Genomic DNA, 52,042 nt, shown 5'->3' with positions numbered 1-52,042 from the left:
AAGAATTAGATACGAATGAATTGAGACGAAATAGCAGAAGACATTGAATGGTTGTGAATCTATAGCAGAGCTGGTAAGCCAGTTTCATGTTCACTATTGGCACCAGAAAGTAAATGTTTTAAAAACAAGGCTACTCCCTGCAAATATTTTGAAAACACTAAAAATACGAGATGAAAACTTTTTATTATTATTAAAGAAACACTAATCCCCTCGCCATTTCAATATTACAGCTAGCTTTACATACAATTTATTTTATTTGCATTTATATATGCATAGAAATGTCATTCATGTCTTAGACACATTAATTTTCTCTCTCTTTCTGTAACGCTCTTAATTGGAAGAAAGTATGTTGCTCCTGATTTATGAACTTCAGTAGTGCCAGGGATCATTTTAAATGTACACAGCTGCTCAGCAGTAGTTTAACTTGGCAAGATAGTATTAAACCATGGAATTGTGTCATTTATTTGTATATGCATACAATACATTCCTTGTGCAGGTTCTTCAGCAAGAGTTGCACTGTAGATTCGTAAATGTGGCCTAGAAACAAGCTCAGAGCATGACTCACGGGTTGGCTGATTGTTTCCAAAGAGGACATCAAATATGAAGAATGAGACACCTCTAGACCTTGCTGATAACTGTCCCAAACCAAAATCATCAGAAAAGGACTGGAGAATTGGCCAGGAAGGATTTGGGGGAAAGAAGATACAAAATAGGAATGGTCCTCACTTTCAGAAGTCTGATCCCTTCACTCAATGGACAAACTGAAGAGCATTGCACATGTTATCTTTGGCTTGGCTCAAATGTGCACAGCTCCGTTGATTAAGTCAAGATTTGCTTGCACCTATGTGCTCCATCCTTGTGCCACACCTTCCTTCCTTCCTTCCTTCCTTCCTTCCTTCCTTCCTTCCTTCCTTCCTTCCTTCCTTCTTCCAGTGCTGTGAGAGTCAAAGCTATGAGTTAATTCACCATAGTTTCCTATTACATCTGAACCAGGAAATTGTGGTTTCCAGGATTAGAACAAGTCAGATTTTTAAACCCAACTTCCAATGCTTCATTTAGATCCTGGCCTGTTCCAATCCTGGCACCCACAGTTGACCAGATTGGACACAGCTAATGTAGAAAGTGTTTAGTTGTGGCATATTGAAGAAGGGACAGGAGAAAAGGGGTGGATGGAGATGGACCATGCTTAGGGTTCATACATATTTTGGCTTTGAAAGTTGGAGTGTGTACGGTATGTCTGAATTCTGTAAATTCAGTTCTGTTGCACTGGAGCCAGGGATTTTGCTAGCACCCTTGTAGCATTTCCAGCAGGCAGAATTTGTATGATACTTTCCTGACAATCTAACCTTTTAGCCAGATGGAAACTGGACGTTACCAGAGTTGTAGTAATTCCTCTCCTGGGTACAGTTGGTGGAATGGTATAGAATATGTGTGATGAAAATATTAGTGCAACACTACCCTGGAGAGCCTTACAACAATGGCCAATGTCTGAGTCATGCTGGAAAACTGTCCAGTCTGAACAGATACTCCATCTAGTTTTGAAATCCATTTTCTCACTGTTGGCTTTGTTTAGTTCAAAATCATATTTATTGCAGTTTTATAAAACAAGTGGCAATTAAGCTAATTTTTCCAAGAATTAAAATGGCTAGTTCAATATAAATCAGGCTGTGGGACAGGTTCTTTGCAAAATTATTAAAGTCAGGCTTGCAAAACTTGAGCTGCTAGATGGAACTTTCTTAGGGCCCTCTTTAAGCTACACTTTGCTCAACCTGAGCTACTAATGACCTCAGATCTAGGTCAGGTCTCGCAAAGAATCCTTCCAGCAGTAAGCCAAACAGTGTTGCATAAGAAAAATTGAAATCTACTGTTCAATCTTAAAAATTTGATTACTAGAACCATCTTAATATCCTCCCCAAGCACCATCTTTCTTTCTGTCTTTCTTTTAACATTTCACAAATTGAGATACATGTTGAGGTAATTTGCACTGTCATAGACTGAGCTGTGGATCAGCAGATAAAACATTTGCAGTCTCAAATGCTGTGTGAATTAATTATCTTGGGAACAAATAAGTCCTCCATTATATATATAAGAGAGAGAGAGAGAGAGAGAGAGAGAGAGAGAGAGAGAGAGAGAGAGAGAGAGAGGGAGGGAGGGAGGGAGAATCTCAGCAATAAAATATTTGATTAATGATTAGGTCAACATGCTTAACAATCTGACCAATAACCTGCAAAATTGCAGTCTTTTTACTTAAGACTGTAAAGTAGCCATGAAGGCCATCATAGGCACCCTATTGTTCCATGTAGTTTTAGAATTTGCTGGAAGCCGGCCAGAGTGGCTGGGGCAGCCTAGTCATTGTTGTTAGTATTATTATTATTATTAGCATTATTATTGCTAATGGATCTGGAAACTAGAAAGCCCCCTACTTTCAAACTCTATCCCTTGGTGCTAACCATATAATAAAAGTATCCTAAAGGGGTTTCAATTAATTCTCACTCAGGGCAAACTGTGACTTATAGTTGCGAATAATGTATATTTTACTCCTTTGGAACACAGCAACTCAGAAGGGGGCATTTTGAGCAGGAAAAAAAATAGCAGGAGGGAAAAGGTTAAGCAGCCCCTCTTATGCCCCTGCTGGAGCCTCTATTGAAAAACTTTCCTCATCCAAAAGCTACTTACAGTTTGGGTTTTAAAAAAATCTCCTATAAAAGATGCACACGGCTGAGTGTAATGTGTTGCTTAGCCCTTGGAGATCTTTACTGGCTGATTTAAGGACTGATTGATAGACATCGCCTCCTGATGATCATAGCAGAACGTCTGAGGCTGATGATTGCAAGTACAGGCCTTCTCTAAGGCTGAATTTATACCTTGGATGTTGGCAGCAGTAGTCTACTTTTGCTGTTATTTCCCTCTCTCCAAATAGATCTCTGCTGCTTGACAGAGAACTCAGGTTCTGAGCCAAGAGGAAAACTAGAGGCCTGAAGACTGAGGAGGCGGTGCTCAAATACAGGGGAATCCGCATTAAGGACAATGACGACATTAACAAATAAACCAAGCCCGAAAGTATAATTCTCATACGGTTAAATATATATCCTGCAGCAGGTATATTCAAAATATAAAAGCACTGCAGAAACCAAAGATCAAGTACACATGTTCCACTTTGAGTGTTTTGACCTACTGTTGGGTGAAACAATGAAATGCAGGTTTTAATGTGCCTGTAATAGGTTTTTTAATAGACTGATGGCCATGTAGGAAGGCGGGTTGCTAATTTCTTGCCTTATTTCAACCCTGCTCTGCTTCTGCATCTCATATGAACAGACGTGTTCTGTATGAAGCACAGTGTTGTCGTCCGCTTGCTCCTCAAGTTGGTCATATTTAAGAACATGGGCGTACCCAGCATGGGGCAAGGGGGGGCAGCTGTCCCCCCTAGAAGCAGGGCAGCTGGAGAGGACAGGCAGGGACGCTTGGCTGCTTGGCTGAAGTGAAAAAAACCTGGATCTGGACCTGGGCTAACTTCAGCCCACACTCCTTCAAGTCACAGCGAGCACAGCACAGAAAGTGCTGCCCCACAATGCTCCGTGGCACCTCATTTTGTGGGCCTTTTTCATATTGTTATGAGTTTGGGGGTCAATCTGGATGATACCCTAGGCTAGTTCTGATCATTGGGAAATGTATCCATGAGAGTAGAATGTATGAGAGGAAGCTTGCCAAACCAGTTTCTTGGTCAAGAATAATGGCTTTGTCTGGCAAGTTAAATACCACAATTTAGCATATCCAAAGAAGTTGTTCAAAGGGCACCTCACCTGGCTGGTACTTGGTAGAACAATAGTCAGAGTTGTTGTGCGCAAGAGAGCTGGAAGCTGGACGACACATAGACATGTATTATTCTGTGCTGGACTTTGGGACTCCCTTGGAAACCTCAATGGGACTGCTAATGCTATGAAGCCCTCCATCCTGTGCTTGGGTTATATATACCGGTATGTGTAAATAAATAATGACACCACAGTCTCCATTGACCTTCATTCTAAGGAAACTGCACCCTGGGAAAGAGCTTGGAACCCTTGTGATGTCTCACTACTTTGAGATTAGGGTGTACCATAACAATACTTTCACTCCTTTTCCTTTGTAGAGTTGGGAGTCTTGCTGGTAAACAAAGTCCCCCTTCTCTCTCTTCTCTCACACATCTTCCTTCTCTGCACTCCAAATCATTTTTTTATATATAATATATATTTATGCATTTTCAGTTGTAAATACAGATAATCTGTCTAATTCAAAAGAACCCCCTACCTTCTCCCAGTTCATTCCATGTGCATATATCATCCATGTGGAGGTAAAGTCATTTAACAAACCATGTGTAAATACTGAGATCAGTTATTGGCATTAAGTAATGTCACATTCATTGTCTCAGCAGAATACTTCAGAGATTGCCTGGGGTAGGTGGTGGAGTCTTTGTCGTGTTGCTGTTTCTAATGTGTTGAATAAAAATGTACCATGTTTCTGCAAAATCCTCTTCATTTGGTGTATTTTTAGAGCCTTAAGTTGCAGAAATAGTTTTTCTGTGAGCACAATGTTCCAGATCTTCTTGTACCATGCCTCCAGTGTCATATTAGAAGCTGTCTGGCAGCCACCATAAAATGATTAATTCTTTAAACAGTAAGTCCTTTAAATCTTCCTGCTCTCCAAAACTGACAAAAAACTGGACAAGCTTCATCTGGCCATCCCTCTTCCAAGCTTTTCTTGCTGCTGTTGCTCTGCAGACCGGAGGAATAATTTTTGATTTTGATTTTTCTTTAAAAGAAAGTGTACAGTATAGGAAATACAATTGGTGTACTCAGTACTGCTTAAATAAGAGTAACAGTGAACCAGTGGAACTGACAATTTCTTCCCATAGCCTTATCAGCTTCACCCGAGACTAATAATCATGTAAGTCAGGTAAGGGGGAGTCTTTCTCCCACATTAGCTGGAAGGCTTGTGGCAACATTTAAAATAACAAAGATATAAGATAAGTCACATATGATAAAACCAGTGTCATTCTATTATGCAGGTGGTGAAAATATAGCCTTGCCTAATACTAATACTATTTATGTAGACATGGAGGACATGAAATAGTATGGTAGGAGATGTCTGGGCTAGAGTGGACATGGTCATCATTCAAAGTGCTTCGTGGATGCAGGTTCTACAAACTCCTTAAGGGGCAGGGGCATAGATCACAGCATGCATGTGTCTTGCACCTACAGAAGGCTCCAGGTTCAATCTCTGGCATCTCCAGGGATAGCTGGAAATGCTCAGTCCCTGAAGCCCAGGAAAGCCACTGATCATCAGTGTAGACAGTATTGAACGAGATGGACTAATGATCTGATTTGGTCTACTGATACTATCTATGTTCTTAAAGTCCACGTGCAGACTAGGAGATTAACTGACATATAGGAAGGGGAAAGAGAGGGCAAACCATCCACTCTTTGCCCTATTTCTCCCCACCAATTGCAAGTTCCTTGTAGGCCCCCATGACTTGAACATTCTCATTTATATGGTCCTGTTGCCATGGCAATTTTTCCTTTTCTTTTTTTTGCTGGAGGCAGATAGCAAAAGTGTTCGTGATTAGAATCTGCTTTTACTTAACTTGACAAGGAGCAAAAGGAGCAGCCTTTAATGTCTACAGCAGATGTTCCTCAGCCCATCATGTTAGTAGACATATTCATTTATTATTCAGGATTTCTGTAACTGGATTTTGACAATCCTTAACCTTAAGATTTTATTCAACACCTCCTGAAAGTACTCCCTTTCCATGACTGCATCATCTTGATTGACTATGTTTATTTATTAAAATACAGGGGTTTAGTGGAAATTTTGAAAATGACAAATTCCAGCTGTGTTAGTCTGTTGTAGCAAACACAAAAGAAGAATCTTGTGACACCTTAAAGATTAACAGATTTATTATGACATAAGCTTTCACAGACTAGAGCTCTCTCCATCTGATGCAGTGGGCTCTAGTCCAGAAAAAACTTATGCCATAATACATCTGTTAGGCTGCAGTCCTAAGGTGGAAGGAACAAAAACCAAAAGCATTTCAGCCCCTATATCCAATGCCCTGTTCAGCTCTAGTAAGCAGGGGAGAAATGAGTACATTTCTTTATCGGCTTTCTCGTTTAAATTTGTAAGAACGTTCTTCTCCCACTGGAAATAGTGAGAAGGAAATGGGAGAGAGAGGGATCAAGAAACACACAGGTTGGGTGTTTGTGTGTGTCAGGGGTCCATGGCTGTGGACACACTCCCATTTTACTGTGCATCCAATCCACTCCCACCACTGGTTTGTGAAGCCATGTGCAAACAACATTAGCCCCAAGTCACACCTATCCTGTAGTTTCTTACGAAATACTGTACTGCATTTTGATGCATTTGCCTCCAACCCATCTTCAAACCAAATTGAAAACATAAGTTATATGAAAAAACCTCCATGTTCCCTGTCTGCCCACAGGTGTGAACAGAGAACAGGCAACTTAAGAGACACATTCAGCTGTACTGCTCTGGTGGGTACAGCAACACACAAAATTGAAATTGAAATGCAGCATTTAAAAAATCAGTCTTGCTGCATTTTAAGCTGGTAATGTGTTACAAAGCCTAAGATAGCTCTGAATCCTTTGAATTCAAGCTATTCCCTGCTCCTGCCCCAGCACACTCACCTTTTGACCTTACTGATGTTGAAGCTCTGGTGTCAGTTGGGACAGGGTGTTGGCGGATTCAGTAGCAGTGGGAAGGGGGAATCGAACATCAGATCTCCCTCTCTGGCATCAGAGCTATTTCTCTAAAATTGGAGAGGAATAGCCAGTGATGACTGGCATTCCCTGCAAAGACCACAGGATTGCACCATTAAGGTTTCTATTAAGTGTCATGATATTCTGTTTTCCATTTTCAGAAATGAATGAGAGTTGTGTGCTAGAGCATCAGACTAAGCCCGGGAAGATATAAGTTCGAATCACCACTCATCCATGAGGTTCACTAGGGGACCTTGGGAGAGACTGACTTGACTCTGTGAAGTGTTGTGAGGATAAAAATGTGGAGAAAACTTGCCTGCAATCCTGATTTCCTTAAAGGAAGGGATAATCAATAGACTGCACCATACGTCTTTCCCCCTTTCCCTTTTATACAATGTGTGATAGTATAATGTAATTTCTTTGAATCTAATTAGAAAAGCAATACTTTGTATATAAATGTCTTATTGCAAAACTGGTGATCTACATTGCAAAACTGGTGATCTACATCCTCTTTTTCATGAATAAAAATAGTTACAGGTAGGTAGCCGTGTTGGTCTGAGTCGAAACAAAATTTAAAAATTCCTTCAGTAGCGCCTTAAAGACCAACTAAGTTTTTATTCTGGTATGAGCTTTCGTGTGCATGCATACCAAAATAAAAACTTAGTTGGTCTTTAAGGTGCTACTGAAGGAATTTTTTTAATGAATACAAATGTTACACAAGAGAATGAAATCATTCAGCTGTGGCCTGCCATCACCTCTAAAGTAGAGCGGATCTGAGGCTCTGTCTTTTGGATGCCAACTTTACGGTGTGGTAATAATCTTCTTGCAGTCAGCTAGTTGGAAATGACACTTCCCTGCTGCAGGCATTCAGTATCCCAAAATGTGCAATGAAAAAGGCAGGTGTGAGTAATTGATTTAACTGTTATGCTGTTCGTTCCCAAAATAGGGCTTCAGCCCCAATGGGGAAATGCTATGGTTTCATTATTTGGAATTTTGCAATGTAAGAAGTGTGCCCATCGTGCTTCCTCCATTTGAAGCCCTAACGGCCAGCTCAGTTGGTGGAGCATGTGACTCTTCTTTTAATATTAATTTTTATTTGTTTTATTCAAACATGTGACTCTTAATCTCAGCGTCATGGATTCGAGTCCCAGGTTGGGTGAAATATTCCTGAACCGCAGGGGGATGGACTACTAGATGATCCTCGTGCTCCCTCCCAACCCTACAATTCCATGATTCTGTGATTCAGCAAGGGAGCAAGGAAGATCTGCAGGTAAATACAGGCTTCTTCAATCAAATTCCCTTTCTGGGCCTGGAAACATCCATGGAGATGGGATGTGAACGTACATCTACAATGCAGTACCATTCTGGATGCAGAACATCAAATGCGATCTCTATCTACATTGAAAGCATAAGTGGAGATTGGCTTTCACTGCAGAAGTGCAGGGGCCTTCAGACTGAGAACCCTCTTGTCCTGTCCTGAGCTCCTAGACCCGCACAACATTATGGGCATGCATGGTTGACTCTGAGCTGGGGCTGCTTTGTTTCAAAGTTCCCAGGAGCTCTGTAGCACAACACCTATATTAGAAGCACTTCCATGATATGTACTCACACTGTGAAATACAGATGGGTGCATTTGCCATGTGTGGTAATCTGTGTGTGCATGAGAGCGTACTTGTGTGTGCATATGTTTCGGGAAGTTTTTTAATGACTTATATTTTAATGTATTTTTAATCTACTGTTGGAAGCCGTCCAGAGTGGCTGGGGAAACCCAGCCAGATGGGTGGGATATAAGTAATAAAATTATTATTATTATTATTATTATTATTATTATTACAATATTTGCATTAACCAGAGAAGCAAAGGAAACCACTGTTCCTGTGAGCTTGCATTTCTCTCTGCTCACCTTTACATATGGATTTCAGCAGATGAAAAGCTGCAGTTAATGTCTTTGATACAAAGAGTTACCCTTTGGCACAGAGTCAACAAGTTATTTAATCTGACCACATCCAAACTGGATCAGACCAATACCTTAGTCTCCATGGGAGCATAGAATCTGTGTAGCCATGTGTTCCAAGGAATTTGTTGCAAGCTCCACACTTCAAGCAGAGTAAACAGGAAAAGTGGAGTAAAATTTTGCACCCCCAATGTGACTTGAATAACCAGGAGTGCCATCTTCCTTAACCTGGAGCCCCAGGCAAGCCATTTCCAAACTTGGATGCCCAGATGTTAGACTACAATCCCCGTTATTCCCAGCCAGCATGGCCAAGGTTCATGGATGGGTTGGGGTTGAAGAACACACTGGGAATGTCAACACAGATCATTTTAGGACAGAGCAGTCAGTCAGGCTCAGAACAATATTCGAGCCCTTTTGGGACTTTGGCTGCTGCTTGGTGTCTGTCCCTGCCACTAGAGTACGCCTTGACAGGCATATCCTAGCTCCCTGATTGGTTGTACCCATATGATTCATGTACTTGCAACTGTGCATTCATATGTCGCACATAAAATATTTTACATGTACCTGTGCAGTCCATTTCTACACGTGTACTTGGAAGTAACTCCCATCTAGTCCAGTGGAACTTACACCCAAGTCAGAGTGTACAGGACTGCAGCCCAAATGTGCAAAGCAGCCCTTACAGATGGAAGGAAACCGAAAAGTGGTTTAAGCTTATGAAAACAGTCTTTATAGTCAAGGCCTGGTAGCCTCAAGACTTCGATGGAATCCATCCAGCTGAGGTATTTGACATTGTTCTGTTGAGGGAAGGAGTCATAAACGTGGTTTAATGTGGATGGCGAAGGCAGTTTATGGTGACTTAGTGTTCCCAGAATAAAGCAGAGAAACAAGAACACTGGGCCATTTAATGAGGTCTTTTCTTGGAGCAGAGGGAAGGATTTTCATTTATCCAAAGCCAAAGAATCAAAGTATTGCTCTATAGGTTGGGATGGGGGGTGGGATCCAATTGTTGGCAGCAATAGGCACAGTAGAATATTCAGCTGCTTCACATGCTTAAGCTTTGGGTGCTGTTAGTTTAATATTAATGTGGAATTTTGATTGCCAACAGGCTGTTTCCCACCTGCTCTGAATCCAAAAGAGGTTGCTGTGTTCCAATGGTTGGATCCCAACTAGCGAAACCATCTAATTTGAGCTGGAAGTTGTTGGGGAGGGATAATTGGAAGCCGCTTTGAAGAGAAAACCGCATTTAATTGGAAAAGTGTGATTCCCTCCCCACCTTGCCCTGAGTAGAATGATGGGGGCATAAGCCCAAGCTTTACAGGGACTGTGCCATGCGCAAATGTTTGCAGAATGATGTCAGGGTATTAGCAAGCGGCTCAGGCTTTCATAAGGGGAAAGTGAACATTTTGGATCTCCCAAAAATGTCTTTGCACCCCACTTTAAAAAAATCTAGATCACCTCCCCGGAGTGTATTGTACCACATCATTTTTTATTTCTTTATTTGCTTAACAGATTACTCTCCTGCCCTTCTAATGTCTATGTGCCACTTAGGGTAGTTTAAAACAATTTAAAATAGAAAAATACAATAAAAGAAATCATAAAAAGCAATAAAAATGAAAATACGTTAAATATTAATTTATTGTTTTTTAACAAATTGGTTTTTGTAGCAGATGAACTGGCAGAGAGACTATAGAGAAAGTATGACCTTTATGGCTGATAGCAAACAAAAGCCTGCTGGAATAATCATGCTTTCACCAATTAGTGAAAAACAGCCAAAGAGGAGCATCCATGCTTCACAGAGCAAGGTGTTCTGCAATAATGAGGGGTGCAGCCACTGAAAAGTCCCTGTCTCTTGTTACCCTCCATCCTATGTGGGACACAGAGAATGGTCTCTCCTTCTGAGCTTGGAATCAGGCAGCATGGGATGGGAGTTGGGGATCCTTCAAGGATTTTGGAACCAAGACACATCACCGAGATTTTACAATCATACTTTGTTAATTAATCCAGAACAAAGAGCACGTCTCCTTTTGTTCACATTGATATTCACTAGTGCAGAGTAGAACCACTGCTTGCTGCATAAGCATATTTATTTATAAAATCCTCGGAAGATTCCATCAATGGTGTCTCTGAAATTTTTTACATATCACTTGGGAAGACAGGCGAACTAATGTCATCAGTGTCAAAGCAGTGAATCTTCAACATCAACTTCATTGGACTGGTCATGTTGTTCGGATGCCTGATTGCCGTCTTCCAAATCAACTACTCTTTTCCAAACTTAAGAATGGAGAGTGAAATCCTGGTGGACAACAAAAGACACTCTGAAGGCAAATCTTTAAAAAATGCAGTATAAGCATGGCTAATTGGGAAACACTGGCCTATGAGTGCTCCAATTGGAGAATGGCCTCTACCAAAGGCATAATGGACTTTGAAGAAGCACAAACTCAGGGCAAAAAGGAGAAACAAGCTCAGAGGAAGGCACATTTGGCAAATCCTCACTGTGATCAACCTCTGCCCGGAAACCTATGTCCCCACTGTGGAAGGATGTGTGGATCCAGAATTGGTCTCCAAAATCACTTACAGACACACTGTTAAGACCATATTCATGGAAGACAATCTTACTCAACTACGAGTGATCTCCAAAGGGGAAGAAGATTTGTTTATTTTATCCTTTTCATCCATTACACCCTGTCTTTCCAGTAATAACGAATTCTCCAAATGGCTTACAATTAATAGAAATAAAAAAATGAAAGTACTTTAGAAATAATTTATTAACTTTCTCATACCCTTATCTTCTTCTTTTCCCCCAAAATGGCTTTGACTGAGACTATATTTTCAAACCTCTCCAGCCTTGTTATATTTGAAGTACCTACATCCACACTAGTCTCTAGATTAGTTTGCTTCAGACAAAGCATAGCAACCTGAGTCATTTATAGGGGTGGGGAGGAGAGAGGCCTATTTGCATTATACATTGAAAGCATTGTTGCTCTTTAAACACTTATGGCTTCCCCCAAGGAATCCTGGGAGCTGAGAGTTGCTAGGAGATCCCTGTTCCTCTCACAGAGCTACAATTCCCAGAGTTCTCTGGGAAAGGGATTGCTAAACCACTCTTGAGATTTTCAACTCTGTGAGGGGAACCCATGACTGTTTAAAGTGGTATGGTACGGCCAGATGGGGCCAGAGTTTCTTTGTCTCTAGACTTATTTGTCCTTCTGGAGTGCAATCCTGCAGACACTCACTTGGAACTTAGTCCCACTGTACTTAGTAGAACAGCAGTGGCTAACATGCGGTCTTCCAGATGATGTCCCACCAGCTCCAGCCAGCATAGCCAATGATCAGTGATGATGGGAGTTGTAGTCCAGCTACACCTGGAAGGTCACATGTCCCCCACCCCTGAAGTAAACAATTCTGACTGGTCTGTGAATGTCTGCAGTGAAACTATGTGGTGGGCAGTTTCCCCACTACAGGATTGCTTGATCCCTGAGTTTTGATGCCATGGAAACTAGAAAAAAAAATTGCTGCAGATACCTACTACTCTGGCTATATACCAAGGTTAAGGCCCTGATCTACGATTTTCACTACAGTATTCCAAAAATCTACAGAGGCAGAGCGTATTGCTTTCCAACTCACTTCATAACCTATTAGGTCTACTCGAATGGTTCCCAGATGTGTTGCAGTGTCGAAAAAGGTAAATTGAGTTTTATGAGATTATCTGCTATACTTGGATTCTCTTCATGTGAGGGGCGGGGGGTGGATAAAGCAAAGTTGGGGCCAAGTCATTTTATGCATTTATCGTTTATTTATTACCTATATAATAAATTACAAACCTCAAAACAAACATATTAAAAACCATATGGAATATCAAATCATGGCATTTTTTTAACCAAAAAAATCTGACAAAAGCTAAAGGCAAAACTTAGACAGTACGAGAAATGTGTGGCTAGAAACCGTGGGTATTGTTTTGAAAAAAGAAAAAAGTCACATGGGGAAGGGTTAAACCTAGATTGGTACCTTTTCATGCAGGAATTGGAATTTAATCCTTCCCTCTGTGCCTCAAGCATTTAAGAACACAAGAGCCCTGCTGGATCAGACCAAAGACCCATCTAGTCTAGCATCCTCTTTTCACAGTGGCCAGCCAGATACCTATAGGAAGCCCCTAACCAGGGGATGACTGTAACAACACTCTCCCCACCTGTGAATCTCAGAAACTTTCTCTGACACTGTAAGGTAGCACATAGTAAGAGTGGGCACCAGCCCTGATATTCAGCTTCTATCTGTACCAATGCTTTTCTTTTTAAAATCCAATCTGTTTGTGAGTCACTCTGTGCTCTGGCAACTTCATTCTGTGAATGCTCTGCATAAAACAAAGTTCTGTATTCCCCATTCACTCTTATGGGGAATCTAAGGGTGGCTATACATTTTCCCCCCTTTTGGCAAAAGCGGATGAAATTTCCAGGCACAGGAACCCCTCCAGAGCCTACTAAATGGCAGACAAATTGGTCCAGGGGCTTTTGTGGGAGAAGCAAAAGGATTTCACTTTCATCCATATTAGGGCAATATACTTTTATTACACCAACCAAAAGTCCAAACTTCATATTAGTTTGATATTTTGAAAGTGGGGAGTGTTTGTTTCTTGCTCTTTCTTACCTTAAAATAAATAAGAGGTGGCTGAGTGTAGTGTCTTCTTGATTGTACACTTTCAAACACATTAGCAGCTTCACAACGGCCAGCCTAACTTTCTGGTACTTGTTTGTGTTTGGAGAGAAGGCACATCTTCCAAAAGGCATCGCAAACTGAAGCTGTGCAGAATGCTGCCCATGGAGTGCTGAAGAGCTCCAGAGGATTTTATTTTCTACCACAGAAATGCATGGTTTTTTAAAAAGTTAAATTATCCACACCTCTTCAGAGCTCTGAAGGCAGCATTCTGGACTACCTCACTTTATGCAAAGCCCATGGATCTAGAGAAACATAGAAAAACATAGAAATATAGTATCAGGAGAGGAGAGAGTACAGAAAAACAGCGACAGACCAACATAAGCCTTTCCGGGGGCCCTGATCTGACTTGGAGCACTTTGTCCACATTGCTGAAGCAGCATTCACACCTTAAGGCAGAGCTTTCCAAACTTTTCAAGTTGGTGACAGACTTTTTAGACATGCATCATTTCATGACACAGCAATTCAGTTTTACTAGCAAACTGGAGGTTAAACCAACCCCTTTCCAGCCCTGGGAGAAGCGTGGGAAGTGTTCAAACAACACACGTACACACTGCAGCTGACACACTAAAGTGTTGCAACACACAGTTTGGAAAGCTCTGCCTTAAAGGTTAAGTATAGAATCGGTCCTAAATCAGCTGCCATCAGTTTTTCATCTGATCTGCATGCTAATATTGAAGTTTATTTGCTCACTTGGTTGGCAACCCAAGAGCACATATCAACACAGGATCCCTGATGTTTCTGTGGCTGTACTAGCTCAGCAGACCCTTTCAGCAGTGACACAAACGGCACTGCTATAAGGATCCATCTCTTGTGAAGTTTGTAAATATGATAGAGCAGCCTTGCCAACCTGGTGCCTTGCAAATGTTTTGGAGTTGCAGTCCAAAAACATCTGGAGGGCATCAGGTTGGAGGAGACTGATACAAAGAGGGGTACAAACTAAAACCATTTAAAAATCAAATGTGCATTTTGTCCAAGGAAGGTTTTTTTCTTCCACCACAAAAGCAGCCATAGTGTGTCCCCCAGTCTTACTGTTTGCAGTTTCCCCTCTTCATTCCTAGGTCTAAATTGAACTGGGGCAGGGGGATGGACAAACAGCTAAACAATGCTGAAATGTGGGCAACCCCCTAGAATGTGTTCCTAATTTCATTTGCATATCCATCAGTAACCACATGAATGCTTGTGCTGTTCTTCATCAAAGATTCCATATGTTGTGCTGAGGCATGGGAAGTCTCTGCTTTCGAATGTCGAGAAATGTTGGTTTCCCCTCAATCTCTCTGAATCTGCTTTCTCCCTTTCTGATTGAACTGTGGCGGTTGCATCATTGCATTCTTTCTTGAAACAACTAGCATTCTTCACATGGCTTTAAAAGCCCTTTCCCTATAGAGTCCAAATTACATGTTATGTTGTGGGTATCTGTCTGTCTCAAGAGACAATGGAGCCGGCCTCTGGGGGTGAAGTCAAACCACTCACTGTGTTAGCAGCATTGAAATCACCTCGTTGGGGTGCAGTGTGTATAGAGGTCCTGGGTGGGTTCACTAGTGATTAGAACATATTATGTTAGTAACATTTTTATTCAAAATGTGTTCTTCATGTTGCATTTCCCCCCCTTTTTTATAAAAAAATACATTTTATTTATATTTATATACATTGTGTGCAAAAGCAAATTATAAACAATAAAATGAAATTAACAACTGCTTTACAATGTAATCAATATTTCATAAGATGGCACCTTATCCTGAATATTATCGTTGCTACACAAAACAAAAATGCTTTGAGAAAGCTTTTACAGTATTTCCTTGTCTACCATCTCTGACCCTAATAATGTCAGTGAGTTTTAATATAAACACAAGATCCAAAACCCTCAGCAATTATACAAACCTTCTTAATCTTTTGGGATGCCTCTAGACATCCATTTGATTTAGCAGTTATACACAATAATAGTTTCAATACCATTGCACAAGTCCTGGCTTACGCTGCTTCATTTGCAAAAAGTCCATGACCTGTACTTTCCTGGGGGGGAAAGACTTTAACTTTTCAAACCATAAATGTTCCAGGAAGCTTTCTTTTTTTTGTCATGCTTTCACTGCACTGTATAAACAACCGTGTAGTCACAAATTCAGAAGTGCAGGCTCCCTTCTTGAGAGTGACAGCTACTGTATATCCTCTCACAGCCATGACCCCTTCTACATTCTAAGATGATGATGATGATGATTATAATATAATTACAGCTCCCAGAATTCTTTGGGGCAGCCATGGCTGTTTAAAGATTACAGTGTAAATGTATGGTGTCAATGTGGCCTCAGGCTTCTCAAATGACTGTGGGCTCTTATTGTATAATATGGCTTGCCTCGCAGATCCTGAAATCCTCCTTCCATTGTGGTATTTAGTGCACATGTTCCAAACAATCTTTTTCTTTTTTCTTTTAGTTGCTACAAAGCGTCTACTTGGGGGTTTCTTCTATTTATAGTGTATTTTCCAAATGTTTCCTCATTGGTTTCTTACACACACACACACACACACACACACACACTCTTCTGAAATTTACGGTAATTATTGTATCTCTGCTCTGCTGTCAGAGGTGATGGTGATACTCCCATATGGTGCATGGACTTAACGAAAAACAAAGCCTCCAAACCCATATGTTTACTTCAACAGCTATTAATACAAGTGACTTTAAAGGCTTCTCAGCATATGTTATCCATCTTTACCATCTAGCATAATATAGCAAGAGTGTGTATGTTGTGAGCCTCAGATGTCATTGGGAACCACTGTTTAGCATTCATGTCAAGTTGGCAAATGTCTCTCCTTTTGCTCCTCTTCCCTCTGTTGTCTCTGCTCTCGAAATAGAGAGTGTAAGCTCCTTGAGGCAGAAGCCCTTTCTTCCATGTTGCTGCACGCCACCCCAATCTCCAAGAGGTGTGAGATTCCAGGAGTTTCGGATGCTTACCCAGGGACCATGTTTCCTTTGGAATTAGGTACAGCAGAGACTGTGGTGTCTTTATGATATATGGTTTATTTACACACATATACAACCTGAGCCCACAATGGAGGGGCTCACAGCATTAATACCCCAAGAGAGTCTTGCTTCACTCATAGCACAGCTTTGGATTCAAACAGAGATTAGGCATCACTCTTCCACACAGGTTTCAGTCTGCTTATTCTCCAGCTTCTAGCTTACACACTCCTACTCTCTGCTCTCAACTCTGCCTTTCTCCTTCCAACTACCAACAAGTTGAGGGAGGGGATGCAGTGACAGAGCCCCTTGCTTTGTTCCCCTAAATGGCCCATCACCCAGACTAGCACCTCCCCAAGAAACTAGCCTGGTTATTCCAAGAATTAGGGCCCAGACATTCAGCCTAACCTTCACACCACCAAACTCATGCTACTTTGTAAAGTGCTATGTTCTCTCTCTCTCTCTCTCTCTCTCTCTCTCTCTCTCTCTCTCTCTCTCTCTCTCTCTCTCTCTTCCTGCATTTTTGTAAAAATATAAGGTGGTGTGTACCATATACAAGAATTATAATATTAAAGCATCCATAAGGCATCAGGAAAAATATCAGGCCAACTCACTGTAAATAAAGGAAAATTCATATTTCCAAGGCTTGCTTCATTTTTAGGCAATGTCTAAAAGAAGGCAGGAATAGCTTCTTCCAAACCTCTACTGGCAGGGAGCTCCACAGGGCAGGGCCTGCCACATTAAAAGTTTGGCCCCTAGTAAAGGCTGACTAAACCTCAGGGGTGTGAGGAACCATAGAAGTGCCTCATCAGAGGCATCTCAGGGGCTGAGGTGGAGCATTGATGGCACTAGTGTGTATTTCTGGCTACTGATCACATTGTTGTGTGTGTGTGTGTATAAATGCATTATCATCATCATTTTGTTATTAATATGACTTTGCTTCCGCCCTACCTTCTGAAGAGTCCTGGGCAACAATGCAACATCCTAATTAAAACATTCTAATTAAAACAATTTCAAAAGTTTAAAACAACCAAAAGACCATTTCAAAACATGTACAGCAATTTCCATCTGCTTAAAACCTACCCACCATTCACATACTAAATGCCTTGGTGAACAAAAATGTTTTCAGATTGTGTTTAACTGATGGTAATATAGAGGGACAAGCAGACTTCTATAGGGAGGGTGTTTCATAATCAGGGCACTACCCTCTAGCCCAGGCATCCCCAAACTTTGGCCCTCCAGATGTTTTGGACTACAATTCCCATCTTCCCCGACCACTGGTCCTGTTAGCTAGGGATCATGAGAGTTGTAGGCCAAAACATCTGGAGGGCTGCAGTTTGGGGGTGCCTGCTCTAGCCCATGCCCATTGATGACACTGTGAGCAAGGCCACCCCAGCTGCTCTAAAGGCTCAGGTTGGTTGAAATGGGAGAGGGATGTTTTAGGTACTTGTGCCTCAAGCTGCCTTCTACCACCAGATTGATTTTGACCCACCAGCTCACAGGCTGCCAATGCATTGCTTCTAGGACCAGCAACACATGGCATTACCTCACTGCTCAGCTCAGCTCGTCTGGCTGTCACATTTTGCACCAGCTGCAGTTTCTAGATTGTCTTCAAGGGTAGCCCCATGTAGAGCACACTGCAGTAGTCCAAATGGGAGGAGAAGTAATTAATCTATCCACTGAAAATATCCCTGGTTTGGGCCCAGAAGTTGACATTCTGGGATCTGATGATCTTGTCTTGAATGCCTTTATTTGTTGAGGATATTTATATCCCACCTCTTTTGCATCATGGAAATCAAGGCAGTACAATGTACACAAAATCCCCAGCCAATCTCCTGTCCAGATCCAAATGCACTTCGCTTCAAGTGCAAAGTGGCTGCCAAATGTTGTTGCAGGTGAGATCTGGAGCTGACTCAGGCTCCCTCAGCATGTCATAGTCCAGGCATCCCCAAACTCGGCCTTCCATGTGTTTTGGGACTACAACTCCCATCATCCCTGACCACTGGTCCTGTTAGCTAGGGATGATGGGAGTTGTAGTCCCAAAACATTTTGGAGGGCCGAGTTTGGGGGTGCCTGTCATAGCCCCATCCTGGAATCAACTTCTCCATGACAGCAGGGCAGCTGTCACTTTTTAAAGTGTGCAAATATGTGAATGAGGTCTATCATGTGAGTCTTTCCTCTTGGTGGTGATAGTGGTGGGTCTTGCCTATTCTGAAGGAAAGATCCCATGTGGTTACAGGCTTTTAAGTATGGCAGCGGCACTGTTGGGTAGAAAAGCAACTCCCATGATAGGCTGGGATATGTAGACAGCACCTAAGAGATCATCTCTGGCTAAGTGATTCTGGTGTGCCTGCAGAAAGGGAGATCCGCTTGATCAAGACGTTTCTCTGTGTGTACCGGTATGTGGATTTCCTTTAGGAGCAAGGGTTTTCCACTTAGTGGAAGCAAAGACTTTGCTAAGTGGAAGAGACAGCAAAAGGGTGCCTGTTTATGAACCCATCCTTTCTACTGAACCCCAGAGGAGGAGACACCCATTCATGTAGGAACCTCATACATGCATGGAGCACTGTGCCAGCATCTGAATGTTTTCCTTGGCTTTTTTATTATTATTAAATCCATATATCAGCTGCATTGTGCATGCTACAGCTGGTTCTGCAATAAATAAATAAATGCATATGGAATGATATGTTGAATGAAACATACAGCTGAGTAATATGAATAGAATTTTAATAAAATTAAAAATATTGGCTTATAATTTTAATCATTTCAAAAGTTTTGGGCACTGACATCAAAACATTCTGGATCTGGATCTCACCGCTTCCCTACCAAGATGCAGTCAAGATAATTTTTTATTATTGACATATTCCCTTTGCCAGTTTATAAATTGAGTGTAAGGGCATTCAGAACATGACATTTGTATTGGAAAAATACTGTAATGTGGTTTATTCTGCCCCCACCCCCCACCCCTGCTGAATATTCAAACAAATAAACAAAACGTGACATTTTTATTAAAATTCACCAGGTCCCTTGGAATGTCCTTTTGCTCTCCACAAGCCCTGATTTAAAAGAGAAATATGTGTTGTTTGAAAAATACTTCATTCTGACTACAACATGTTCATATTAGCGAAATGCTGCTTTTCAGCATCTATTTAGTCTCCCAGCCCGGAGGAATAGCTCCATCCTCTAAGAGTTTAGCAATCCTTAGGATCCAGCAGCAGGGATCAATTATAACTATGGAGGAGCAAGCTCATCTCTAAGTTGACTTAGTTGGTGTATTTAAAATGTTCTCATATATAAGTTCTCATATATAAGAGAGAGAGAGAGAGAGAGAGAGAGAGAGAGAGAGAGAGAGAGAGAGAGAGAGAGAGAGAGAGAAAGAAAGAAAGAAAGAAAGAAAGAAAGAAAGAAAGAAAGAAAGAAAGAAAGAAAGAAAGAAAGAAAGAAAGAAAGAAAGAATTGACACTGACCCTGATTGTCTTGTGCTTCTGATCCATGCATGAATGAAGACTGGTGCCTCTCTCACCCCACTGAGTGGCATCCTAGAGGCGCTCCAGGTCTCTCTATCTTGACAGACTTTTTTTGGGGGGGGGACCCACCTCTTCTCTTTTGTTTAACCTATATTGGAATTGTTTTACTTATCTTTCCAATTGAATGAGCTTTTCACGATAAGTTTGTTGTAACCCACCCTGTGGCAAAGGGCAGGTAAGAAATCTTTCAAATGAATGAAAACAGTACATTGCTACCTCGGGTTATGAATTTAATTAGTTCCGGAGGTCTGTTCTTAACCTGAAACTGTTCTTATCCATAGGTACCACTTTAGCTAATGGGGCCTCCCATTGCCACCGTGCCGCTGCTGCACAATTTCTGTTCTCATCCTGCAGCAAAGTTCTTAACCTGAGGTACCACTTCTGAGTTAGCGGAGTTTGTAACCTGAAGTGTTTGTAACCCGAGGTGTTTGTAACCCGAGGTACCACTGTATCTGTTATTTGGAGTCTTTTCTCAGCCATGCCCCTCTACCTGTGCCACACCATTCATCATCCCTGCTTCACATTGCCCTTGAATAATATTTGCCTAGCTGGAATGTGCCTTTGAACTCTGATCATGCTTCTTGCTTGCCTGGATGGACAACGGTGAGAGGTGTGTGTAGAAAACAGCCTGGAAAACAAAGGTACAAGTGTGACCTTCGGAAAGCTGGCAAGAATCGAATGCAACCGTCTGGCTGGGAAAGTCCACCCCCCTCCAGCTACCAACTGCTGTGGGCCCTCCAGATGTTGTTGCTATGCAACCCTCATCAGCCTCAGTCAGCATGGCCAAAGGTCAGCATGGCCAAAGGTCAGGGAAGATGGGAGTTGGAGTCCAGTATCTTTCAGTGAGCCACAGATTCCCCAACCCTGCCACAGACTGTAGGGACAGAAGTAAAGGCTGGAAATTGGGGCAGCCAATTCCAAATCTCTCTCCAGGAGTAGAACTGTGCTTGGCAAGGTGTGTTGCTACTTGTGTATTAAGCCAATCTCTAGGATCAGGTTCATCAGAAGATATTAGGACAACCTACTCCAACCTGGTGGCCTCCAGGTGTTTTGGACTACAACATCCAACAGCACCAGCCATCACAGCCCTTCTGTCTGAGATTGGTAGGAGTTGCAATCCAAAACATCTGCAGGCCACCAGGTTGGCAAAAGCTGTACTCAAAGTTTTCAAACAACAGATTACTATTTACCTGCAGTATCTCCTCTACTGTAGAGTGATCCTCATTTTGCTTTTGCTCCTGCTGGCCCCTGATTTAAATGGAGATAGACCACCTTGGTTATATACTCAAGTCCTTTGGGTTTGTTGGGCTGCAGCTGGAGACTGATCCCCAAACTCACCACAGGATGGGACCTGCTTGTTGCTGTACTGGTGCAGCAATCTTGTTGTACAAACATTGCTATGATTTTGTGCCATTGCAATGGTCCAGGAGCAGGGTGTGGAGCCTTCCCTCTGTCCACCCCCAGCCTGTTCTGATTGAATTCCTTTTCACCTCCACCCTTGTTGAAGTGTCAACATTAGTATAGAAGCCAACTCCTAGGGGCCAAGGTCCTTTCACCGCCCCCCCCCTAAAATATTTGAGGAGGCTGCCCACCCAAGCTGATGGGCATTGCCATTCAAATGGGGCGTGTGTGTGTGTGTGTGTGTGCTGTGTCTTGTGATCAATTATGTGGGGTGAGGATTACCTGGCACTCCCCCCCCCCTCATATTTTACTCACGTTGGCACCCCTGAACATTACTGGGGTTAGAACTGCAGCGGCTTCCATGGTATTGGGATGGGAACCAATGAGGTCAGGTCTCCAGTACTGTACTGCTGTAGGGGAGAAGCCTCACTTGAGATGGCCATGCTGTAAGATCTGGACTTCTTCCATCTAAATTCAGGTGTCAATTTATGAATAAATCATATTTCTTAAAGCTATGACAGCCTCCACCACATATTGATTCTCAAAGGAACACAGACCCTTGGTGAGCACCTGGAACTGGCTGAAATCTTGCCACAGCTCAGCAGAGATTGGGGGTGACAATCCAAGCCTTGTAACCATGTTTTCCCCTTATATTGCTACAGTACAAGTTAAAGGTGGGGATGGGGGTTGAAAGGTTGAACATGGAGAGACATAGACTATCCCTATGGTGACTTTGCCTTTGACTACAGCCCTTTCAAATTGCTGCTTGTGGAAATAAAGTTAAACGGCTATAGTAGTTTCTGTACGTTTTTTAAAATAGAACTGAGCAGAACTATCTATTGCTATCGGGCTCTGTTACATAGGCTGTGAATTTAATCAAAACACCTCTCCCTCTCTTTTCAGAACACCACACCCTGAAAATAAGTGGTACATGTACATATTTTGATGTTTATTCCTACCGGATCGTGAACAAAATGGATCTGACAACTTTTCCCAAGTGCCTCTTCAATAGTCACTTAATGGAAACGTTGGAATGGAGAAGTCTGTTTAAAGTTCTTTCCTTCTCTTGCCTCTGAACAAAACCTTAATGGTGTGTTTACGGCCTTGAGCTATGCTGCCTGTGAAGAAAAGAAATCATGGGTGGGTGGGTGGGTGGGGCAGAAGCTGGAAAACTCTAGGAAACACGTTTCTGACGGTGAGGCCTCTGGGGTTGCCCATGTGCGTCCCACATTGTGCCTTGAGCACCCTTTGATGTTTCTCTCCCCCCATCCCCACACATAAAACATACCTCATGGCCATCTTCCTCCCAAAGAGGTGATCTCCCACTGATTTCGGGGGATGGGGGCAGCAGGATCGTCTCTCAATACGCTATACACCAGAGATGTGTGTATGTACTTTTAAATCCTGCATGCTTATTCGGAAATGAGTTCCGCTGCCTTCCGTGGGGGCTTCTGTTTAGGATTATTGCTGCCTCAGTGTATATTCAGACTCTTTTCTTCATTGCCAAATATCTCTTACGATGCTGCCACTATGCGAGCTAAGAAGAGTCGGTTTCAACTGTCCATTAATGAATTAATTGCATTTCTATCTCACCTTTTTCTCCAAGGATCTCAAGGTAGTGTGCATGGATCTTCCCACTCCTCATGTAATCCTCACGACAACCCTGTGAGGTAGGTCAGGTTGAAGGTCACCCAGTGGGCTTCATGGTCAAGCAGGGATTTGAACCCTTGACTTCCAGGTCCTAGTCTGTCAAGACACCACACCACTTCCTGAAGGAGCATCTCCACCCCCATCGTTCAGCCTGGACACTGAGGTCCACCTTCAAGGGCCTTCTGGCGGTTCCCTCACTGCGAGAAGTGAGGTTACAGGAACCAGGCAGAGGGCCTTCTCGGTAGTAGCGCCCGCCCTGTGGAACGCCCTCCCATCAGATCTCAAGGAAATAAACAACTATCTGACTTTTAGAAGACATCTGAAGGCAACCATGTTTAGGGAAGTTTTTAGTGTTTGATGTTTTATCATTTTTTTAATATTCTGTTGGACGGGGTAGAAATTTTATTATTATTATTCGTCATCATCCTAATTGTTATAGGTAAGGATTGCAGCCTTAATCCTTCCCTTTCCATTCCCCTCGGAAGGAAGTATGGAGAACAGGAAGGGAACAACCAAAATATGTAAGAGAGAACTGTAGAAAATAAGAACACCGAAAGCTGCCTTATACCGAGTGAGACCTTCAGGCTATCTAGCTCACTGTTGTGTACACTGACTGGCAGCAGCTCTTCAGAGTTTCAGGCAAGTGCATTCCCAACCCTATTTGGAGATGCTGGGGATTGAACCTGGGACTTTTTGCCTGCAAAGCAAAAATCCTACTGCATTAGCCATGACCCATATCCATCCTACAGCGTCTTGAGAAACACTGGTGCTTGATGTGCTTTCCCTCCAATCAGCTTCCCTTTGAAAACTTAAGCCACTGGGGTCTGTACATGAGAGACGTGCCCAGATGTCACCATACGTGCAGATGGCAGTTTCATGAATAGGAGTTTGGGGAGGGGTTGCAGGTGTGGGGAAACCAGACAGGTAATATGTATTAGGCGAGGACATCTCCATCATCATCATCATCTCTCTAGTGTGTACAGCAGTGTGCAATGCAACTTGAAATGTGAGGGTGTGTATGGAAATCAACCTCATTGCATTTTAAGCCTCTAACGTCTACATAGCCTAGCAGAGTAGTCTTCTGCCCTTACTTGTGCTTTGCCATGTTTGAGATAGCAGGGTAGAAGGCTAAGACACTTTCTTCCTATTCCCCACCTCCCTTGGATTTGCAGTCTTAATTGTCTGCATTTCCCCCAAAATCAATGTGTTCTTTTGAAAGAATATAAATTAATCAAAAGAACCGCACACCTATTGCATGTATGCACATTAAAATAAATGTGCAACCCTGTACAAAAAGGAAGATGCACACTCAGACACATGCACACCTATACATGTATGTTGGGTGTGTGTGTGTGGGGGTGTAAAATACAGAGTCTGCTTTTGCCCATTTATAGTCATATTGGGATTTCTGGCTCAGGCCTGCAGTTAAATAAGACATGGCATTCGAAATGTGATCCTCTGTGGGACTACTGTGGAATTATGAACAGGCTGTTCTCATTTCTGTCTTTCCCTAATGAAGGGCAGGGGACCCCAATGGTATCTGGCTAGCCTGTATAGATTTGTCTTTGGGATACAACATTCCTGGAAAGCTTGTGCATAGCAAACACATTCCTCATTAGTTCACAGAGTTCTACAAATTCCAAAAATACAGTTTGTGTACTGATGACATTGCCACCCTTTCTCTAATAAGTGTAGAAACTCATCAGGCTCTTCTGGGAGGTGAGTGTTTGAGACAATTGTGTTACATAATAAGAATGAATTGGTAGATAACGAAAGTTAATCGACAGCAAATACTGAGAAGCTTTCTGTCAGTCTTCAGGGAACCTGTCAGAAAATATTTATTCTTCTACCAGTTTTACTACCAATTACCTATTTATCTACTGGCACTTTGACGTGCTTTCGAATTGCTAGGTGGGCAGGAGCTGGGACTGAGCAATGGGAGCTCACCCTGTCGCGGGATTTGAACCACCGACCTTCTGATCGGCAAGCCCTAGGCTCAGTGGTTTAACTCACAGCACCACCCGTGTCCCTACAGATGAGATGTAACAAGGGAGAATTCTGGGGGTGGTGGAAGGAAAACTGAGATTGGTGAGGCCATGCCTCATCTGCCCTAATGGACCAGGTTCCACTGCCACCAACCCTGACTGCAGCCCTTTGCCCCTCCTGAAAGCTGCTCTGAAGGTCTCCAAGCATCTAGAGGGGGTTTTCAGGGCAGGAGGGAGCTGCTTCCAGGACATGATAGTACAAATGCCCCATTCCATAAGCAAAATTAACTCCATGCTGCTTTAAATCCAAGTCCATCTTTCTATCCAGCTGTTCTCAAAGGTGATCATAGCATTGGCCCATTATATTCTCCCATCAACCCTATGATGGAAGTGGAGAAACCATGCTGTTTGCAAATGAGCAAATGTAGGCAATCCAATATTCTATGGTAAGTAAAAGCTATCGCCAAACTATTTGGCCAGTGTGCATTTACGAAAAGTATGTGCCTTCTAGAAGGATATGATGTAATAGCTCAGTTGGTTAGAGCATGGTGCCCTTAATGCCAAGGTTTCAAGTTTGGTTCCTAAATGGGACAACAGCTTATTCTTCCATTGCAGAAGGTGGACTAGATGGTCCTCAGGGTCCCTTGCAATTCTCAAGTCTATGATTCTATGAAATATTCTTTCCTTTCATAATAATAATAATAATAATAATAATAATAATAATAATAATAATAATAACCCTGTCTTTAGAGCACACTCATAGTTTACACAGAAATAAGTCTCACTGGTTTGGATTCAAGAGACTGGTGCGGGGGTGGGGGGAGAGGAACCAAAGGAAGGAAAATCTTACCATGTACCCTACTCCCATCTGATTTTGGGGAGTATTAAGTGATAGAAAGCTGTGATCTCATGCCCAAGCTGGCCAGATGATAAACAGAGAGAGAGGATGGAAGACCATGCAGGCTGAAGCAGCCAACTATTTTTATGGACTTTCTATAGAATATCCCTGCCTAATTTATGACATACCTTTTCAAGCTGAAACTGCCACCAAGTGCTCATCTGTAGGATGAAAGGAAAAAAGCTTTTGTTCCAGGTAGAAATAAAAGAAACCTCTTACAGTCTACTTTGCCACGTGCTTCATAGCTGGGCAGAGGGTTGGCAAAGACTTCAAGGTCACATACAAACAAGTCTTCTTACAAGGAGAAAAGTTCTTTTTCACATCATACCTGATAGCCAAGTCCCGTGTGTCACGGTCTTACTGCGTTAAATGTGCCATGTTGTTGTATGTATTGAATAGGGGTTCAAATAATTTAAGTGTGGTTTTTCCAGAGGATGCTAATCCATTAAAGTGAATGGGTAGTTTCCCCACCCCACCCCACCTCCCTCCCTCCTTACTTACAAGCCCAAGGGTGGCACTGCCTGCCAGCTTCCTCCTCCTTAGTCACAGCATTGTCCTTGTAGAACTTGGTGGGAAGTGGGGAGCAAGAGAGAGAAAACTAGAATATGTATCGGTATCTATCTATCTATCTATCTATCTATCTATCTATCTATCTATCTATCTATCTATCTATCTATCATCGGCTCTGACTCCACCTACTGTTGGCCTCCCAGCATGAAGTGCACCAGTCACCACTGAGGTTTTCTGACACCTACCCAGGAGGTAGGAATGATAAAAACAAATTCACAGTAAAATGCATGCAGTTTTAGAATTGGCAATCTCCTAAACTAGAGGTTCCCAAACTGTGGTCCACGAGCTTCATTCAGGCAGTCTGCAATGTGTCTGTGGATTTGTGGCTGAACATGGGAGATGTCCTTAAATATTGCTTGACAGGGGTCTCTTGGAGCTTCAGGGATTGAATCGGAGACCTTCTGCATGAAAGGCAGATGTTCTACTGCTAAGCAATAGAGGAAGAAAGTCACAACTCTCCAAGGTAGCTTTTTCATAGAGTTTCATTTTCAGGGTTTGGACTTCGAACATTGCACCAATTCAGCTTAGGGTGGTCATGTGATAGCATCTGAGTGAGCCTGAAGAGAAAGTTCTCTGAAACCGAACAGCTGGCACGCTGCTATGGCAACTTAAATGAGTTCAAGATCTGCTTTAGGGATACCCACCTGGCTATGATTCTATGTTGCCCTTTAAAGCCATATGCAAACAGTGAAACAATGGGTGGAAAGCAGCACTTGGATGCTATGGTTCCAAATTAAATCTGACAGGGAAGAGGAATCCCATCCCACAGCAACCCAATGAGGATTGAATATGGACATAGAATGCAGACTGGCTGTTGAGGGAGATCAGGAGCAGAAAACAGGAGAGAAGGAGGGAGGAGTGGATGGATGGATGGATGGATTTGTTGAAACTCTGAACAGAAGCACTCCACACTGAATTACAGTATTACAGAGGTCCACTTGTTCCTTCAAGTTCCGATGTTCAGGGTATGAGTGATGCTGCTTATGTAGCCAAAACACCACCACCAAGACAGGAGGGAGGTACTGTCTGGATTTGGTGAACCCAAAGTTTTGGAGAAGAATAAAAAATCAGGGGAAACCCCCAATTGGGAGGGGTGGATAGGGAGGATCTTTCAGTTCTGTGGGTCTGCAGCCCAAACAAAACTTTGCCAGCTCATCAAGAGCAAGGCCTTATTTACAGCCAATCCTGCACCGAGTTTGGCCTCCCTTCATAAGCCTCTGCTGATTGGGAGGGGTTTATACAGGAGCCGAACTTTTGACAGGATTGGGCTCAGAGTCAGACCTATCTCGTTCCTCCTGCCTTTCCCAGCAGCGACGCTCTTTTGCCTGGCTTCCGCATAAGAAGATCCACCCCCATCTCTCTCTCTCCCCCCCCCCGCCGCCCCAATTCCCAACCGAACCGTGTCTTCTGGTATTTGGAGCAATTATGCGGTGTGTGTCCCCCCCCTTCCTATTGGGACGATCTGTCAACAGCTTCTGGAAGCAGCTTATTCATCTTCATTAGGGCTCCAGCGATATGTCATTCCGGAGAGGAGGGGAAGACGACGAAGCCAATTTGGCTGGGGCGATCAGGGAGCGAGGTCACGCTGCGCACCGAGGACTCGGTGGGTGCGAGCAAGGCTGGAGCGTGGGCCCGGCCGGGGGAGTCACTGGGGTGTCAAAGGACCCGCCGCTCCCCCGGGGAATCGACGGCCCCTCACCCCCCCCCCCCCCGCCCTGGGCTCTTCACATCCTCGTTAGCCATCGCGATGAGAGGCCGGCTGCGTGAAGGGCTGGCCTAGGACTCTTTGCAGAGGGAGTTTTAGGCTGCATTCCGAAGCAGGAAGAAACCCCACTGGAATGAATGGGATGCATTCCAAGGAAATGCGCGCAAGACAGAGAGGAAGGGAGAAGCAGGGTTCAGAGGGAAGAAGGCAGAGCCAGGGCCGAAGGAGAGCCTCGACGGGACTGTGGAGGGGGACGTGTAAGGGCATCGACGTCGGATTTCATGGGAAGCTCCTCGCCCCAAACACTCCCTGGAACCCTAAACTGGAACACACTGGCTTCTGTTAAGACGGGTTCAGCACCTGGCAGAGAGCAAGAGAGACCACTGACACCACAATTCTCTGCATACAAATTGTTAGCAAAATAATAATAATTTTTTTTAAAAGAAAGCCATGTTAGGAGCCCCAGTGGCACAATGCGTCTGGCTGTTAACCAGAAGGTTGGTGGTTCGAACCCAGCCAGGGACGGCTTGTGGGCAGGATTCTTGGGGTTGGACTAGATGACCCTCGGGGTCCCTTCCAACTCTACAATTCTGTGATTCTAAGTACACAAAGAGAGTTCTTTGGCACTTTGCAAGATTAACATGTTTACTGTGGCACCAGCTTATCTTGACCTAAAAAGACACACAAACACCCCGCGCGAAAACCGGGATATGAAAAGCGATTGCTACAACCATAAACCGGTGACGAGGAATTTTTGGCCCTCCAGATGTTCCTGAACTACGCCTCCCATCATCCCTGACCATTTGCCATACTTGCCGGGGTTCATGGGAGTTGTAGTTCAGCAGCATCTGGATGCCGAAGGTTCCCCCACCCATGGGCGTACCCAGGATCAAAACTAGGGGGGGGCAAGGGGAGGGGCCAAGGCACGGAAGGGGAGGGGCCACAAAGTGGGCGGGAACGGCGAACTCGCGCTCCGCCGGGCTGTGCCCCTCCCTAGCAGCAGGGCTGGTGGGCGGAGGCGGAGCCCAGCCCAGCGGAGCGCGAATTCGGCGTTCCCGCCCACCGCGCCGCGCTCCCTGGTTCCCCGCCGCGCTTGGCCTTGCCTGAGGGCGCGCCGGGGAGCTGGAGGGAGGGTGCGGCGCGGTGCGGTGCGGCGGGAATGGCGAACTCGCGCTCCGCCGGGCTGTGCTCCGCCTCTGCCCACCAGCCCTGCTTCTAGAGTAGGGCAGCTGCCCTAACTTGCCGCATGGTGGGTACGCCCTTGCCCCCACCCCTGCGCTGCGGTCAAGAGGAAAAACTCCCAACTGCAACATTTTATTGCAGTGTCCCAGTTGCTCTCTAAATTCCCGATCAATTCCTGATGAGGGTCCTCTCTAGGCCAAGACACCGCTTGCCACAATCACCTGCCATTTTGGCAGTCCAAATGGCCTACTCATTTTCCCGGGAAAAGGCCCTTCCATTTGAGGGAGTGTAAAGGGTGCCACGATAAATCGGCTAGCCTTTAAGGGGCCGCATTGTACATCGTGTTAATTGAGAGCAAAGCCACAAGCATGGATTCTTAAATCATTTCTCATGTTATATGTTATATACCGCATAGATCACGGCGAAGACACACGTTCAGGCTGAGAGTCCAAGCACATTTTCTGAGTTCACTCAGTGTGTCTTCCCTCTAGGAAAGGGCTTCCAAAAACACAGGATTTATTTAAGTGTCCATTATGTCCTGTTCACCTTATAGACCATTATCCTCTTCTTAAATCTCTTCCTCGCTCCGTTTTGAAAATTTCCATTCACTTTTGTCGGTTATTTATACCTCCATCTTAAGTCATAGTACTGATGCCAGAATTTGGCAAACCGCAGCTTCGCCATTAACACCTTTTTACCGAGTCTTTCCCACTGATGTTTGCCGACAGGGCGTTTCGAAGTGATTATTGCAGTCCATCCGATGTATTTCCCATTCAAATCGCTCTCTGGAGAACCCCTAAGAACTCAGGAGTTGGCAAACTCAGCCCGGTTGGAGCCCAGCCCTGAACGGTGCCAAAAGGATATTCTGCGAGCTCTTCTTGCTTTTCCAAAAGAAAGCGGTGGGTGGCGCTCGAGTTCCCTCGCATTATTAACCCGACGGATGCTGTGCGCTGCGGGCTGACTCAGGCAGGCTGGCACACGTCTCTAGGAGAGACCGAGGCAGAGAAATGGGCAGCTGAAATGTTTTTAGAATAACACTTCTTTTCTTTTCTTTTAAAAAAGACTGCTATTTAAAACGGTTAAAATGTCTCCCTAGACCAGTGGTTCCCAACAGGTGGTCCGGGGACCCCCAGGGGTCCGCGAGCTATGCCAGAGGGGTCCGCAAGATGCTATTAGAATAAAAAATATATTAAATATATTTCGTATGATAACAGATTTTTTGTTTTGGCCGCTTCCTGCATGAGCAGAGTCTAGCGCAAAACTAGAATTGGATAGAGGCAGTAGTTCTGCTGTATGCCGTTAGGTGGCGCTTTACAAACACTACTGTTTTGCAAAGAGGCGGCGCGCGCATTCTACTAACGCTCACCTCCCCAAGATGCTTTGCGCGCGTCGGCTTCATTTGTGCGCTACTGCGCAGGTACCCTGTCTTCTCCATTCCCCTCCCTCCTCCCTGGCGCGCGCTGCCTCTTTGCAAAACAGTAGTGTTTGTAAACAAAGCGTTTTTTCGCGGAAGCTACAGTTCGCGTAGTTAAAAATGGACCGTTGCTTAAAAAGTGGTTCGTTAAAACGACAAAGGCCTACAGATGAAGAGGAAGATAATGCATTTGATGTTCAAGCAATGGGGGTCCTTGTCACAATAGCGGCTTGATGAGGGGTCCTCGAGAAAATTTTGTTGGGAACCCCTGCCCTAGACAGAATTAGGGATTCTAGGAAAGGCTATTTTTGGTCAACTAAAAATGCTTATATTCCCAAACCGTTTGAAGAATTCCCGCATAAAGGATTGGATTAGAATAGATCATATAAAACAGTTGGCGTTCCTGCAATATTCAAAGAATGGAGATTTCCCCTGATTTAGCAATTTAGGCCAAGAGAAAGAAAGATCAAATCTGTTATGCTTCTGAAGCCAATTGTTTTTTGTTTTTTTAATCACATTGATAAACAGTCATTTTAGCAGAATTAGATTGTGGGCGGACACATAAACCAGGGGATCATATGTTTGAATGCTTCCCCCATTTATTGTTTCTTAAAAATATCGACCTATAATAGAAAAGGCTGAGCTAAACTCTTTCACCCTATATGGTAGATTGCAAGACTGAAGCCTAAGGCATGTGCTACTCCAGCAACAGAAGGAATAGGAAATGAAGTGGTTGCATAACAATGTCACTTCTGACAACAGATGAGGGGTATTTAAATAATAATAATAATAATAATAATAATAATAATAATGATAATAATAAACTGCTGTGTAAATATATCCCTGCAGGTAGAATAGTGCTTTGGATCAGAGTGCTTTGGATCAGAGTGCTTTGGATCAGAGAATGTTGCACTAGTCACAGCCAGACAAGGCTCCTGACCAAATATCATTTACCAAAGAATCACACCCATACACTTATATGCTCAGGCTCTCCCGTTCCTTATATTGCGCTTGTGCACGTCTGTAAAGGCGTGCGCAAAGTAAAGTGCCCCCCCCTTTCAAAGTCAAGGACGACCAAATTGATTTTCGGAGACAGTCAAATACAATTATCCCCGCTCTATGGGACACAAGGCAACGCTGCGCTGGAATTAACCTCCTTTCAAGATTCTCTAACGATCACACGATTCATTTGCTCCCTTAATCCTAATAACCTTGCCAGCATCAGTCTCAATAACAGACTCCATTGAATAAGCCAACATCTGAATACATTTATGAGCTTCCTGAGATAACATTGCTCGGCCCCTTGTACTGTCCATTACAGGCAGCCTGCTAAAGTGTTCAGACGGACTGGGAGACAGAAATGGAAAGCGCCATTCCACACGGGCTGATAGAACACCGGGAGAGTGACAAGAAAGCGACACCCTGGTCCATTTCTCCCGTCTTTGCTACAGTAGTAGAATTGGGTATCCGTACTTTGCTCTGGTCCAGTTCGCTTCTCCACGAGGCAGGAGTGGGGACTGTCCCAGAGCAAAACGCCTGCACTGCACGCCCGATCTGAGCAAAAGCCCAGGCCTGCAAGAAACGGGAAAGATTCCAAACCTTTTCTTGGGCAACGTTCACGGCCCAAGGTTTCTCTTTGCTCAGATACCACCAACCAACCAGAGCCCTTAGACTCAAAACCGAAAGGCACCGAGGTTAGAAGCGGAGGAAGAAAACTTGTTCGCGCCCACGTGAACTTCTGAGGCTCTTTTTGTTCGACTATTCAGGACTAGTCTAACAGAGGACTTTGCAGCCATTGCCCCGCGATCAGACTAAACTAGGGCAGGATGGAGTCCAGAGGCCAGTGGCATTCCCCCCCCCCAATTTTATCACGGATAATGCATGTCACAAGGCTGAGTCCTAGATCAAATCGAGCTCTGAGGATATTAAGGCACGCCTTGGGAGGAGGACAATCCTTAAGCCCCTCCCCCCTTTTAAAGTATTAGTCATGGACAATACTGTCCCCCCCTAACTCAAGTAAATAAATAGAAATACTTAATTAACTGATCAATTGCGTCACAGATAACGATGTTCTGCCCCCCCCAACATAAAGCCCCCCCAATAAATCCTGGCTACGCCCATTGTATTAGTTCTCTTGGACAAAAGGGTCCACGTTTAGAGCAGTGGTGGCCGCCTGTCCCCACTCTGACCACAGCTCCATTAAGAAGCCCAAGCTTTCCTTTCATCCATGATGTTTTGGGAGTACGCTCATTTCAAACAAGCGATGTATAAGGTCGAAATGTCAAACTGCAATGATAGCTTTGAAGGTGCTGTCCTTTCTCCGTTTCCTCACCTGCCACTGTGAGGGGCGGGAATCTGTTTTATACCACGTGGTTTCTCCTTCTCCCCGTCTAGTCCAGAGTTAGCCACGCCACCGTGGTGGCTTCCAGATATGGCTAGACTGCAGTTTCCAATAGTCCCAACCAACGTAGCCATTGATCATCAGGGATGATAGGAGCTGTAGTCCACATTGACTGCGGGTGCGGCTAATGTGAATTATGGTTCAACCCCATCTGGAGGCCACCATTGGCTACCCCCCCCCCCAAATCTAGCCCAACATTGCCTTTTCAGTCTTCTCCAATCTGGTGCAGCGCAGATGTTTTGGGCTACAACTCGTTATCAAGCCCCAGCTTGATGGGTCTATATTCTGACTAGTCCTCCCGAGTCTGCTACTTGATCTTTTTTAACCCTAAATATGCCCCTAAGGGAACTTGCACGTGTTTGCCCATTGAGCTAAAGCCCCGGTACCTCCACCTGAATATCCCCCTGGTGATTGGGCAATAGGTCGGTGCTGCAAGCGAATAACCTTATGGTAGGATCTGACCAAGGCCACCCATGGAAACCTGTGGCAGAGAGGCAGGAGGCCTGCGCTCCAGATGTCCTGCGATATCAGACACATTCCAGAAACCGACACCACCCATAGCCTCCCTCGGCTTGGAGCACACAACAAACAGCTGCTGTTTGCACGTTGTAAGCCACCGTTTCCTTACAGGCAATGTATACAGTTTTCTGTAATACACCCTCCCTTTTTTATCAGTGAGATATTACAGAGATGGCTCGCAGCTCCTCCAGACGTCCCTCTCTTTCTGCACTTACAGCCAATTAAAATAAAGAGAGCATCCCACGCCAGGATGGATTAGAACCAAGGCTGAACAAAATCTCTGGTCTTAACCAACTGTCTCTCATCTTTTGAAATGCCCCACGAATATATTTGCAAAGAAATAATAACAATACTGCTCAAGAATTAAAATACAGGCACGTTTACTCAGAAGTTCCATTGAGTCCCATTAACTGCTCTAAGGACCACTTTAAAAAATCACAAAACGGTAAACTCACTTTCCAGTATTACAGGAATCTTCTCCAAGTTCGATGTTAAACAACACGAAGTTGAGGGGAAAGAAGAAAAGAGACGAATAAAATATGCGTTAGTTAGACGACGTAGCGGAAGCTCCATCTCTTGCTTGTTAAGCAGGCGTCATGACGGCGATTTCTGTCCATTGCAAATCACTGTTTGTCCCAAAGCAAAGCATCCTGGCCGTGAAGCATTATGGGAGCAGGGAAGGCAGTGGCCTCCCTCTCCCTCTGAAAACATCAACGCCAGCAGTTATTGGAATCGGTCTTTGGTAAGAATCGGAAGTCTCAAGTACAGTAGCTTGGAAGTCAGAATATGGAAGGGTGAGTGGAACCAGAATGAGAAAAAAAAATCAGAATGTGGGGTGGGGGTGTCGGAATGAAACACACACACACACACACACGAGGAAACGGTGGCAGTTTATGCTGTTATAAGAGCTGGAGGTTTATTTTAGATGAAGCAGAACGCATCAAAGCCAAATTCGGTAGTATTGCCTAGTGGTTGGGAAAGGCGTGTCCCTACGCCTTCAGACACAGCTCTAGCCCTAGCTTGGTAGATTGTAGTAGTACGGGACCTTTAGGATTCGGCTCCTGCACAGCTAAACTCTGGGTATCCTCAAAAACGCAGACCGGTTGTTAATGTCAGAAAGAAGAAAAATAATTCCCATTTGCTTTGGTGCAGCCAGTGATCTTCTGCACTGGGAAGAAACAAAACTAACCGGTCTGCTAAGAATGTCGTGAATCACCCAGACTATCGTGCGCTGCGGAAGTAGCTTCTATCATGACCCCCTAGGAGCAACCCTTAGAAAAATATATACTTACGGGTAAGCCACCCCCCAGTTTTGTGTAACAGACAAAGTGAGAGTCTTCCGCAGGACAGCTTTATTTGACTGTTGCAAAGGACCGAGGGGATCTCGTGGCATCTTGTTGTTGTTGTTTAGTCGTTTAGTCGTGTCCGACTCTTCGTGACCCCATGGACCAGAGCACGCCAGGCACTCCTGTCTTCCACTGCCTCCCGTAGTTTGGTCAAACTCATGTTCGTAGCTTCGAGAACACTGTCCAACCATCTTGTCCTCTGTCGTCCCCTTCTTCTAGTGCCCTCAATCTTTCCCAACATCAGGGTCTTTTCCAAGGATTCTTCTCTTCTCATGAGGTGGCCAAAGTATTGGAGCCTCAGCTTCACGATCTGTCCTTCCAGGGAGCACTCAGGGCTGATTTCCTTAAGAATGGATAGGTTTGATCTTCTAGCAGTCCATGGGACTCTCAAGAGTCTCCTCCAGCACTCGTGGCATCTTAAAGACAGAGAATGAGGCAGAGTTTTGCGAAAGGTAGCTACAGTATTCTCATACTTATGCTGTTCGGTACTGTTGTTGTTTTTAACCGAATACCCAGCCTTTTTGCATTTTTATTTTGCGTCACTCTCTCTTTTGCTTTCTTTATGCGCTCCGTCCTCGCATAGTCGATCCAATTCATCTCAGCTGCATTCCTTGGATTGAATAGGATTCTCGGTCCTGCTGCAAATCCACACACAACCCCCCTAAGTTGCAATTGTGCAGCCAGAACTTTAAACCCACCGACCGAAGCCAATGACTGGAGTAGCAGGCAAGCCTAAAGCGCCTTCTTTGGAGCTACATCCAACTGAAATGAAGGAAATCATGCCCACATGATGCCAATCCTATGTGTGGGCAGCAGTTTAACAGGGTTGCCGAATGGGCCTTGGCTGGTCCTGATTCTGAGTTGTTGCATTATACTTTAAGTGCAATCCTATGCAAGCCTGCTCGGAAGTAAGTCTCAGAGTGTCCATAAAGTGAACATGTGGAGGACTGGTGCCTTAACAGCGGTCACATTTTTTTTAAATATTGAGAAGGGAACAACAAAGAAACGAGAAGCTCAGAAAATGCAGTTTAGGCTGCAATTGTATACCCACTTACTTGTCTGGAAGTAAGCCCCATTGAACTCAATGGGAGTTACATCTGAGCACAGAGGGATGTGTTGCTGGCGTTATTAATGTAGTATAAACACTGACAACTGGGAAACACTGGCCTGTGAGCACTCCAGTTGGAGAACAGTCTTTACCAAAGACATGGGCTCTGAAGACACTCGAACTCAGGACCCAAGGGAGAAACTTGCTAAGAGGAAGGCACGCTTGGGAAATCCACACCGTGATCAACTTCCACCCGGCCCCGGAAACCAATGTCCCCACTGTGGAAGGACCTGTGGATCCAGAATTGGCCTCCACAGTCACTTACGGACCCATTGTTAAAACCGTCTTTATGGAAGACAATCTTGTACTCGGCTACAAGGGATCGCCAAAGAAGAAGAAGTGTAAGGCCATAGTCCGAAACAGCCTTCCTGGGAACGTACTCCCTTGGCTTTTCTGGCGGTTTCTTCAGAGTAATCCCATTCAGAAATGGACTGCAACCCTACAGCATCTTTGATATGTTGCCATTGATAACAAGAAAGCTATTTCCTAGGCTTGACTGAAATCTTTAAAGTCTTGAAGGAGCCCCATTTATTTATGAGCAAACGTCTTGAGGATCACTGCATCCCTGTCTTCGGGGGTATAATGGCATACTTCTTGAATATGGCAGTCTGGTTTAGCTGATGGACCAGTCAATCATTTATCTTACTTACAATTGTGGGGGGGGGGCGTGTCTAGGCGCCAGCGATATAACTAAAATCCGTGGACTATTACGGAGGCACTCTTTGGAAACTGTCAGTGTCTCCATTATAAAATGCTTCCTTTGAAGAGTTTTGTAACACATAAAAATTTGCTCTGGGCAGAACATTAACATATCAAGTCTCACGCCAAGAGTGAATTTTATGGATATGATTATTTATTTACATTTAGGGGAGAAGGGAGTTCGCCCTCATTCTTTCAATCCTTTCTCAATGTTATTTTATTCATACTTTTATCTACTTTTTAAATTTTAAAATAAATAATTATTATAATTCTTCTGCATTCATTTCAACACACAACAAACACTGGCCTTTAACACCTGAGAGATTTATTTTAGGACACACACAATTCTCTTGAGTATAGCCTGTTTCAACTGTTTATAATAATGTATTTTTAAATCATTGGAATTCCTCCTTCTTACCTGGGGGAGGTAAGAAATCTAATTATTAATTTTATTAAGAATACCTATCCTTCATCTTTCAGCGTGCTACATAAAACGTCTCTCCATTTTTTTATTAAAGGGTGGTGTAAATTTTATTTTAAAAATCATTTTATAATGGTAGTATGTCTGCCGTTGAATACTTCTTCCCTTCTACATACCTGACAATTCCTTTGTATGAAGTCTTCCCACTGAAAACAGGATGTGACAGGACTTCTAAAACCCCAGACTAACAGGGCTCCAGCACCTATGCAGAAGATCTGTGTTGTGTATTCAGACCATAGCTGCCAAGTTATCCCTTTTTTTAAGGGATTTTCCCTTATGCTGAATAGGCTTCCTCGCGAGAAAAGGGAAAACTTGGCAGCTATGGTTCAGACATTTCAGAATCTTAACTAGACACAGGGGCAAAAAACACGAAGAATTAGAAGAAAAGAGAATGGGGGGATGTTATATAGTCAATGAGGACAGCACTGAATATTTAAAATGTGTCATTAAGCCTTTTTAATATATTTTAAATGGTTACGACAGTAATTAGGTTCCATAGGCTTTGCTTTAGCGGTCGCTGATAGTGGTGAGCTTAACAACTTAGACCACACCACAAAACAGGGATGAATGCCTAAGCCATACATAGGCCATCATTCATCATAAATCCCGAGTGCCCGAAATGCCTGGTTTTAAAATTCCAAATGAAGGCAAGTGGCTTTTACATTGAATCTCAAACAGGATTTAGCGAAAGAGTATAACTCATAGATATAAGCTCAAAAACAGAAAGATTGAATCGGGATCCCAACTACCTCTTTTTTTAAAAAAACAATTCATGAGAAACAATCGTCTCCATGGCAGCTCAGTCTAGAATATAATATCAGAATTATTGCGTCCTGTTTCCCAGGATGTGTGTTTTCGAATTGGGCATTATCGTTTCCTTCAACAAGCTGGAACGAACATAAATAACTAACTTTTTTTTTCAACCAGCTGCCAGCTATTTTATTAAAAAACAAGCCAAGAAACAAAAACTCCCATCGATTTACTGAACTAGAGGGCAAAAGGAGATTGGCATTGAATGGAAAAGGCTTTGTCCTGAATGAACGGTTTCAAATACGTGGGATCTTTTTTTATGTTGTCCAGAGTCTTTCCTGCATCCCCCACATCCGGTGAGAATAAAGCCCCCGCCTAGAGAACCAGAGCTAGAGGATTCATCTCTCTGCTGCTGGCTGCAACCCCCAAGTTACTGGGAAGCAAGAAATCTTATTGGATCCACACCGGTGCTTCAGGTGCTCTGCACACATTTAAGATCACCCGGAGCGGCCCAGTTAAGTTTACAACACGTTAACCACGAAAAGGTGGATTTCTTCTCCATTATTACATTTCAGGTTTATGGGAGCCAGGAGCAGGTATTCTACACGGCTTTTAAAACCGTGTAGATGGCAAAACATAAAAGTCTCCAGCATCCGGGACTGGGCAAAGCCTTCGAAGGAAGAGCCGGAGGATCCTCCAAACGACGGTGTTATGAGCCAGCCGCGAGTAGCAAGCCATGCTGTGATATCTTAAAAGAAGACGTCATCTGCTCCAATGTAGTCCACGGAAGATCAGGTTATAGTACTGCAATAGATCTGCAGTAATGCAATAGGGACGGGCAAGGGTGGACTGCAGGACTATTTTAAAGTGGTGTTATCCTGCCTACTTGGGAGTCTCAGTTCTGTTAACCTAACACTGGCATGTGTTAGGTTAACAGAAAACAATGGGGATGTTTGGGGGGGGGAATATGAGCTGCAACTTATTTTAAAACGTGTTTTAAGCAATAACTTCCACACACCGTTAAACAGGCTGCAGCACAACTCAGATATATACCCATAGCTGCCAAGTTATCCCTTTTTTTCAGGGAAATTCCCTTATGCTGAATAGGCTTCCTCGTGAGAAAAGGAAAAACTTGGCAGCTATGATATACCAGAAGAATATGCACAGCTCACCTCATGGTCTGGGTGCTTCACACAGATTAAGTGCCCAGGAGGAGCCACAATGTGACCGCGGTTTCTACCTTCTTCTTGAGTTAGATTGCCGCGGTGTTGGGACATAGTTGTAAGGATCCTGTTGTTGGCTTTTGCCTGCTGACTTTACCATTAGGCAGTTAAATAATTAACTCTTATTTAAGTTAATATTATAGTCTTAGCGCGGGGTAGCATTCGGATTTCCTGCCTCGGGCAGAAAAGACATATTGATCCTTCTCTGGTTGTTGATTACTGAAATATTTGGCGCTGGCAGCATCCGGTGAAGTTTAATTCCAGTCCTCGGGTTTGTCTGTTGACTGAGGCGGCCTCACTTTCCTGAACTTGAAAGCAGTGCTTTGAAAAGCTGCGATCCTATGCATGCTTCTTTGAAAGCAAACGCCGCTGAACGAAGTGAAACTTGATTTCAAGCAAACGCATTTGGAATTGGCCTGAATCATTACCCTTGTGTTGGGTCCCATGCTGTGATTGTGCCTGGGAGGGAGAGGGAAAATGAAGAAGCTTCTGAATGACATTGCTATTGGGAAGCTGAGTTTTTCCCTGAGTTGAGTGATTGGGGATCGCAGTTACGAAACGGACAAGAGGCCATCCTGAAGGAGAATAACTCCGGTAGCCCTAGCAGACGCCTCTTTTCAGACCTTGCCTCTGCATCGTGAGCGTTTCCCATACAAGTTCTTCATATTTCACAAGTTTCTGACATGCCTAACTCCAGTGGAAATGCTTTCAAGAGTACTTCCAGGAGAGGCGGAAGGAAAGTGGGGGTAGTTGGGGAGGGAGGTCTGTAAATGCGCAGCCCCTTGAACTACATAGCATTTTATGGGCACTCAAAACCATCGAAATTGCCCATAAGGCTACTCGATTTGTCTGTATACAGTCATGATATAGAATAACGACGCATTTAATGTTTCAAATCGCCGGCGGAGTAAACCAATTCTCAGGTGTAAACGATTACAAAACGCCTTAATAGCAGCCGTCGCCGTTACATGCAATTTACCGCACTCCCCTAACTCCACCCTCTTTGTTCCTTGTTCGCATAGTTGTGATTTACAGACCCGCTCGAGCGCCAGGGTGGTGGCGCTTTGATTCCAGCATTAAGACTGAGCCAGTAATTCCCTAACTAGCCTAGACGAGGAGAGGGAGAGGATCTGGCTGGGAAACGATTGCAACAACGAGTCCCCAAACCTAGAAGTTCGTCTCAAGGAACTGCTGCAATTTCTGGTTTCGAAAAAAAGAAAATTCAGTCCTTGACTCGGTGGTTGCTCTTTTTTCTTGGGCATTGCTACACACTAAGTACAGCAACCAAAAATAGAAGCCCGGTGGACTTAAACCGAAGTGCCTGCATTCTAGCAGACTTCCAAGTAACAGCTGAATTTTGCACACGTCTCTTGAAAAATGACATTGCAATCCTAACCAATAATAGTGGTTTTCTGGACGGAGCTGTTGTATCAGTCCCACTGATTATTCAGAGCAAGAAGTTTCCTTAGGATCCACTTGCAAAACCTTTCTAATCAATGGGATTTGTTCCCAAATTTGTGAGGAGCAATGCTAGTTCATCTTACTTCAGCATGGGGGTGGGGATGGGTGGGAAGGGCATGAATCATTGTCCTTCGGCTTAACAGGACTGTGGATCGGTTGTTTACTAAGAGCAACTTAGCGGTCAGATGTTTGTACTGCTATTCAGACCTCCATACTTTGCTCTCCTTAATTCTACAAAGCCCATTGTAGAATTTATTCCAGATTCTGTATTTCAGATGGAATAGAATTGATTACCTTTAGTGCATTTACTTGGAGGTGCCCCCGGGATCTACTTTCAAGTCAGTCTGTTTGTCTCAGCCTTAGTGACTTTAAAAATTGCACTTGCGTTTCTAGTGGAAATTTCGTTTTAACTCAAATGAGGAACTTGGTATTGTCGCATGACAGTCCCAAAGACCCCAACCTTGATTTGGGCTCTGGTTTGGCCTATTATAATCAGTGAAAAGTTTTTAGTGATTTATTTCCTCTCTTTTTTTTTTTATAAAGCAAGCTAAGGGAACACCCATTTCAAACAAAACTAGGGATGAATTTGAGGGCAGCTTTAAGAGGCCAGGTTAGTATATTTGTATCAATTGACCTCTTATAGGGATTTGCTCCACTAGCTAACATGTCTTTAACTGATCAATAGATTAATCAACCACTTCACATTAAAATTTTCTCAGTCTTTAAGTGCAGTTCTGAGGATAGGGCAATCTGAACAGTAGACGACTGGAACCGAAGCTGACTTTGTAGTTGCTACAAATAGTAACCTGCTTGCTTATAAGTAATTTAAATTTAAATAAATTGACCTTCACTTGGAAGAAAAGGGTGTTTTGGTTTGTTTTTTTAAGGAAACAATCGGCATGTGAGCACCATTAAATGATGGGCCACCTTTTTTCAACTGAAATCCATTCGATTTGGCTACAATGGGGGTACTTGGGAGAAAATCCCTTTGAACTTGGCAGGACCGGGTTTTTTTTTTATGAAAATCTTTCTCTGGCACACAACCTCGGAGTCAGTCCATCTGAAGTCATCCCGAATAGCAAGGAGTAGCTTGTGCCCACTTAAAGGCCAATGGATTTATTGTAGGATGAACTTTCGTGGACTAGAACCCACCTCACCTGGTAATATGCAAGGTGCGTTGTATACACACAAACACTTGTATGGGGGGTTGGGATGGTGAAGGGTGGGGCCAACGAAATCTAGGAGGTATAGCAGATCTGTGTACAGGACAATAACAAAACTTTTCATTCATAAATCCACTCTATTCTGTTGGGTACCCATCAAAACCTGAGGCAGCAAAATTTACCCTGTCCCAGCCTCGGTTGATTGGAAAAACCCAAGGCGGCTCCAGAGTAACTAAACAGCTTAAGCACAGCTAAAGGATGATTTATACAATATTTCCATTGGAAGGATATTGGAACTAACCTGAATAACCATCGCTGGCTCCTGGGCTAAATGCCATGCATTTTGATTGAGCTGGGAGTCCTAGGTGATTTCACAGGGCCTTACTTGCAAGTAAACGAATTTTGTATCTCAACCTGCCGAATCTGTAATATCGGATACTGTTTATTATTACTACAGTACTTCAATTTGCACAACACTTTCAAGCAAGCCAATCCTTGTGAAGTCTCTACTGTATCTATCTAGATCTGCTTTCATTTTAAAGGCCATTTGGTCTCAGTGCCAGGAATGCTTACTCAGAAGTAAGTCCAAGTGCTTTCCAAAGCGCTTTCCCTTAAGTACAGAAATAGAAGAAAACTGTGCACGCAGGATTGCAGCCTCACAGCATATAGATGTTTCCTCAGAACTATGTTTGGTAATCCTACGCACATTTTTTGGAGTACGGTAGGTTCCATTGAACAGAATGAAAGTTGCGTCTGAGCAACCCTAATCAATTCTGGGGAATGATGGGCACTTAAGATTCCCCACCGCCAATTTGGTAATCACCACTATCAGGGATGCTAATTTGAATGAAATGTCGGGGGGGCAGGTAAGCCCCGTTTCGAATAATGGATGATACATGCGCACCTTTGAATGGCAATGCCAATCAACATTTTTTTGGGGGGGGCGGTAGCCTCCTCAAATATTTTATGGGGGGAAGGGACCTCGGTCCCTAGGATACTGTTGGCTCCTACTCCCACTACAATCCCCTTCCTATATGAAAAAGAAGCGTATCGGCTAACAACAAGGACAACCACAACAACTTTTTACTTCGCGCACACGATAAATTATAGTCACCTTGTCAAACCGGTCGGAAATCTAAACCACTCTGTATCCTCAAAAAGTTACAGAGGTGGTGGGAGAAACGATATAAGATTTTAGATCTCTCTGGAAATGGGTGATCGCTCAGACGAGCTGGTTTCTGTGTATGTGTGAGAGCGCGCTCGCTGTGTTGTGGCTTGGGGAGGGAGTGACGGGAGCGGGCCTGGCGATTGTTTACTGTTCTCCTCACCGCCGCCTCCGAGGACGCCCTGCAGGCTCCTCGGTCCCGGGGACTTTGATGGGAGCGCGACTGGACGATGAGCAGAGTCTCCCTTTCTCTGGCACGCCGGCCGGAGCCACTTGGGAGGTCCTGCCCAACTAAGGCAGCCACCGCTAACAACTCCCAACAGGAGACTTCGTGGACCAGCCCAGGGTCACAATTAAAAACAAGCGCTTAAAAGAAAAGAAGAGAGACCTATCAAAGGCTGTGGGGAGTCTGGAAAGAAAAAGCCACTTCCATTCATCAGAGGCCAGGAAGGCCGGAGCCCGCTCCCCTCCCCCCGTCTCACCCGGTTTAGTTGGAGCCTTTGCCAAGGCTGTTTGTTTGTTTGTTTGTTTGCACCACGGGCGTCTTTAAGCCGAAGTCCTCCTGAATCCCGCGAGGCTGCAGGCGAAGAGGGTGGGTCAGTTGTGATGGGAAGAAACTCTCCAGAATTCGAGAGTGTGGTGAGGACTGTCAAAACACATTCTCAGGAGGAAGAGAGAGGCATTGCAGAGGCAGCCTCAGCCTCACCCCAGGGACCCGCTAATGGGAGTGGGCAAATAGTTGTCTGAAGCACCCACCGGCTCCTCTGCCTGAGTACAAAACCCTTTTTGTTATTTTCCAAAATTCCCCCTGGAACTTGCTTGCAAATAAGGCGCCAGTCCTCTTGCTTCGTAGAACTTAATGGGGCTTACTTTTGATGAGCCATCTATGACCTATAGATTTGCGCGGCAAGTGTTGTGTCACCACAAAACCTAACTGCCTTATACTAAAAGTCAAGGATTCCCCTTTAATTAGTGGGATTGCCTTGCACATTTTATAACAGCAACTTCCAAGGAAACGTACTGATAATAATAAAAAATAATGATAATTTTACTGTTTATATCCTGCCCATCTGGCTGGGGGTTGCCCCGGCCACTCTGGACAGCTTCCAGCACATATAAAAACATAATAAAACATCAAGCATAAAAACATAAAGAATATATGTCTTGTGCCTTGCAGCTGTTCAAACCCGATCCGAAACACCGGGAAGGCTAAGAATCCTATGTAGACTTATTTTTTATCAAGTCCCATTCAGCCCAGTGCGACTTACTTCCGTGTTAACATGCACAGGCGGATAGGGATTATAATAATTTATAGCAATAATTTATTATATATACCCCGCCCATCTGGCTGGATTCCAGCCTAATCCTTTGTACGTTTACTCAGAAGTAAGCCTCGTTTCCAGGTTACCGTGCACATGATTACTAAAGCCTAATAGATGCTTCAACACCCACCGGCTTTCGGGTCCAGCCAGATAAACTGCGTTGTGGATCTCCTGCACAGTCCACAATCTAGGGGAATCAATGGGATCCTACTTGGATTTGAGCTGAATTCAGTCCCCATTAAAACCACGAACCTGATCCAAGAACATCTCACTGGGCCGGTTTGTTGCTTGGGCTGTAATTACAGTAGCTATATGTAATAATTCTATATTTCAGGTAGGTAGCCGTGTTGGTCTGATGCAGTCGGGGGGAAAATGTCCAGTAGCACCTTATAGACCAATTAAGTTTGTTCTGGTATAAGTTTCGTGTGCATGTATCTGAAGAAGTGTGCATGCACACGAAAGCTTATACAGTACCAGAACAAACTTAATTTTTATGTTTTTGTTTTTATATGTAATAATATTACAGACGGTTTTATGAACTAAGGAAGGCATTTGTTGTGGCGTCCTTGACCGTATTTTACCTACAGGAACAATGACAAGTGATAAAACAAGCCACATCTTATTGAAGATTGGATCCCTTCCGTCGCTAAAATCAAGCCATGACACCGGCAGGTGATTTGCACTGGGCTATTCCGATTTATTTTGTTTTATGCTCATGCGATCATAGAGAAGAAACAAGCGGCGCATCTGTCCATCGGGACCTCGTCATGCTTGGATCAATCCTCATGTGAAGGAGCAAAGACGCTTTGTTTCCAGATCACTCCCGTTTAAGAGCCGAGGGACCAGGTAGTAGCGACCGCTCCCTTGAAAGAGAGCACGAACGAAAACGCCTGGGCGATCCTGCAGTGTAAACCCCAAGAAGCTTCCTCGCCGCCTCTTTCCATTTCCCCCACATTAAAAAGAGTATCTAAGAACCAGGAATTAGAAAGCTCCCGTATTGGAACGGTAAGAGACTGATAACAACTCCCCACAAAAGATGCGATTAATAGGTTGATCCTGAAATTACCCACAAGTAAGTCGCACTGGCTAGACCTTTCTGCTTAGGAAGTGTGCTTAAGTGGGGACGGGGGGGACGGGACTAATTCAGGCTCAAATAAGCCTCATTGAACATAGTGGGAACTAACGCGATACAAACGGATGACGCTGCAGGGAACCAGGAACCAAGAAATGACCATCCATTGGATTTCTCCTCCAGATAAAATGTTCCGAGGATCGGGGTGCAAGCATATATATATATATATATATATATATATATATATATATATATATATATATATATATATATATATATATATATATATAATTGCCACTTACTTGGAAAGAGTGGCAAAACCTCCATTCATTTTAGTGGAGCTGGATTGCAACGCATATTGCTAAGGGCATTTCTTAAATAAATAAATGAAACTTTTTCTTTTACTTATTCCAAACAACAATAAAGTGCCAGCTTTAAAACTGAAGATATCCTGGGAGACTGGCACCTCTATTTAAAAGGAAGAAGATATGTTCAATAGGGTTTCAATAGTAAAATCTGTTTCCTAGTAAAATCAACAGCAAACCTTTGTCACTTTGAATGAATCTGATTGCTCACCAGAATTATAACCCTAGCCCTTTACTTTCTTAAGGCAAGGATGGACTCTTCCAAAACACTGTCTTCGAAGTAAACATGTGTATGATCTGGGTATCAAGATAAGGCGTGTATATGACACACAGGGTTGCGTGCACACACGTACCCCGCAGCTTTCTGATCCCAAACCCGGTTTAAGCGCCTCTCATTGGCGTTGATTGCTCAGAAAACCTAAGCATGCCAATTTAGAAGACAATCCCGTTTGAATCAGTGGGATTTACTTGAGAGTAATCAGCCACAGCCAGGATCGTCCCACTTTAGAAGCCTGACTCTCCACACTCACGGTCTGCATCTTCAAGTGGTCCTTGAACCACGCGAGTAAACCCTAACATCCTGAGGACTACATCCTTGGGCCAGTTTAGCAATCCAAGCAGAAATCAATTTACAACCCGGTCACTAACTTTTGCTAACTTGGAAGAGAAGCTGCGTGGCTCTGGAAGGCACTAAGAGCTGCAATCTTATGAAGACTTTACTTGGGAGCAAGCCTCAGTGAAGGCAGCAGAACTTCTGAATAAACATAGGATTGTGCTAGACAGCGATTTAAGACGCTTTTTAAATTGGGAGGCGGATCCTGCCGTAAAACAAAACCCAGTCATAACTAAATATTCGGCTTAATTATTTTTGGAACGCGTTGAGGGCGCAACAGTAGGGGCGGAAAAACCGACCTATCCGAACTGCTGGTGCCGAGACCTCAGTTTTTCAGGGTGTGGAATGAGGGATCGGGCCCCGCAATCTATCCAGATTACCAGCTCTACTGCCTATCTCAAGAACCTGCAGGTTAAAGAGTCTCGTGTGTGTGGGGGTGTGTGGTGGGGGTGTGTGGGTCAGGGTCCGCGCGCGCGCCTTCCCTGGGATAACTGAGTGCTAACCACCCGCCCCCTCTCCTAGCCTTGTGCGGGAAGAGGCCCTCGCTCCGGAGCAGGAGATCATAGAGAAACGCCGAGCCCCAGGAACTACCCCCTTTCTTGGCTGCCAAATATGCTCAAGGCCAGGCCCTTTCGGCCTCTCCAGAGCTCGGTGGCGCTGCGGGAGGGGGCTGAGCAGAGCTCCAGAGGGGCCGAGGGAGGGAGTCAAGTACCTGGCCTGGTCCTAGTGGTCTGCCAACACCGCTTTCGTGTAAACGCGTGCCAACAGGACCGGGGCTCCCCCCCTCCCCGCGCCTCCCCAAGGGCCAGCTGCTAGTTACCTGAAATCTCTTCCCGGTGCGTTTCAGCGGCGTCGATCTCTCGGCGTCGTTTGGGGGAAAGAAGCTGAGACGAGGAAGGAGAACTGAGACGGCGGGTTGCTCTGCCTCTGGGGGAGCGGAGAGGTTAGGAGGGCGGGGAGAAAGTCCCCCAGCTGAAGCCCTGAAAGACGGCCTGGACTTTACCCGCTGGAGCTGACGAAGTGGGGCTGCAGCAGCAGGATCTGGGGAAGGTTTCTCCCTGGTTGGGGAGGACGTCGATGGAAGAAGGGAGGGCGGAGAGGGCGGAAGGACGGGAGGTTTCGCCTGAGAAACTTAATCTGCCCTACAGTAGCGCCGGAGTCTGGGATGTGTCACCGCTGACAGCAGCCTCGACGGGGGGGGGGGGAGCGCGCTCGCTCCCGTGCGCGCGCGCACACACGGAGGCAAGTTGGTCAGTCAGGCGAGCAGCAGCACCGCCACCCCACCTCCCGGTTCCTTCAAAAGAGGGCAAGGGGCTGTGTGTGGGAGGGGGCGATCTATGACCCTTTTTTGCGGGGAGGGGGGAAATTAAGAAGAGAGGGCGGCAGAGAGCCCTCCGACGCTAGCTGTTGAAGGGCAATGTCATGTTTCAAGGCCACCAAAGGCCATAAACTTCAAGCGGGGCTTTGCTGGGGCTCCTCGAAATGACTTTAATGAATAATTTCGGAGACAGTTACGGCTTTGAGGTAATTGCTGCCGCGGCTCTATGAAAACCAGACTTGGCGGCTGGCTCGGGAGGGGGGAGCTTTTCCAGCCGGGCCACTCGCCTGGCTCCCGGCAGAAGCCGCTTGAAGAGAAGAGCTGCCTGGCAACCCGCTCCGTCGGACCTGGAAATCCTATAAACGCCGGCGGGGAGGAAGGGAAAGGCTTTTCTGCGCATGCGCGGTCTGGGAAGTTCATCACCACCCCACTGCACTCCTCCAACTCTTAACAGTGCAACTCTGAAGTAAGCTCTGTGTGGAGTTCAATGGGCCTTCTCCCAGGAAACTACAGTACTTGCAGGACTGCAGCCCAATGGTCAGTGGAGGTCGATCCATTAGGGCGCTGCCCTACCCATCTCTTTTTTTCTTCAGCCAGTCAACAGCGTAATCCCACCCATGTATACAGTATTTAGAAGCCAATGATATAAGAGCTTTTGAATGGGAAAGGTTTTACTTCAAAGCGAAAGTCAATGAGATCCAGAGGTGCCAACTTGAATAAAATATGGAGGCAGGGAACAGGTAAGCCCCGCCTCACATAATCAATTACATGATTCATGCATGCACCCCATTTAAATGGCAATGCCCAGGGCAGGATTTAGGTTTGATTAGGCCCTAAGCTACTGAAGGTAATGGGGCCCTTTATATGTCCAGCTGTCCTTTGTCAACAACAAATTGCCGCTGTTTTTTGTGTTGAATATACAGTGGTACCTCGGGTTAAGAATTAATTCATTCTGGAGGTCCGTTCTTAACCTGAAACTGTTCTTAACCTGAGGTACCACTTTAGCTAATGGGGCCTCCCGCTGCCACCGCACGATTTCTGTTCTCATCCTGAAGCAAAGTACTTAACCCGAGGTACTATTTCTGGGTTAGCAGAGTCTGTAACCTGAAGCGTCTGTAACCCGAGGTATCACTGTATGTTATATGGTAATTTAAAGGTAAAGGTAAAGGGGCCCCTGACCATCAGGTCCACTCGTGTCCGACTCTGGGGTTGCGGCGCTCATCTCGCTCTATAGGCCAAGGGAGCCGGCGTTTGTCCGCAGACAGCTTCCGGGTCATGTGGCCAGCATGACAAAGCTGCTTCTGGCGAACCAGAGCAGCGCACGGAAACGCCGTTTACCTTCCCGCCAGAGCGGTCCCTATTTAACTACTTGCACTTTGATGTGCTTTTGAACTGCTAGGTGGGCAGGAGCTGGGACCGAGCAATGGGAGCTCACCCCGTTGCAGGATTCGAACCGCCGACCTTCTGATCAGCAAGCCCTAGACTCTGTGGTTTAACCCACAGCGCCACCTGGGTCCCTTATATCAGTGTTTTTCAACCACTGCTCCGCGGCACACTAGTGTGCCGCGAGATGTTGCCTGGTGTGCCGTGGGGAAAAGACGGCGGTGGGGCGGCGAGCCGCCGCGTCGCGCCTGCAGGATCCCTGGCTGGCTGAGCGCGTGTGGTTCCTTCCAAGAGGAGCCTGGCAGGCGCCAGCAGGGGGAAGCACTTCTGCAGGGAAAGCAGGCAGAGTCAGTGCCCAGCAGTGCGGCGCTGGATTGAGGAGGCGGTGCTTCATGCGGAGCTGCTGGGTGCCGACCCGGCAGGCCGCTTCCTTGATCCGGCGGCCTACCGGGTCGGCGCCCAGCAGTGCCGCGCGGAGCACCGGATTGAGGAAGCGGCCTGCAGGGTCGGCGCCCAGCAGCTCCACACGAAGCACCACCTCCTCAATCCAGCGCCGCGCTGCTGGGCGCTGACTCTGCAGACCGGCTCCTCGATCCGGCACTCTGCAGGACAGCTTTCTTTTGGGCAAGGAGTTTGCAAACAGTTTAACAGCGCAGCCCTGCCCCTGCGCATTCAGAAGCGAGCCCTGGACTGCTCGGGGGGCCTTACTCCACCTCGTGCGAGGAGTGGGGGGCCCTAAGCATTGCCGTTTTCGGCGGCGGCAACAGGCGGGCGGTGCGTGGGATCCGCGGGCGGGGGTGCCTCAGCTCTGGCGTCTCTCCCCCGGGCTGTTTCCTTGGCAATGGGGGATGGAAGCCGCGTCTCCCCCGGGAGCAGGAAAAAGGGCGGCAAGGCGAAAGCCGCCTGCAAGCCCTGGCACCGCGAGCTCCTCAGTGGCTGCGGGTCTCTGGCAGCGCGATGCCGCAGTGGCTGCTCAGTCTCCTGCTCTCTCCCGTGTCCCGCACCGGCACAGCTGGGCGCCGACCTGGCAGGCCGCCTCCTCAATCCGGCGCTCCCTGCAGCGCTGCTGGTCACCGACCCAGCAGGCCGCCTCCAGGACCCAGCAGCAGCAACGCTGGCTGCGGTAATTACAGTAAAAAAATTTTTTAAAAGACATCCCCCGAAAATAAGCCATAGGCTTATTTTCTTCGGTAAAATAAATATAAGACGGTGTCTTAAAATGTGGGAAACACGGTAATAACCTCAATAATAACCTAAAGCAGCTAATAACCTGAATAATATAGGCACAGAGTTAATTTTTTAAACATTTTCTAATGGTGGTGTGCCTCGTGATTTTTTTCATGAAAAAAGTGTGCCTTGGCCCAAAAAAGGTTGAAAAACACTGCCTTATATGGTAATTTATGGACCTAATAGGTATCTAAAGCCATTTGCACATGTTGCCATGCAACCAGACCAAGCAGAATGTAGGAACCCTATATATAGAAATGAGCAAACCAGTGATATTTTAGGGAGCAGGTTAGCAGGTGGGGCCCATTACTTACAGCATAGGAGCCTATACAAGACAAAACACTGTAGCTGTATGTAGGTTTTATTTTATTTGTTTTTTATCTTATACAGGGCCGTCTTAAGCACATCTAGCGCCGATGTTAGGTTAGAGCCGATAACTAATGAGGCTCAGCTGTCGGACTTGGCTGATAGCCCGGAACTGGAAGGGAGGCTTGCTTTGATAAAGGAACTGGCTGGGAGGGGTGAGCAAATGGCAGAAATAACTCAAACCTCAGAAGAGAGTTTGTCCGAGTCTGTTCCTAGTTCTTTAAAGTTACAGGAACGTAGGAGGGGAGGGTTACAGGATAAGAGGAAATGGCAATTACAGAGAGAGAGGCAGAGGGCGTTGTTCGAGCGTAGGAATAAAAGGAGGTGGACTCACGCTAGAGAGCTAGATGAGTCATCATCTGATTAACTAGTGGTCTTGAGCAGGAAGTTGCAGTCTTTCTTGTGGTTACTTGCCTTTGTTTTGTCTATTTGGAATAAAACTCACTATTTACACACAGACTGTGTGCTAGCCATTGCTGTTGCTTACAGCATGACTCATCTAACTTGCTGCTGAAGGGGAAGCATGTGGATTTAAGCAAGAATGGAAGAAAAGGGGAAGCAGCAACCGGCTGGGGATTTATCAGTCGGCGCAACAGCAATGGAGATGAAGTTAGAAGATAATACTGAAGCTCTCTGGGCAGAGAACCAAGAGTTGAAGGCAAGATTAGCACGGCTGGAAGGAGTGACCTCAGAACAAGCAAGACAACTCTCTGACTTATCTGGCAGGCAAGTGGCAAAGAATTTTGTTCCCCTTCCCCCACGTTTTAGTGGGAGCGGTGCAGAGTATGATTCATTTCGGGCTTCCTGCTTGTATTATTTAAGGCTTAAGGGAGAAGAATACAGAGATGATGATGCCAGAGTGGCCCTGGTGGTGGGGCTTTTGGAAGGGAAGGCGCGGCAGTGTATTGCCCCTTACCTAATGTCTAATGACCGAGTGCTCACCAACTTATCAGCCTTCTTGAAGCTTCTGGATAGCATGTTCAGGAATCCTGCACAAGAAGCAGAGTGGGAACAGGAGTTCTTGAGCCTTAAGCAAGGAAAGGGAACTGTAGCACAGTTCTGGTCCTCTTTTGTGAGACTTGCTAGACAACTAGGCTGGGAAGGAAAGGCCTTGGTTGGATTGTTTAAGGCGGGACTCAGTGAAGAGATTCGGGTGGAGTTGGCAAAAAATCCTGGGTTGAAGACCTTGGAAGAGGTGGCACAAGTCGCCTTGCAACTAGACCTGAGGTTCCAATCGCTGGACAGGTTGCGTAGGGGCCAAGGAAGGTCAGAGAGCCGCAGGACATTTGTGCCCTTAGAGCTGCCGGATTCACGAAGGGTGGAGGAAGAAGCACCCATGCAACGTAGTTCTATCAGAAGGGG

General features: G+C 44.9%; 1 long non-coding RNA gene across 4 annotated transcripts; it reads right to left on the bottom strand.

Moving 5' to 3' along the window:
* Positions 1-19,076: 19,076 nt before the first annotated feature.
* Positions 19,077-47,428, bottom strand: LOC118084148 (uncharacterized). Of its 4 annotated transcripts, XR_015947509.1 has the most exons (9): positions 47,207-47,428; positions 34,911-35,011; positions 34,074-34,092; positions 25,956-25,988; positions 22,888-23,040; positions 22,254-22,412; positions 21,610-21,704; positions 21,084-21,141; positions 19,077-20,521 (listed from the first exon to the last, which is right to left on the bottom strand). It is a non-coding gene; the product is annotated as an uncharacterized LOC118084148 (long non-coding RNA). The 4 variants fall into 4 exon arrangements; XR_009558152.2 differs by lacking the exons at positions 19,077-20,521; positions 21,084-21,141; positions 21,610-21,704; positions 34,074-34,092; positions 34,911-35,011 and having other exon boundaries at positions 22,223-22,412; XR_015947510.1 differs by lacking the exons at positions 19,077-20,521; positions 21,084-21,141; positions 21,610-21,704; ... (1 more) ...; positions 34,074-34,092; positions 34,911-35,011 and having other exon boundaries at positions 22,223-22,412.
* Positions 47,429-52,042: the final 4,614 nt, after the last annotated feature.

This window comes from Zootoca vivipara, chromosome Z1 (genome assembly GCF_965207765.1).
Source record: "Zootoca vivipara chromosome Z1, rZooViv2.hap1.1, whole genome shotgun sequence".
NCBI classification, from domain to species: domain Eukaryota; kingdom Metazoa; phylum Chordata; class Lepidosauria; order Squamata; family Lacertidae; genus Zootoca; species Zootoca vivipara.
Note: the sequence above shows the minus strand (reverse complement) of the source record. Positions and strands in the feature narration are given on the sequence as shown.